Raw genomic sequence first — 63512 nt, 5'->3', positions numbered from 1 at the left:
CGTATTTTGTGAGACGAGTCTTTTATTTGGGTCATTCATGAAAAAATATTACTTTTCATGCTAAGAGTATTACTTTTATTGTGAATATCGGTAGGGTTGACCCATCTCACAGATAAATATTCGTGAGACTGTCTTATAAGATACTTGCTCCTGAATTTTTATCTTCTAGATTTTCAAGATATTTGTGTTCTAATCTTACTTGTTATATACACTTCACCTATTATTGGTTTCAATCTTATGAATCCAATAGTCATTAAACGAACCAAATATTATTTATTTGACATTAATAGATGTTCTCATGCATAGCCTGTGTAACGAGAATAAATATGTTACAGTATATTAATATGTAAACATAAATAAAGAGGAAAATAAATCAAAATGAAACTCTATATTTCAAATTTAGAGGAAAAAATATGTTTTAATTTATTTTTGCTTAGGTAGATTTTAATAAATGTAAAATAAATTTCATTTTTTCCACATTACACATGCACGAGCGTATCGACGTCAAATAAGTAATATTTGATAGATTTAGTGGATTCGAGCGAAAAAAAGATTAAAAAAAAATGAGTTAATTGATGAGAACTAAATTTTGATAAGTTATAAGACTAAAATTTAAAATATATCAACTTATGATAAATAAGTTAATAAAGTATAATTCATATATATTTTTTGTTACTCTTAATTTTATATTGCTATTTGGATTACTTTTTTTAACTAAAAAAAAGTTTCATTTTTATGGCAAACATATAATTATGAAAATTTATGGATGAAGTATTGAAAACTTTGAAATTGTTTCTTATTGCTCTTTTTATAGATGATTTACTTTTTATTATTAAAATTTATAGCATATGTAATGCCATTTTTGCATGTTGACTCTATCTGATTATGATCCAAATCGCTGAAATTTTGCACAATATATAAAAATCCGTTTTGGGTAAGAGGCAATGGGTTTAATTAATTATTATTAAACAATTAAACAAAAAATAAGGTTCGAGGACTCTGCCAATGGAAGTTTAGGTTGCGTGATTGACCATTAGTAAACCTAATTACCACCAAGAATTTAACTGAATCGTAATAAATACAAATAAATTAATGGAAATAAAATCTTTGTTTTGTTGACTATCACTTTCATTTACGTACTTGTACCAATAAATCTTCTAAAAACCAGACATATAGATTTTTTAATTTAATTATTAAATAAAATATATATGCATCGTTATTATTATATAATATGCATTGCTAGAATATTTTTATTACACCAAATTTTGGTGATTGATAAAATAATAGCATTGAGATGTTTTAGGTACAGCCTCTCTTTTATTATATCTTCATTTTTTTATAAGATCGTTAGATCAAATTCAAGTCTTTAAGAGAAGAGTATTAGAAGATCAAGATATTTTGGCAAGATTGTCCGAACTCTAGCCGCAAGATATCAACGTTGAAAATGATTCGACAGTACACGTGTTCAAACCGTTGAAGATTCAACCGCAATGTCACCGGTCAAGAAATTGTTATTTCATATGGGATATTAAAGTCAAGCCGTCAAAACATCTGCCCCATATAGAATAACTTAATAGTATCATATCAACTCCCAAATGACAGAAAATTGCCTATATTGAGTATGATGTGTTAGCTTTATGAAAAGTAAGAGCTCAAAGTTGCAAGCTCAAAGTTGCAACAACACAAGGAAATAAGTGTTTAATGATAAATACAACAAATGAAAGAGACATGTTCATTCTGTCAAGTGATAGTACATATGATCGTTAAAAAACATATCCAATCGTTGGAGCTTTTCAACTATAATATGCAGAACTTTGAAGATAAGAAGAACAAAATCAATCAACAGATTTATCTCAAGCCTGCATATTTCAAAATATTCGAGCACACCTAATCTTTTGACAATCTTTTCACTCAAGCACACACTTATAAGAATATATTAAATCATCCAAAGATCATTTTGTAATGATGTATCCAACTCAAACCGTTAAGTCTGACAGTTAGAGTTTTATATTTGTTGTATGGGAAACCAAAAGTTCTTAAATATCCAAAGTTGTAAAGTGATCACTAATAATCAGTTAGGCAGTGATAAATCCTAATCAAAGTGGATTGTTAAAATTTGTAAAATAAAATTATTTTAGTAGAAACTTACTTAAGTGGAAGAAGGGGTGACATAGAGATTTTATCTTCGAACATACATAAAAATATTTGTGTTATTTTATTGCGCTCCTTAAATTCCCTCTAATATTATTTCAAGTTCTTGTTAAATGGTCAAAGTATAGTTCATCACTAGTCTAGTCAGACCGTTCCGCGCTTAATCATTTTCAGTAGTCCAACAAGTTTAATCGTTCAAGAATATATCATAACAGTGTAAAAACTGTTAAGAATGGCTTAAAGTTTTAGAGTTTATTTACACAACTTCTAAACTCTAATTTGATCCCAATAAACGGTATCAGAGAGAGTTTTTTTTTTTTTGAACTGTGATAACTATATTTTAAAGGACATCTTTTAACAAGATTCCAATATTTTTCAAAAAATATTATGATAATTGGAAAATTCGAATGTAGGCACACTTAACAGTTTAAGATGATGACATGTGGTATGTCAACACTGACAGTGCAATGAAGATACTCAATCCCAATACAACAGTTGCAGTATCTGATGGTGATCCGCAGATTATCGATAAGCACTTGTCTGAATAGACTACCGAGGATAAAAAGAAAACAAACATCGACAATGTGACCAAAGATATTTTGTAGAAAATCTTGGACAAGAACATGTCCAGCAAAATAAGGACTTGTACAACAGCCAAATAAATATGAGAAATTCTAACCCAACTTTGTGAGGGTAACGTCAAACCAAAGAGAACAAGCTGACCATTACAATCCAAAAGTTCGATAATGCTAAGATGAAGCTCGTCGAGATTCTTAATGAATTTGATGAACAATTTAGCAGTATCATTATTGATTTATTTCTATTGGTAAAGAATACTCTAACCATGAGATTGCTTTGAAGGTCACAAGAGCAATTCTCAGAGAATGTGATGTCAAAATGGTGGCTGTGAGGGAGTCCAAGGATCTCAACAAACTAGACCTGCACGACTTGTTTGCTGACCTTAAAGCCTACGAGTTTGAACTGGGGATCTGGATAGAAGAAAAAGCCATCAATTCCTCAACTTACCAAAGCTTTAGTCGCCAGTACATCAATTCCAACCATCAGCAAAGAAGCTTCTAGCAGAAAATCTGCTGACCAGATAAGCAATGGAGTTATGTCTTTATTTGTTAAGAAATTTGGAAAATTTATGAAGAAAAATCAATCTAAATTTAATTTTTATCATAAAAGTGATCAAACTGATAATAATCGATCTTGTTTTAAATGTGGAAATCAAAGCCACTTCATTGAAGATTGCAACGGGCCAAAAAAATATAATAAAAAACCATTCAAGAAGAGACAGTCCAAATGTGAAAAAATATTTAATAAAAAAAGGACCAGAAAATGTTTGTTGCTGAGGAAAGTTAGAGCAAATAGGCTGATCCAGAATCAGAACAATCAAGTTCAGAGACATCTACCATCGAGAGTGATGATGAGAAATGTCAACTTTTTATTGAAGATTTTGAGCCGTAGACTTCAATGATGTGCTGAAAAGTGCCAATAACACGTTATTTAACTTTGATTTGGATTAATTTACATGTGAAGATCTTGTTACTGCACTGCATTACATGGGAGATGAGTTTGAGAAACTCTCAAAATTATTTGATGAAGCTGAAGAAGAAAGTAAACGACTAACAGATAATCAATCAAATCCAATTGCTTACAGCGAAAAGAGGTTGATGATCTGAAAGTAAAATTCAATCTGCAAGCAGCTGAAAATGATGATATGTGGATAGTGTTCCAAAAAAATTAAATAAAATAAACGATTGACACTTCTAGTCAATTCTTGGAACAAATCTTCTGTTTCTTTTGAGAAGATACATGAGTTGTAAAAACTAGTGGGTGATAGAACTTGGCTAGGGTTTAGCAACAATGACTGTAGTGCTTCTAGAGTAAAAACTCAATCATGTTTAAACAAGAAAAAATTGAAAACGATAAAAAAAATTTCAGGTCGAGCACTGTATATGAACATGACAAGCCCAAAGTTCAACCCTGCCAGAATATAAATTTTGAGAATAGAGGCAAAGTGGGTTAGTATATATTGAATCAGAGAGTTCTAATTCCAACAGGACATGGTTAAAATGTAGATAAAGTCAAACCAATTATAATGGCTCAAATTGGTCTCACAGAAACCCAAGTATAACCGAACAAAACTATGTGAAGGGAAAATCTAGCCTTTATAACAATTATAAACATGTTTAAAAGATATACAAATTGAATGGAAATAATGAACACATTAAACACCATCTGGTAAGGGAAAGAACAAATCAGACAAGCTTCGCCAATTTATTGACAAGATCATACTCTTTTGGACACACACAAGCAATCCAGTTAGGGTAATTCAAGTGTGGGTTCCGAATGAGTTAATTCGTTCATGACCCAACTAGTTTTGGATACCAAGAAACTATTGCTTTTTTGCAGGTGTCAAGGAAGAACATCTTCAAGGAATCAATTTGGTTTCTAGATAGTGAGTGCGCAAGTCATATGACTAGAAACATCAAGCTGTTGTCTGAGGTCATTGACTATAAAGGAAAAAAATCTTATTCGATGATAACTCCAAGGTAAAATCGTGAGTAATGGTAAAATTATCAATGATAAGATAATCATTAAATATATTTTATTAGTTTTAATTTGTGTAATAACATGATTAGCATAAGCCAACTTTGTGACAATGACTATTCAATTGAATTTCACAAACACATTTATACTATTAAATATCCAAACTGTGATATTACGCTAATTGGACTAATATGCTGTGATATTACGCTAATTGGACTAATATGACAAAACACTTATAATGTGAGTAGGAAAGATATAATCTTGTTGCTCCTACCTGTTTTGTTACATTGAATGGAAATAAGAATTGACTTTGGCATAAACAGCTCAACCATTTAAATTTTAAATATATTGTCAATCTAAATAAGCTAAAGCTTGTCTCAGAATTGCTTAACATTTATTTTACTAAAGATAAAGTCGGTTTTGCATGTCAGTTAGGTAAACATGTCATATCAACCAACAAAGCAAGTACATCAACGACTAGATGTCTTGAACTTTTACACACGGATCTATTTGGTCCTATACCTCAATGAGCACCTTTGGGCGATACTTTGATCTTCTCTGTCACTCTTAAAGCCTTCAAGAAAGCAACGTGATGAGTTCAGGGGGAAAGAAGTACATCCTGGTGATTATTGATTACTTTTCAAGGTTTACATGAGTAATCTTCCTAAGTTCAAAAGATAAGATCATTGCCCAGTTAGTCAATAAGAAGATTATAGACTGAGAAAACTACTGTGGTGGATAGGATTATGAGTGACAGAGGCACTGAGCTTACCAACAGATTCCTTTCAACATATCTAGAAAATAATGACATCAAGCATGAGCTTTCAGTCGTAAGATCATGTCAACAGAATGGTATAGCTGAGAGAAGAAGCAGAAGACTCAAATAAGCAACTCGAACCATGCTAGCAGAATCCAGTATCTCTCAAAAGTTCTGGGTAGAAATTTTCAACACTGCATTATATACTCAGAATATATCAGTGATTAATAAAAATAATGAAAATACTCCCTCAGAGATCTGGACAAGAAAACAACCATAAGTATCATATTTCTACATATTTGGTTGTAAGTGTTATTTAAAACAATGGTAAAACACATCTAACCACTTTTGATGATAAATCAGACACTAGTGTGTTCTTAGGATATTCTTCGATTTGTAAAGTTTATAGACTTTAAAATTATAGAACTCTAATCGTTGAAGAATCTGTGCATGTGATTTTTGATAAATCTTCAATCTATCATGCTAACAGTAGTAGCAACATAAATGCTTTAAGCAATAAATTAGATACTATTAATCTTGATTATATCAGTAGTCATGAGATAGATCTAAAAAAACAGCTGGAATCACTCCTAAAGCAAGTCTAGCAGGCAATGAAGAAACTAAACAAAATCAAATCACTGAAGAAGTCGAGCCAGTGATTGATCACCAACACGAAGTATATCAGAAGTGGATGAAGATGAAACCAATGAAGATTCAACAGTTCAACATCCGTAAACAAATCTATTTGGACCAAGTCTCCGATGGAATGAGAATCATCATTTGAGCTAACTAACCCTTTTGGAACTAGAATTCAAATGATTGATGAACTTTTACATGCTCTATTTGTTTAACAATTTGAACCTAAAGAAAAGTGATGAATCCTTAGGTCATTCAAATTGAATAGATGCTATGCAAGAAGAATTTAATCAGTTCAAGAGAATCAAGGTTTGACATCGAGTTCCCAGACTAGCCAATCTTCATGTCATTGGAAAATAAATGGGTATTAACGGAATAAAATGGATGAGAATCAGTAGTAAGAAATAAAGCAAAATTAGTTGCACAAAGATATAGACAGAAAGAGAGAATATAATTTGATTAATCATTTGCTCTTATAGCTAGACTTAAAGGCATTATAATATTTCTTGCCTATGCTACCTTTAAAAACTTTAAATTTTATCAAATAGATGTTAAGTCAGCATTTATTAACAGATTCTAAAATGGAGAAGTTTGTATTGAACAATTCTTTTAGTCACGTGCATCCAAGTTATGCTTATAAACTTGATAAGCATTATATGATTAAAAATAAGCTCCTTGTACATGGTACGACACATAATCTAAATTCTTGCCTGACCATGATTTTTTGATTGGAACGGTTGATAAAACACTTTTAAAATTTATTAAGGGTGATCCATGCTTTAATTGTTCAAATATATGTGGATGACATAATTTTTAGTTTTACTAATCCAAAACTCTGTGAAAATTTTTCAAAGACGATGTATAAAAAATTTAAAGTGAGCATGATGAGAGAACTCATATTCTTCCTCGGGTTGCAAGTCAAACAACCCGAAAGTGACATTTTCATTAGCGAGACCACATATACAAAAGATCTACTAAAAAAGTTTGGTATGAAGAATTATGCAGTTGTCTCTACCCCAGTAAGCTTATCAATCAAGCTAGACAAAGTTAAAGGGAGAATATCAGTAGACTTCACTATGTACAGATGCTTGATTCTCTCACTTTTATATCAGACCGTCAGCCGGCCAGACGTTATGTTTGTAGTCTATTTACGTGCTCGTTTTCAGGCTAATTCTAAGCAATCTCATTACACTATTGCAAAACACATACTTAGATATCTCAATGGAACTCCATATGTGGGTCTTTAGTATCCCAAATACTAAAGTTTGAACTTATTGACTGCATATGCATATTACGTAGGTTGCAAGATCGACCGAAAAAAACCAATTGATCATGTCAATTTTTGGGAGATAGATTGATCTCTCGGTTCACCAAGAAATAGACCTCAACTGCTACATCAACGACTGAAGTAAAATAACTAGCCGATGGGAGTTGTTGTACACAACTTCACTGGATTAAGAAACAATTAATAGATTATGGAATTCAAGCCGCTGAGTCCCTAATTTTCTTTGACAATACTAGTGTCATAACAATCACCTACAATCATGTTCTTCATTCTCGGACCAAACATATTGATATAAGACATTATTTTCTTCGAGATTATGTGATGAAGAAGGACATCTGGTGGGAGTACATATCAACTTATCAACAAGCCACTGACATTTTCACTAAGTCATTATCAGACGCTAAGTTTTCTTAATTTTGTAATATTCTTGGTTTAGTTGATTTAAATTAGTGCATATATTTAGAAAGAACAAAGCCGAGCCGCTAAAATAATTAATCAAACTAATATATATTTCTCACCGATCCGGTCAGAAGTTGTGAATGATTGATTTTATCATATGCTTTCACCAGTTTTTCCTAAGGCATATTATAATCATTTAAACAGCTTGAATCTCATTATTTCTAACTTTTTATATTTTGAATTAATTTTATTGTCGTAATTATTGTTTTGACAACTATTATCAATTTATTCTTATACAGACATATGAACCGTCTAAATTCAATTTTTGACCTATCATATTTTCAAACATTAACAAATGACATATTGACATGTGGACTGTCATATCTATCATAGTATATATATGTTTCATATTCACTAACTTCATGTCTTTCCGATTACCAATCTCTTTATTCTCTTGGAGTCTTTGTTTTCGTACTTTCTCACTGTAAAAGATATCAAATCAAGCCGTTTTTATCTTAATTAAGCTTCAAGATTACTTTGTACTCTACAAACACACTTGCTATTAACTTTGCATCTTTGTTAGACATGAAGAATAGGCCATTGTAAAAATATTCAGAATGCTTGAAGCATCGGGGCTCCACAAGTTTCTCGGATTTAGTTTAAAAAGTTTTTTAAAATTTATCATTCTCCCTCTAAACTCTATTCCGATCTCAACATACATGCATGTTGAAATTGCACGGTTTCAATAATGGGAGAAAAGCGTAGTAAATTATGGGAGATGTAAATTGTCAAAACTAGCTATCTTCTAATTAATTAGTTTATATTTTTTTATTTTTGTTCATCCAATTATAATTAATTAGTTTATATTTTTTTATTTTTGTTCATCCAATTATAATTAATTAAAATCGATTTCAATGCAATAATTTAATTCTCTGGAGCGTTGATAAGAGTCCGGACATTGTTGAAATACGCCATACATTACTGATATTTCCGGTATAATGTTAGCATTGCTACAAAAAAAAACAAGGGATTAAGAGTGAACCAATTTTGATATTTTCTTTAGATATATAGATTAAAATATTAATAAACACATGACTGCAACATGTACATAAATAATTAAAATCTCATATAAAACAACATGATTTTTAAATGAAATAGAAGATAATTTATACCTCAAATTGCAATCTAGCTAGATTAATCCGTCAAATTGTATTCATCGAGTACGTCATTCACGAAGGAATATCAACACAAAATATTTCAGAGTGACATAGCCAATACCTAATTCAAGTGTATTCAATGTCAAATCACAGATTTCAGCTAAGCAAGCAAGATGGGAAACCAATATCTACCTATAAAAGACTATTCAATATTTTTCTTCCTGTTGGAAGCAACCGCTGTTGTAAATGTCGATAAAATCATGGCAAATTTTGAGAAATTAAAGGTCCAAAATTAAACCGACGTATAATCACAATTTTTCTTTTCTTCCGAGAAAATATACACTGAATGTGAATTTTTCAAAATATAGATTAAGTAAATAAATGTGAGCAAACTTCAGAAAACATTTAGGATTACTGAATGTGATATATAAAAGTTTGCAAAGCAACTTATATTTCTACCAACTACCATATTTTTGTAGTGATTGTGACCACATCATGAGGCTGTTCTAACTTTATTTGATAACAAATTTATAAACAGATGAATTATTCATTTTTGAGTCCAAAATACGATGTATGAGATGGTTCTGAAAAGTACAATTTCTCTACGGTAAAGGGTGAGATCGATTTTTAATATTTTATTTACAATACGAAAACACAAAAACTTTGGTGAGACTGTCTTATGGGTAAATTTTGTGAGATGTATATTCTATTTGGGTCATCAATGAAAAAATATTACTTTTTATTGTAAATATAGGCAGGATTGACATGTCTCACGAATAAAGATCTTTGAGACTGTTTCACAAAAGACTTACTCTTATAAAATGACAAAAACTTGTGTGAGACGGTCTCATGGGTTGAATTTGTGGACGGATTTCTTATTTGGGTTATCCATGAAAAAGTATAATTTTTTATGCTAAGAGTATTATTTTTTATTGTGAATGTGGGCAGGGCTGACCCCTCTTATAGATTAATATCCGTGGGATGGTCTCACATAAGACCCACTTTTATAAAATATAGAAAAAATCGTCAACAAGTTGATCTAAAAAGGATTTTAGTTATCTCATAAATCTATATAATTAAAGAAACTTATAGAACAATTTTTGAAGTATTTTCCAAAATATATGGAATAATATTGAAGGATGGATTAAATTAAAATAAACCATTGACCTCTTAAAACCTCCGATCATTATAAACCCCTAGCCTGCTTCCATATCCCTCAGCAATAATTTCACAATCTCCGATCCCCTCACATTTCTTGAAACAGATTGATTTGAAATGGTGAGATCTTCAGACATTAGTAATGAACAAAAGGGGTTGAAGAAGGGGCCGTGGACGGCGGAAGAAGACGGGAAACTGGTGGATTATATGGAGAATCATGGGCGGGGAAGTTGGCAGTTGCTCCCCAAGAAAGCAGGCCTCAACAGGTGCGGGAAGAGCTGTAGATTGAGATGGACTAATTACCTCAGGCCTGATATTAAAAGAGGAAACTTCTCCTTGGAAGAAGAACGAATCATCATTCATCTACATTCACTTTTTGGCAACAAGTATGTCTATTTACTTGGTTTTTTAGCCAATAATTTTGGCTTATTGACGCTCAACTTCGAAATTTCTTTATTAAATTGAATATAAATTCATCCAACTTTCTCTTGGTCTACAAATCCTACAAAAAGTTTGAGCTGATGGGGTTTTTCCCTCTCTTCATGAACCATACATTTTAGATTCAGGTTCTTCCGTATGATGGAGCATATTTTTCGTTTTTCATTAGTTATTGACGTCGATCCCAACTATTTTCCTGCAAGCATTTGCTCACTGATTTATAAATAACTGAAATCGGATGCATAATCTTAGCTCTGATACAATTTGTAGGATCGAGTATTGCTTGTCGTTTAAAATTTATACCTTGGTGATACATACAATTATTGTTTCCCACTATTTTATTACATGCTAGTGAAGTCAGCATTTTAATCTACTCGGAAAGTTTAATATAGAATGATGCAAATGAGCCTACTTAGTTCACTAAAATTGTAAGTTTAAAGTCCTTTTTGCATTTATTTATCAATTGCAAGTGTGTTGATATTTTATTGTTCCTTTTGAAATAATGATAAAATATTTAATTAAATTGATTTTATAGGTGGTCTACCATTGCTACCCATCTGCCGGGGAGGACAGATAACGAAATCAAGAATCATTGGAATACACGAATCAGAAAAAAACTTGTGCAATCTGGTATTGATCCAGTCACACACCAACCAGTTACCGATCTCAATTTTCTTGCTTCAAATTCGTATCCCCTTCAAAATTTGGCCAAGATTCAACTCCTCAAAAACCTGATCCAAGTCCTAAATCCAACCTCAATATTTTCGAATAATATTGGAGCAGCTTTATTGGGTAACTCCCAAGTTCTTAACAATAACCTCCAACTTGATGAACTCTTTAAAGGGATACTTCCAAATACAATACCCCTTTTATCAACTGGTCAAGATTTTGATCAGACATTTTCCAAGGGGAATCAAGACACTTTTGGCATGATGCAAGAAATACCATGTAGCAAAAGCAATAACACGATGAATGTCGACGATTATTCACTTCCGGCATTAGTTACTGCGACCTCTCAAATTTCCAGCACCAGCGGATTCGACGGCATTGATTCACTGCTAGATGTAGCTAAAAATGATCAATTGCTAGGCCCAAACAGCAATGACTTGTTGGGAAAGTTTACAGATGATGAAGCCAATGGCTTTTTCTGGGAAGCTGTTCTTGGTGAAACATTTCCTCCAGCATTTCCCATGTAAATAGTCAATACAGCCGATCTGTCTTAAAATTGTGAGAAGACAATATCAAGCTGGCCTATCAAGTTGTACAAGCCAAAACCAGACAAACAATTATTGTACACCATTTGAGCTACTCAGAGTTAAATCGAGTATGTTCCAAGAAGAAGACAAATTCTACTTCAGTCTTCTCTCTAATCGTACAACATTTAATAATATTTGGTCGCCGAATTTAGCTAGTGTCCAAGAACATTTATTGTCTTAGACACTATATTTGAAAAAAGACTAAGAAACATGGCTTTCTCTGCATGCACTTTGGCTGATATTACCCATGAGGTCCATTCTAAAAAGGCTAATGTTAGAAATATAGTGCATTTAAGGAACCTATCATTCTAAATAGAAGACTTCCATTACTATTGAATCTCTGCATCATTTTGAAAATATTCAAGTCCTCAAGCACACTAAAAAAACTTATAAATCGTTGTTCAAAGTACACATTGATATTTTATGTTCGATCATTTTAGGATCAATTGTGTTGTTGTTTGTTCACTTTATCTTTGTAATGTCGAGCTTATAAAAGAGTGAATTCTTAACTGTGAGAAACTTGTTTGTGAACAATTCTGAGATTTGTGTTGAGATACTAGGAGTTTTTGTGAGAACCAGATTTTTCCACCTTGTAAATTAAATAACTTTAAGGAAAACTTTAGCATAAGATTTTAATTTGTATAAAACATAAGATTTAGACTTTGGGGAAATATTGGTTAGAAATATTTAAGCCAATAATATTATGTACATGCATACATATTTCGAAATTAGGGGGGAGAATATTTACAAGACTGAGTACCATACAAAAATACAAGGAATTTAGGCATGATATGGCAAGAGAATTTCGAAATTGGTACAATATTTATGCCTAAATATGAGATGCTTAGATCCTAGGAAGCATACCATGAAATTGGAAGCAAATCCCCTCACTTGGACTCAATATTTTCGAAAATATTAAGGGCAAAGGAATCAAGATTTAAATCTCATGGAATTGGAAGATAATCTCACAAATTAAGCAGCATAATTTTCGAAAAATGGCAAGGAATATTGGAGCAAATTTTTGAGATTTGGACACAAATTTTGGTAATGATTTAACCACCAAATTTAGCTCCCTCTTCTCCCCTATAAATACCACACCACACTATTCAAATCCCCACACCAAAATTCGAGACCCTTGCTTTTTGAAATTCAGCACCTTGTCCTAGCCGAAACCCTGCACAAATTCGCCCAAGAAATCGAGTCGAAGTGCCGTCAAGTGTAGAGCAAGAGGCGACCCAATTCTCGAAGCCAAATACCTACGTTTCTAGCACCAATCCATAAGGTAAGTGGGCTGTTTTAAATCTTAAATTAACGGTTATGCAACTTAAATTTTCAGTTTTTGGTTTAAAAATGCGGTCGAGTACCGTCGTTTTGCCTATACGTTTTTATGAAATGTTGGTACGAATATGTTTGGCACTGTGAGGATTCCCTGAAAATGGGTGGAATTCCAACATATGGCCCTTAACAGTGGGATAGAACTGTTTTATGGCCTCGCCCCCTTAGAGGATCAAAACTTAGGGACTGACGTCAGTAAACCGTTGAAAGGTGAAAAATCGCAGTGTTATTATGCTATGAAATTTACGTTATGATTATGAAAAGCATGCTGTACGTTTATGATATGTTTCGAAAATGTTATTAAATTGGTTATGTTGTGTTCAAAGTCCCCCATTTACTGAGTATTCCCAAAATACTCACCCCCCTTACTCTCCCCTCCCAGATAAGTCTGAAGAGCATGTCGAGGACGAAGAGTCGGAAAAATTTTGGGGTTGGTGATTTGCCGGATTAGTAATAGGTTTTATTTCGAATTTATGATTTAAAAAAAATTGTAAGACGCTTCCGCATTATTTACTATTTCGTTGGATTTCTATGTTGTAAAGACAATCGTTATTTTATCTGAGATTATGATTTATAAACTGGTTTTCGGTTTATACTGTGCTACGAAAGGCTTGTTGTTTCGATTGTGTGATTGTCAAACAACGCCGGTGTCAAACCTCGGTCTCGGGGCGTGACATTTAAGTGGTATCAGAGCCGCCAGGTTCATAATCCTAGTGGGAAAAATCGAATTTCGAAAAAAAAAAATCCGGAAATTTTTCGGAATTTCGGCCAAACAGGCCTTTAGCGCGCGCAGCCGCGTTTTCGCCGATTCCGACCGCCGCCGGCACCCGTTCTTCGATCGGCGACCATTTCTAGCATCGTTTTGAAGAGACGAACAGAAGCCCTTAACCAATTTCAGATTTCATGTTCGTATGCAAAGGGAATTTCGGATCTACGAATTTTCGCTCAAACCCTAACGCCGAATTGTATTTTATTCAATTACCCTACCAATCATACTCTGATTTTCAATTAATTTTATCTACACCATCTATGATTCATGGGTAATGTTTTGCATCCATCAATTTGGAATTCAGATCAGCAAATAAAAAACGCCCAATTTCAAGTGAGTTAACCGATTTTGAGCGAGTTTCCGGTCAAATTGGGTCGTTTTCCAACCGATTCTTTCTGTACCGTTACCGGTTCCGTGACCCTTACGCCGTCACCGTCATAAGCCCTTGCTTCGACCTTACTCCTGCGAGTCAACCCGGCGAGTCAACCCACCAGCTTATGTCCTTCGATTTTTTTTCGTAGAAAACTCCGAATTTGGTTCCGTCGACTGTTATGGAATCCTCTCGATATACCCTTCGAAACCATATGTCTAACTCAAAACTTTCCATTTCTGAAAATTTTCGAATTTTTATTTTCATTTATTGAACTCTATATGACCCTGATATTTTATTATGTCCTATTTCATTCAGTACATTTATTTCATTTAGATTGGTCATGTTAAAATATTTTATTCGTTCCATTGATTTCAATTTACTTCAACGCAATCTATTGCATAAATCCTACTCGTACAAATTCTTAGAAACATTCAAATTGTAGGAAATGGCCGGTAGACCTCCAAGGCAAAACCGCAACCCCCGTTATGCTAACAACAACAACAACACTAATGGAGAAGGCAACGGACCTCCACCTCAGTTCAATCTCAATCAAGCAGACTTGATGGCCATAGCCACGATCGTGGCCACGACACTGCAAGGGTTAATGAACCCCAACGCCAATCAACCACCACCACCTCCACCGCAGCACGGAGTCAAATTCCATTATGAATCACTACGCAAGAACAGGTGCCCAACTTTCAGTGGCGCTGCCGACCCTGGGGTTAGCCAGAGTTGGCTGAAAAGTGTGGAGACTCAGCTGCGACTGTTGGAAGTCCCGGATGCACTGAAAGTGGACGTGATAGTGCCCTTCCTGGAAGATCGAGCAGGTAAGTGGTGGGAAGCAATCTCGCCAGCCATGACAGCTGTAAGACCAATCACGTGGCAACGTTTTAAGGAAGCTTTCCTGAAACAGTACTATCCGGCGGAAGTCAGATTGCAGAAGTTGAGTGAATTTGAAAATCTTACTCAAGCCCCAGATATGTCAGTGGTCGAGTACACCTCCCAGTTCAACGCCTTAGGATATTATGCTCCGGCAATCATGGCGGACGAAGTTCTGAAATTACACCGCTTTAAGAAGGGATTGAACAGCAGGATCCAATCAGCCCTAGCAGTCTACCAATCGACGAATTTTTCCGATCTGATGGGCGCAGCTATCCGAGCTGAAACTGATATCCAGCGCCGTGAGAAAGAATTTAGGAACAAAAGGCCTATGAATGATCAGTCCTCTCATGGCAGTCAGTCGTTCAAGAAACCGAACCATTCCGGCGAACCATCTCAAGGGCCTTCGCCTGCCTCAGGCTACCAGGCCATTAAGCCTTGCCCAACTTGCCACTTACGACACCTGGGAGAATGTCGTAGAGCCAGCGGCGTCTGCTTTGGATGCGGGAAACCAGGACACCATATGGCAGATTGTCCAACCGCCAGCAACAAAACAGCTGGACCAGGAAAAGGAGACGGGTCAAGCTCAGGGGCGAATGCCAATAAACCACGGGAGAACAAACCAAATGCCAGGGTGTTTGCCATGACACAGGAGGAGGCAGATGATACAAGCGATGTTGTGTCAGGTACCATATTTATTCAGCAAGTGCCTGCTTATGTGTTATTTGACTGTGGTGCCACACATTCTTTTATATCTAAGAGATTTAGTAAGAAGTTAGGACGTAAGTCCAATAAGCTAACCGAACCTTTCCGAATAGCCACACCTACAAGTAGGGCCGTTAAAGCGCACGAAATCTACAGAGATTGTAGAATCAGTAACCAGACTTTTAGCGCCGACTTGATACAGTTGATCATGGTCGATTTCGACATCATCTTAGGATTGGATTGGTTAGCGAGAAACAATGCAATTGTAGATTGTAAGGGAAAGAAAGTTAAACTCCTAACCGCAGAGCAGAAAGAATATCCCTACCTATTTGGTGACCAAGCCAACTCCAGTTTCGAGGACGAAACTTCCCATAAGGAGGGAGGGATGTGAGAACCAGATTTTTCCACCTTGTAAATTAAATAACTTTAAGGAAAACTTTAGCATAAGATTTTAATTTGTATAAAACATAAGATTTAGACTTTGGGGAAATATTGGTTAGAAATATTTAAGCCAATAATATTATGTACATGCATACATATTTCGAAATTAGGGGGGAGAATATTTACAAGACTGAGTACCATACAAAAATACAAGGAATTTAGGCATGATATGGCAAGAGAATTTCGAAATTGGTACAATATTTATGCCTAAATATGAGATGCTTAGATCCTAGGAAGCATACCATGAAATTGGAAGCAAATCCCCTCACTTGGACTCAATATTTTCGAAAATATTAAGGGCAAAGGAATCAAGATTTAAATCCCATGGAATTGGAAGATAATCTCACAAATTAAGCAGCATAATTTTCGAAAAATGGCAAGGAATATTGGAGCAAATTTTTGAGATTTGGGCACAAATTTTGGTAATGATTTAACCACCAAATTTAGCTCCCTCTTCTCCCCTATAAATACCACACCACACTATTCAAATCCCCACACCAAAATTCGAGACCCTTGCTTTTTGAAATTCAGCACCTTGTCCTAGCCGAAACCCTGCACAAATTCGCCCAAGAAATCGAGTCGAAGTGCCGTCAAGTGTAGAGCAAGAGGCGACCCAATTCTCGAAGCCAAATACCTACGTTTCTAGCACCAATCCATAAGGTAAGTGGGCTGTTTTAAATCTTAAATTAACGGTTATGCAACTTAAATTTTCAGTTTTTGGTTTAAAAATGCGGTCGAGTACCGTCGTTTTGCCTATACGTTTTTATGAAATGTTGGTACGAATATGTTTGGCACTGTGAGAATTCCCTGAAAATGGGTGGAATTCCAACATATGGCCCTTAACAGTGGGATAGAACTGTTTTATGGCCTCGCCCCCTTAGAGGATCAAAACTTAGGGACTGACGTCAGTAAACCGTTGAAAGGTGAAAAATCGCAGTGTTATTATGCTATGAAATTTACGTTATGATTATGAAAAGCATGTTGTACGTTTATGATATGTTTCGAAAATGTTATTAAATTGGTTATGTTGTGTTCAAAGTCCCCCATTTACTGAGTATTCCCAAAATACTCACCCCCCTTACTCTCCCCTCCCAGATAAGTCTGAAGAGCATGTCGAGGACGAAGAGTCGGAAAAATTTTGGGGTTGGTGATTTGCCGGATTAGTAATAGGTTTTATTTCGAATTTATGATTTAAAAAAAATTGTAAGACGCTTCCGCATTATTTACTATTTCGTTGGATTTCTATGTTGTAAAGACAATCGTTATTTTATCTGAGATTATGATTTATAAACTGGTTTTCGGTTTATACTGTGCTACGAAAGGCTTGTTGTTTCGATTGTGTGATTGTCAAACAACGCCGGTGTCAAACCTCGGTCTCGGGGCGTGACAGTTTTAGTAGTTAGGATAATGACAATATGAAGCGGGTTTGTAAAAGCTATTGTCTTAACCAAAGTCTTCTAATAATATCATTCCTGACCAAGGAATAATGGAAGACGTAAAAGGATTGTCTTCGAATTTCCAAAAACAAATTGTTGCCTATTTATTTTCTACCATTGCTTTTAACCTAGCTGCATAGGATCTAGCTATTAGTGTATAACAGTTCACTGAGTCCAGCGTACAATTTCTGCATTTAAAAAATATTTTTACTAGTCATCTGTTGGTCCTAACTTGATTGAGAATTGGATTTTGGTTGCTGAATAAGTTGAAATCACTTGGAATGTTTTTAAAAAATCCGTAAAATTTTTAAAAAGTTTATTCGCACTCTTTTAAACTCATTTTTAATTTTAACAAGTATTATCCAAGTGGTTATTCTAAATCTTTGAATAATCACATACACCATATATGACTTCTTTTAAAATGATTCATCTGTTTTCTAATAGTACTATGATAACTGAGAAATTCAAATGCAGGATCAATTTTCGCACAGGAAGATGACATGTGATATGTCGTGACCCGATGAAAATTATGAAGTTCAATATTGTTTTTGTCATCTTCAAAGGAAATCCACATATGGTAAAGAAATCAAGAATATTGAAAAAGGCAACCGAAGAAAAAAGAAGGTCATCCTGGATAATGTTTCCAAAGACATCCTATATAAAACACTAGATAAGAATATGTTCAGTAAGATAAAAAGTGATCCATAGCAAAATTAATTTAGAAAAGTTGATCCAGCTGTGTGTGGAAAACGATCTTACTAAAGAAAATAAACTTTTGCCACGCAAAAAATTTGAGAATATCCAAATGAAACCTAGAGAATAAATGGATGAGTTTGAACATAATAGCTACAAGAGAATCCAAAGATCTCAACAAGCCCGAGCTCCATGATGTATTTGTTGCCCAAAACACCTATGAGTTCAGGCTAGGACATAATAGAATAAGAATTATCCACTTTTCAAATTGTAAGATTAGTTTATAAGAAAAAATTTGGATGTAGAGAACCAACATATTTTATGCATCCAAATTAAATGAATCTGCTGAACAGATAACTGATCCTTCTTCAAAGAATGCACACCAGTCAACTGATGTTCCTCAGTCCTCAACTGCTGGATCTGAACTCTACACGGATGCTGAATTATCATTGGCAAATATTGATGAAGTCATAAAATCAGTTGCCTCTAATATTCAACTAACTACTGTCAAAGCAGTTGATGAATTGCTCGCAACTGAAGAACTAGTTTTTGAAGCCCAAGATCAACCAACTGAAAAGCCATTTCAGTTGACTTCCACGACTGAACAGGCAGTTTTGAGAACTGAAGAAGCAGTTCAATCATCCGCTATGACTAAACATATTAGAAAAAATTTGGATGTAGAGAACCAACATATTCTATGCATCCAAATTAAATGAATCTGCTGAACAGGTAACTGATCGTTCTTCAAAGGATGCACACCAGTGAACTGATGTTCCTCAGTCCTCAACTGCTGGATCTGAACTCTACACGGACGCTGAATTATCATTGGCAAATATTGATGAAGTCATCAAATCAGTTGCCTCTAATATTCAACTAACTACTGTCGAAGCAGTTGAAGAATTGCTCGCACTGAAGAACCAGTTTTTCAAGCCCAAGATCAACCAACTGAAGAGCCATTTCAGTTGACTTCCACGACTGAACAGGCAGTTTTGAGAACTGAAGAAGCAGTTCAATCATCCGCTATGACTAAACATATTTCATTTGAAGAAGTGCCAACTGAACAGCCTTCTATTATTTCAGCTGTTCAGACAACTGAAGCATCAGCTGAGCAACCAGTTCAAGAATCAGCTGCTAATTCAATAGATCTTCCACCTGAAGCACCTTTGTACTCTGCTGCTGATCCAACTTCTTCTTTTCCACAGCTTCAACAGGCAGCTTTACTAGAAGATATTACTAAAATGGTCAATCTTTCAACTGAAACAACTGACGTGGCCAAGGTAATCTTCGATCAAGATAACATAGAGCAGGAACTAGAAACCTCTGGAGACATGTCTCCTGGCATCTCAATAGCAACTGAATCTTTGTTTGAAGAAATTCATGCGATTCAGACCAACCTCGTCGGTATAGTGACTTCCATTTCAGATATCAAATCAACCCAATTTTTGCATACTATGAGGTTTGATTCTATAAAAGACAATACCATGGGAAAATTGCAGCAAATTCAAAAGGACGTCACTTCTTTATTCCTTCAAATGGACGAACTTCGGAAAGACAGAGTGTCAGCTGAAGCTCATTTTTAGACTCAAGCTTTGGTTACAAGACGCCTTGACTTTCTGGAAATCACTATGTCCAAAAGAATGGATTTACTGCAAGAGATACTATTGAAGCGGTGTCTAATATCTCATTAGATGTGTGGATCTTATCGAAAAAGGCTGATGGGTTTGACAAAAAGGGGGCAGAACAATAAGAAATAAAGGATCAACCAGAGAAATCTTCGAAGACTATCGAGAAGAAATAGAATATTATTTTATTCAGATTATTTCATTCCTTCATTCTTTTATTCTTGTACGAATCTATACATTGATAGAGTTATTTTATCTACAATTAGTTCAGTTGATCAGTATCTAGTTCTTAAATTCCAAGTTTTGTCAAACACCTAAAAGGAGGAAATTGTTGGAAACTGAATTTCGGATGTTTGACAAACTGAGCGTCTAAATGATAACTGATCTTAAACATGTTGCCATTAACTGAAGAAAACACGCAGACTTTCGAAGACAACTGACTGATCAGTTGGGAACTGATCAGTTACTACAAACAATCGTGAGCTTCTCAACTACATTCTATCAGCTGGTCCCTCAACTTAACACGACATCAGTTAAAACATTCAACCGACAAAAGCTGACTGAAACAAGTAGTGGGATCGCCGCATTACAAAAAAGCTGCAGTGTACGACTGTCAGAAGAATGTTTAAAATTATATTTAATATTATCATTGGAGGGAAGCCTATAAATAGCAGAGAAAATCAACTGAAGAATAGCTCTTGAATTATTGAATCTCTCGTACTACTAAATCATTGAACATCTGAATTCTTGAGCACTCGAAATCTATTCAGTTACTCTGCTGAAATTTTTATAAACAGAAAAGCTCAAGCTTATTGTATACATTCATAACTCATAGGTTATAATTTGAGCTTTCAACACAAGTTGTATTACTCGATCTAGAAGAGACCAGTTGTGTTAGATTTATTCAGTTCTGAAAACTAATTTGTAACTAAGAGTTTCAGTTTGGCATTGTTAAGCCCAAAACTGAAGTGGTCTGTACAAGTATTTGTATTGATCAAAGTCTTTTAGTGTATATCATATCCTTGAGATAGAAGGGGTGACGTAGGAGTGTTTGAAATCTCCGAACATCCATAAAATCATGTGTCTTATAATTTCAGTTTTTATTCTATCTATCAGTCACTTTATTTCCGCGCAACTACTTGTTAACTGATTGATGTTGACTTACAAGATTCCCGAGTATCAGTTTATCACTAAACTAACTCATCAGTCAAAAATGTTTTGAAAATTGTGAGTGTTTATTCAACCCTCCCCCCTCTAAACATTCTTTCACTCTTAATGTGAGAACCGAAAATTTGTATATAATTAAATATTGTAGGGAAATTTTAGCACAAGATTTTATCATTAGAATAACATTTGTATATGGGAAATAGTTGTTGGAAAATCTTTTGTTAAATCAATAATATTACACCAAGGCATGCAAATTTCGAAGTTGGGAAGGAAAATTTTTGCAAGATTTGGGTATCATACAAATTAAAAGAATTGAGGTGGGATATTGCTAGGGAATCTCGAAAATTCCTCCTAGATTAAATTGCCTAGTATGGGGATGGATAGATACTAGTGTACATGGAATTAAATCATCCAAGGTTGACCAAAATCCTTCCGACCTAGCAACCTAAATCTTGAACCAATGGAGAGCATGAGATCAAGGAATAAGTCTCACTAATTAAGCATCAAGAATTTCGAAATAATGGCAAGGATATGAGAGCCAAAATTGAGAGATTTGAACCAAATTTAGGCATGATTGAGCTACCATATTGAGCTCCACACTTCTCCCCTATAAATACCACATCAAAGCCTAGCATTCCCTACACTAAAAACTCGAAATTCCCTTGCTGAAATTCACGAAATTCAGCAGCCTCCCCATAGCCAAACTCTGCCCGAAAATCGTCCAAGAAATTAAGCCGAAGTTCTGTCCGAAGGAAGAGCAAGGAGCGATCCAATTTTCGAGCCGAGCACCTACGTTTTTCGCAGCTAAAGATACTGTAAGTGGGCTGTTTTAAAGGTTTAAAATTTCGGATATATGCATATGTGATTTTTCGGTATTTTTGAAAATACAGTCGAGTACATGTTCTTTCCTACTCCTTTTCTTGTGTCGAATTGTCATATTGTTTTAAACACTATGAGGAGTCGACTGTATATGGGTGGAAATCTCAACCAAGACGTACCCTTACGCGGTGGGGGATGTAACCGCTATACGGCCTCGCCCCCTTAGAGGAGTAAAAATTAGGGACTGACGTCAGTAAACCATAGAAAGTTAGATAAATCACAGTGGTTTGTAAATGTTATGCATGTTTATGAAGTCTGTACACAAGTCATGTGTTTCGAAATTATGCATGTTGTTTTATTGTGCTCGATATTCCCCCACTTGCTGAGTATTCCCAAATACTCACCCCCCTTACAACCCTTCCCAGATAAGTCCGAAGGTCAGATTGAGGAAGAAGAATCCGAGCAGTTTTGGGGATGGTGAATGCTCAAGGAAATTGATTACGTTTAAGTTTATTATTATGCAGTTTACGTTTCCGCTTAACTCTGTCGTCTTTTTGAGATTTCGGTTTTGTAAAGACAATGTTTATTTCGTTGAAATTATGATATATAAACTAGTTCGGTTTATATTGTGCTACGAAAGGCTTGTTGTTTCGATTGTGTGATTGTTAAACAACGCCGGTGTCAATCCCGAGTCTCGGGGCGTGACACTTAACCGATCCTATCATAAGTTAATATTAGAAACTAAAAATTTTCGCCCGCCCCTCAATGCCAAGTGGAATCAGTTTTTTCGACTATTTCTGCTCAAGAAACTCATGACTCGTACATGGTAAGGTACCAACCTTTGTTTCAACAGAAGCACACATCAGTTGGAATTAGCATTGCAAATAATACTTACAAATTGGAGTGCCGAAAGCAGAGAGCGAATGTTTCCATTCTTCCCAACCACCCATTAAACTATTTTTTTAATAAATAAAATTTTACACATTTATACGGAAGCCTAAAAGAATTAACTTTGCTCACAGTGCCTCATCAATTCATTCCTATATGTTCGAGGTTCAGACGAGTGAGTAAGATTGTGAACTAGAATCTAAGATGGGCTAAAATATCGAGAGAGGCAATTAAGCTGCGCAGTTCGATTTGGATGGCGTGGAACTGTGGTAGAGGAAACTCATTGCTTACTTTTTGACAAAGAAATGGGAGGAGGAAACCCATTGCTTACTGATCAGAACTTGAAGCTCGAAGCTATATACGAACCTTCACTTCACTTTGCAAGAATAATAAACACACACACTACATCACAAAACAATAGGTATTTTAATATTCTACAAATTTTACAAGCAAAATAGAACACATAATATTGTTCACTGACCTGGCTTCGGCGTCGTAACGGTGGCTTTCAGAACCGCCGTGGTGGAGGAACGGTCGAAGATTTCACTTCTGAGAGAGAGGAGGTTATAAGCTTCATAAAGAGGATTTCAAAAATTTGAAATTAAGTGACCATGTTGTTGAGAGAGGAATTGAACAATTTTTAAATTAACCCAACCATGGTTGTGCAGCTTGGTACAGTAAAAAAAAAAAAACTGAAACATGGCAAAATACTATTGGATGGGGGCAATGCCCGTAATGATAGTATCGAGTGAACCGTAAATTTGTGTATGAGTGTTATCGTACGAATAGACAACAAATGAATATTCTCGGAATTGAAAAACTATAAATTCTGCCATGTACTTGTTCTGGTCTTCAGTTAAGCCCCAACATGTCTATGTTACATCGGGAGAAAAACTGATCCCTATTTTCTAATGTCGTAGATCATGTGGGTCTTCATTTTATGGGAGGTCCACGACACTTTTTGTGAAATATGGGAACACACTGAATGTAACATGAACTTTCCTTTTTAAAATTATGTTATATTACATACCAGAGCTCGGGAATTCATAACACTTGTGGCCCTGAATTGCATGGTTCTCAAGTGTCAAACATTTTAAAGGTATTTCTGGTATATTTTAGAAACTGTTGGATTTTTCAGAAGTTTGTATATTTAATTTAATAAATTTACATAATTATTATGATAATAAAAATAATAATATTGAATAGAGAAAATTACCGCAATTAGCATACCAACGAATATTAATATACCGATATTAACATATTGTTGTAAGAAGTACTACGTCTAAAATCCCACAAATAAAAATATAAAAAAATATTTCTAGAACATGAAGAAAAATCTGATTTCAGGACTGTCTGACTTTCATGTTGAATTATCATTTTCAAGCATCCGAGATATAGCTGAAATTTTAAATTTTCAAATAAATTTATTTTTTGAAAATCAAAATATTTTTGGGTGTCGTATGATTGAAATCCATGCATAGGATATTTGATGTTATCTACCTTTGCGTTTTAAAACGCTGGAAACCAAACTATTTCGGGACTAGGGGTGATAGACATTCTTGTAATTCTCTATGAACAATCTACTGAATCATACGTCGTTCTTCAATTCGCATATTAACTCAATGATTGAAGACTGGATTCTTCGTATATGTCACACTAGAGATATAAAAAAAAATATTGAGATCAGTGACCGGAGATGGAGGAAATCCAATGGTACTATGGAGGCGAAGCGATGGTGTGTGGCAGTGGAAGGTGGTACTTGGCTGTGAGCCTCCTTGGAATGGTGGTGGCCGAAAATTGCTTGTGAGGGAGAGAGATGGGGGGGGGGAATCTAGCTTAGATATTATTGTATTGCGTGTTATCAACTTTCGATTGTCCTTATTTATTATCTCTAAATTCTTGAAGCCCAATAGAACGCTTGGTGTTTGAATGAGTTAATCTGACTCCATTTGTCAAAACTCCTACATAAAATGTTTCTCTCTTGTCAAATTTCTCATTTAGTGTTTTTACTTCTGAGCAGAAACTCAGCATAGAATATCCTTCAAAATATCAGACAAAACTATGAAGTGTGTGCTTGATAGTATTTCAACAAAGCTTACATTTCTTCGTACATCTCAGCTAAATAATGAACGTGTGCAGTTCGTAGAGTTGAATAAGAGTCTTGAACATATTTGAACGACTATAAATCGGTCGTATTCATGCCATAACATAAATAGTACTCGATGTCATGTGTTATTTGTCTTTTTCCCAAAATAAAATATGACAATACATGTCTGGAATACTGATATTAACAGTTATAATAAATTTGTGTTTATGCTCAAAAAATTCTTTGAATCACATGATTTTGTAATAATTTAGTTTTCTAGATAGGTAAAGGTTCAGAGTTCAGAAAACATCAAGATTCAGCAGGGCCAAAAAAAATATTAAATGAGATTTATTATTTTTAATGACTTTTGTAGATTTTAAAAGTCTAGATATATTCAGTTAAGACTTTTACATACTCTATAGAAGTTTAGTGATATTCAAAATAGACTTTCATAGAGTTTTAAAAAGTCAAGTGGTATTCAACATTGACTTTTAACAACTCTATAAAATTCTATAGGTATTCAAATTTTCAATAACCTTTAATAATTTCATGGAAGTCATTAACATACAAACATTAAAACCTAAGGTACAACTATAAATTGTCAAAAATTATATTTGGTTCACTCAAAGATTTGGATGGATTTTTAAAATGTCTAACTCATACACAAACTATTTATTTCTCTCTCTTTCGCTTCACATCACCTCTCTTCTTATCTTCTTTCCTCTCATCTATCTCTATCACTCTCTCAAATTTTCGAACTGTATCTCTATATATATTTTCATCTTTTCGCTTCAAATTTTTTATTTTTTGGTTTGATTGTTCATTTAATAATTTTTTATTTTAATATCATAGGAAATTTTGAGTTCTAGAATTGATTTTGTGAGTTTTAATTTATGATTTATACAAATTAATGTACTATTAAATAATAATAAAATACGATCCAAAAAAATCTCGATTAATTCTTAATAATTGAATAGCCTCGCAATGACCATGATTTTTTAAATTTTTTTAGTATTTTCAATTGATATGTAAACTATGATATTTTTAAACAAAATTATATCCACACAATGCTAAATAATATTATTTTCACATGTAATTTTTAATTCAAAAACAAAGTTACAGATTAATCAATTGATGTATTTAAAAAAATTTACAAACATGCATACAAACCCACATATATACACATATAAGAATTAAATGATTTAACTTTTAAATAAGTAAATTTATTTATTAATATAAATATTGAAAAATTATTTCAAACTGAATATGTTATATATGTAAATTAATTATTGGCTTAAAGAAATTAAAAATAATAATATACTATAATTTAGTACAAATTTTATAAAATCCTATAAAAAAATTCACAAAATTCTATAAAAATATTGCAAAAAAGTCTACATCAATCTACATAAATCTGTGAGATTCTGTAAAAGTCACTAAAAATCTATCAAATCCATAAAAGTGTATCATTTGAAAAAGTTATTAAAAGTCATAAAAACTCTGGACTGAATATACTCCATTAAATCTATTTTCAACGGAGATTTCCTAAACTGAAATTGATAGAAGTCTTATGATTTTGCACAAAATATGTCTTCTGATTTGCTTATGCTGAATTGACTTGTTCGTCAAATTTGAAGTATTTTCAGTTACCAGCACATCACTAAAATTTATAATTTCTCAACACATCCAATGCAATGGATATGTACCGAGCCGATAAGATTGAAAAACAATGTAATGGAGAAGAAGTGAAGCTAGATACCCATTCAATTATTACAAGGATGTTTTTGCAATTTCATACTCAATCATTGCTAGTGAGTCCGCTTTTACCTTGGGAAAAAGGGTTTTGGATCCTTTTAAGAGTTGTTTGAGTCCCAAAATGGTAGAGACATCGCATGCACTAGTGACTTGTTAAGAGCGGAGGAGTTCAGTTTTTGGAAAGATTTAACGAATGTCGATCTTGAATTATATAAAGAAATTGAAAACATTAATAGTTTTTTATTTATTTAAATTTAAATAATATATAATCTAACATAAATTTTATTGCTTCTTTTTACAGTTGCAAATGCAGTTTAATATTGTGAAAACAATTTCTCTTTCGCTTCCACTTTGGTCTAATTTGAAGAGTGAAATTATATTTATGCTTATTTATTTCTACCCTAATATTTATAACAAATTGCGGGTCTTTTGACATGTTGGAGGTTCAACAAAAATGTCTTATTGAGACATGAATCATAGTATAGATTTTTTTCAGATGTTGGAATTATATGTTTCAAAATGTTGGATTTATGTTGAGTTTAGTTTAGATGCAGTGGATTTACTTTAATGTCTTCGGGTGCAGAAAAAATATTTTTTTCTTTAGGAATGCATTGCCTATGAATGAGACACTAAATATTTTTGTTTCAAGAATTATTTTCATATTGCTTGATCAGTGCGTGTAATTTTGTCGGCATATTGCAGAAAAAATGTTTGATTAATAATTAGGCTGGAAATAAGTAGTTTTGTTGGCATATTGTTTGATCGATAATTAGGTTGACTAACTTGCATTCTATTATTCTTTATTGCACAAGTTTGTTTCTTTTATAATTTTGGTATATACATTACACCGATACATTACAAAAATTTGGTATGCCAAAATTTTTGGCATGAAAGATATGAAATTTATACATATCAAATAATTTCACTATGTTATTTTCGTAGAAAATTTCGATATAATATACTAGACCACCCCTACTTTCTACAACCAAAGTTGCTTCATTTTTTTTCATTTGAGTTTGCTTCATATTTTCTTTCAGTTCATTCCTCAAATAGTTACAAAAAAGAATCGAGAAAATTTGTAGGTATTTTTAGGATTGTTCTGTGCTCACCTGAAATATTTCTCCTCTTATGATGTGTTCAAATATTATTTCTTGAATTATCAACATATATGTCAATTTTTATAAAATTGTTAGGACTCATATGATCTACTAATATTGATATAGGAGGAGAATCTTTCGCAGTATAGCATAAACTAACTCGTTTTTCTAGTTAATCTGAATATTATTTGATTCGTATTTAAATATTATGGCATCAAATCTAGTTTGATATGACCCAATATATTTCAAGTGAAATGTCGTCCAAATTCTTGTTAACAATTAACAATTTTGATATATTTCTTGATCTATATTATTTATAATTAAAATAAAACAATTTCAAGCTCCTTTTTACAAAAACTACTTGTATTGCTTGTCCAACATATATACACAAACCCAAGCATGTCTATATAATAACATATTAAGAGAGAATAGAGACCAATATAAAAATTTGGCCCATCATTCAAATAAAGAAAGCCCAATGAGATAACACAATAGGCCCAATTATTTCCCTCCAGTCGACCACTCCACAGCCCTCTTCGTACATAGAGCACGAGCAGTCAACACTCTTCCGCCGCCTCGAAGCTCACATGTACGCCGCCATCTCCGCCTCCGAGTGCTCTGTCAGGTGTCTAGTAATCATTTCTTCACCTTCTAGGTTCCAGTAATTTATTTCCAATCCTTCTTCTTCGTTCTGCATTATTAATTCTGCTATTTATTTCATTATTGAGTTTTGAATATGTTTCTGTGAGTAGCTCCTATTTAATTGTGAATTTTTCATTTGAATTTGTGATAGCCCCAAGCATTTGATTTTATGTTGTTTTAGCTTTTCGATTGAGGAAATGAGGATGAAATATCGACCTTGCGATGACCTGTTTAGGTTTCTTAAAATTAAATAATTTGCTGGGTCGCATATTGTGTCGAAATGTCTTTCATATATGCACTCTAGGTATTTAGCCAAATATGTTTTTTTTTTTTTTTGCTTTTTGAAAATTTAGGGATATATATTCATGAACCCTGTGCATTATCTATTGTTGATTCATTGAAGCTGAGATCATAATGTCCCCAAATCAATTATGTGTACTTTTTGCCTGGGATTTGTCGGCATTCGGACTCCTTTCTGAAACCCGATGTTTTGCATACTTGCTCGATGTTTTGTAGGCTTTTCGTGATTAGCAGGGAAGCTCTAGAGTTGTTTAGTTTACATGTTTTGACTTAACGGCAAAGAATTCTGAAAATGGCTGCATCTAATTCCTCTAGACTGTTTAAAGGTATGTGCTTCTATGATTTTTCAGAAGTTACTGTTCTTGTGATAGTACCTCGTGTTTTTGGTCATCATGTTTCATTACTGGTTTATGTGTTTTTCGTCATCATGTTTCATTACTGGTTTATGTAATACAAAGATCCAAAGATGACACAAAACTTGAAAGAAATAAGTGTGTTTCTTCAAATTCTTTTCTAACAATCCCCTCAAGATGAAGAATGGATCGAATTCCTATCTTGATCTCTCGAAATCTTCCAGGAAGGAGATATTTTGTGAGGATTTCGGTAATTTGCAAATGAGAAGCAACATAAATAGAGCCACTGGACCAGCAATGTGAATACGCAAATCGCTGAATAAAGACAATATCCATACTACTTCACTCGTGCCATTTGCCATGGATCTATACGCAGCTTCAGCTGAAAATTTAGGCACTGTATGTTGCTTCTTGGATTTTCAGGATATTAGTGAATATCCAAGGAGCACACAAAAGCCATAAACTGATTGACAAGTTTCCGAACAAGCCGCTAAATCTGAGTCCGTGAATAGACTCAACTTAAGATCAAAGGAGGAATTATAGAATAAGCCTTGATCCACTGTTCCTTTTACATATTTATGCGCCGATTTCACAGCTTGCAAGTGTTTGTCTCGTGGAGCATACACAAATTGGCAAAATTTGTTGACTGAGTAAGCGAAGTCAGGCCGAGTGACTGTCAGATAGAGAAGTTTGCCCAGTAACTTGCGATACACAGAAGAATGAGGAAGCAATTCACCATCATCCCGTGTGAGTTTAAGGTTGACATCCATAGGTGTTGTTCGTGTCTTGCAACTATTAAGACGAGTTTCAGTGAACAATTACTGAGTGTAGTGGCAGCTGGCATCTATAAATACCACGCCCTGACCTCGCAACTTCAATACCAAGAAAGTGCTTTAAATCACCCAAGTCCTTCAACTTGAACTTTTCATTGAGGAATATCCTCAAAGCCTTGGCTTCTTCAAGGCAACAGTTACAAGCTTAAGGTTGACTCAGATAAAGTTGCCCAATGTTCACCCTGGCTAGTGTTCTGCACAAAAATATGCAGCTGATCCAGAACGAGATCAATTGTCTTTTATAATTTATAGTTAATTAAAATGCATGTGTTTGTGTTCCCTTTTTAATCGAGGGACAGATTCTGCAGTGTTTTTGTTGCTGCATTCTCTAACCTTCTCCAATATTTCCACAAGATCCAGCCTTATCGATAAGCAGTGAATTCAAAACCATACCTTATTTCTTTGTAATTAAAAAGGCATGTTTATCTCAGTTCTCAGCACACCCCTACCCAAGCACCACACCTTCAACTTCCTCGCTCCATATATTGCTATATCTAATGCTTTTACTCCTTGATATGGGAAAACAACAGTTGGTCGATCGATACTAGGTGGCCTCGGAAACAATTCTCTTGGGGCAAGCAGACCATTATGTGATATGACATGCATGGATTTTTTATCTCAGGTTAGTATTGCATCTGATAGAACTGTACAACTCTGTGATGTTTATTCACAATGCTGTAGTTTGCCTTCTTTTCACAGAATTTGTGCTTGCTGCGATTCCAATTTTTTTATCTTCGCTCAACATGCTGTTTTGCTTTATCAGAAGATCAGTTATTGTTTGTAAATGACGTTTTACATTTATAAATTTTTAACAAAAGTGTCACCATATAGCTTTGACTTTTGCCTCATACAAGTGTCATGTTTTCAGGTTCGCAACCAAATAGAAATCAGACGTGTTTGTCAACTTATAGCGACTGCTAATACCATATGTTTTTGCCTTTTTTTACACCATAAACTTTTAGATACGGTTATTTTAATATGGTATCAAATTCTTAGAACCTCTGACATAACCTCATTTTTGTTAATTTTTAGATGCGAAAATAACATAAATTACTACTTGGTGATTGAATTTTTCTAATATACTTTCTTTGGATTGTTCATCAGCAACAAAGAACATTCATACAGATGAGGACCAATCTCAAAGTAGTCGACAATTCAGGTGCAAAAAGGGTGATGTGCATTCAGGCGCTGAAGGGAAAGAAAGGGGCAAGACTGGGAGACACAATTATTGCATCGGTTAAGGAAGCCAATATGGGTGGGAAAGTGAAGAAGGGCGAGGTTCACTATGCAGTTGTAGTACGTGCTGCAATGCAACGAGCTCGATGTGACGGGAGTGAAGTCAAATTCGATGACAACGCTGTGGTACTTATTAACAAGCAAGGTGAGCCAATAGGAACAAGAGTGTTTGGCCCAGTTCCTCATGAATTGAGGAAAAAGAAGCATATCAAGATTCTCAGTCTTGCTGAGCATATCGCGTAAGTACATGAAATTTTATCGCAAAGATAAAAGGCTATAATACAGATGGTGGTGCCATGTTCATGCACTCAATAAAACTCGAATTTTGGACTTAAATGACAAAGTTTAATGGCATTAAACGAGTAATTTTGTTAACATTCACGCTTACTCTTTGATAGAAAGCAACTTCTGACGAAGAGCCGAGTGCAGCACATAATAACACGGTCTCAATCCCCACGCACTAGCTACACAGCTAGAAACAATGTCACCCCAACATTTATCGGAATTCTCACTTTCTTGTTCTGGCCAGCACTTTGTGAGGTTCGATTACTAAACTTGCACTTAGTTCCCACCGGTAGTTTTGAACCACTAGCTACTGCCATTAGATTCCATCTTCCTAGCAGCCTTCTGGGTTTTTTTTTTCTAGCTGCCACCGCTGGCCATTTTCTCTTTGTCGACTTCTGCTCCTTGGCAGGTTCAGATTTTGATTTTATCAGAGCATTAGTTCTAGCACGAGGAGCAGCCATCTTCTGTGTGCCAGATTTGCTTGCGCATACACCTTGGTACGATAAGATCTCTTTGGATTTAACCTTAATACTACCACTTTCTGGAGTTATGGAATTAACAGCAAATTTCTTAGCTGGATAATTGTCTCTCTCGTATTGAAGAGTTCTTTCTCTTCAAGGGAGTGTCGCTTGATCTGGAGAGTGAGCTTTACGATCCCGAAACTTCAAGTTACGTAACGTAAGAATCGAGTTGGCAGCATCCTTTATGGTCGACATTCGATGTAGAAACTTCAAGTTAACCTTAATACCACCACTATTTATAGGTGTTTCTCATGCCATCGATGAGTTTATCAGGAGCCGAGAGTAAAAAAAAAGGCGCATGTGTGCCTCAATTTTCTAAAGTTAGGCAGGTGCATGTACCGTTTTTCAAAATTGTAGGCTATGACCATTGTCATTTTCTACACGTTTTTTCTTCTTTTGATATGAGTCATTTTTTCTTACATTCTCCCACTTGGCTCATATATCTCATTTAACATAGGAAAAAACAAAACACATGAATCATGGCCACATGTCCTCTCAAAATGAATATTATCTTTTATGTATTACAATGCATTATGTATCTCAGATATGTATAACTATGAATAAATCTTATGTTTATTTGGTACAACTTCATTGATATTACTCAAATAAATGAATGTGTGCACAACAAATATAAGAAAATATCGCATCATAGTTTCATTAAATTTGTACTCACAACAAAATTACACAAAGGAACCAAGTCTCATTCTTTCTGTATGATCCTTAAATTTCAATGGTGACATGTCTTTAGTTAAAGGATCTGCAATCATTAATTCAGTGCTAATGTGCTCGATAAGTAACTTCTTATCTTTAACACGTTTTCGTATGGCTAAATACTTAATGTCGATGTGCTTGCTTCGACTATCATTTTGTTATTTTTAGCCATAAAAACAGCAGCTGAATTGTAACAATATATTCTTAATGGTCTAGATATAGAATTCATAATTATAAGCCTTGAAATGAAACTCTTCAACCATACACCACGTGAGGTTGCCTCAAAACAAGCTTACAAACTCAGCTTCCATAGTGGAAGTAGCAGTCAATGTCTGCTTTGCACTTCTCCAAGATACATCTCCACCAGCTAGCATAAAAATATATCCTAAAGTGGATTTTTGTGAATCAATGCAGCCAGCGTAGTTTAAATCGGAGTAACCAATTACTTCCAAATTCTCAGTTATCTGAACATAAGCATATAATCTTTGGTCCCTTGAAGGTACCTCGTCACTTTCTTTGCATCTTTCCAATGGTCTAAATCTGGATTACTCTGATATCTTCCCAAAATCCCAACATCAAATGCAATGTCAGGTCTAGTTCAGACCTGAGCATACATCAAGCTTCTGACAGCATAAACATAAGGAATGTTTTTCATTTGTTCCCACTCTAGTTCATTCTTTGGGCATTGGCTTAAATTGAACTTATCTCCTTTCACAATGAGAGCTATACTTGGTGAACAATCTTTCATCCGATATCTCTCTAAAACTTTGTTGATGTAGGTTTCTTGAGACAGACCTAAAATACCTTTAATTCGGTCTCTATGTATCTTAATGCATAATAAGATGCATCACCCATATCCTTCATATCAAAGTTTTTAGAGAGAAATTGTTTCACCTCATATACCAAACTTTTATCATTGGTTGCAAGTAATATATCATCCACATATAGAATAAGGAAAGCAAATCTTGCTCTTACTGACCTTCTGGTATGTACATTGATCCATGATGTTCTCTACGAATCCAAAGGAAGAGATAACATCATGAAATTTCAAATACCATTGACGGGAAGCTTGTTTCAATCCATATATAGATTTATTAAGCTTACATACCAAATGCTCACTATTACTAGAGAAGAATCATTCAGGTTGTTTCATATAAGCCTCTTCCTCTAACTCTCCATTGAGAAAAGCTGTTTTCACATCCATTTGTTGTAAATCTAAGTCAAAATGTACAACTGATGCTAGAACGATACAGAGAGAATCTTTCTTGGATACAGGAGAAAAAGTCTCTTTATAGTCGATTCCTTCCTGCTGAGTGAATCCTTTAGCTACAAGTCTTGCTTTATATCTTTTAATGTTTCCTAATGAGTATTTTTTTTCGTTTTGAAGACCATTTACATCCAATGACTTTTACACCATTAGGCAACTGAACAAGATCCCAGACTCCATTAAATGTCATAGAATTCATCTCTTCTTTCATAGCATTAAACCATAATTTTGACTCATTACAACTCATGGTTTGTAAAAATGTTTCAAGATCATTTTTGGATCCGATTCTTGTAAATACACAACATAATCACTAGATATAGCTGATATTATTATTCTGGTAGATCTCCTTAGGTTTTTTAGTTGATCAACAATTTCTTGTTGTTCTTCATTAACAACTTGATCTACTGGATTTTCATCAGCGATTTGTGGAACTTCAGTAATCGGCTGTCTAACACCCTTTTGATCTTGAGGAGTGTGAATAACGACCAAGCTATCATTTGAATAGGAGGTTGTGAATTAATTTAATCTTTCTTAAAAACTATGTCATCTGAATGATCACTACCACTAATTAAGTCATTCTCAAGAAATTTTTCATTTCTTGATTCCTAGTGTTGTGAGATGGACAATAGAATCTGTACCATTTGGATTTTTCTGCATACCCGATGAAATATCCACTTATAGTTCTTGGGTCCAGTTTCTTTTCACGTGGAGTTGTAAACTTTTATTTCTGAATGACAACCCCAAACTGCTTATATATATTGCAAACTCGGTTTCAAACCTTTAAATAATTCAAATGGCATCTTTGGGAGATCCTTAGTTGGAACTCAGTTTAATATATACACAGTGTCTTAAGAGCTTCAGTCCACAAGAATTTAAGAAGTTTGGAGCTACTAAACATGCTCCTCACCATGTCCAATAATATTCGGTTTCTCCTTTCAGCTACACCATTTTGGTCCGGAGAACAAAACATATATATTAAGAAACAATCCCATGTTCCTGAAGAAACTTGGCAAACGGATTTTCCGTACTCCTCTGACTTACTTAAATTACCTAAACTGAATTGGTCGCCCAAACCTTCATTAAAAAGATAAAATTGCATCTTTCATTGTTGGTTTATTTCCTTTAACTAATACTCTATTGGTTTATTTGTTTCAATGCATCTTATTATTCGCGTATGATCCCTTGTTTTCCATTATATGCACATGGATGAAAACATAGGAAATCACATGTTATATATAAATAGCCAAATTATAAATATAAATGATAAATGATATGGTTTGTACTTATATTACTCACATTTTACTTCATATAATAAGTTATAAAATTAATGGAATATAAATTAAATTAAATCAAACAAAAGGGGATAACATAATTTAAACTACCTATTTCTGCACGTGTTGCATGCATATACAGTTTATTAAATAAATATTTTTATTTTTTAATTTGGCCATAGCAGTAAGGAAGGGATTGTGGCTAGGGGTGATTTGGTCGATTTTTCATAAAATTGATACAAATTTGCCATACGAGGTTCGATTAGTAATGTTTTTGAAAAATACGGTTATTCAAATAAAATTATATGCGTTTTGATGGTTTCGAGCAGTTGCGAAGTTTTTAGAGTTAAAAAATTACAAAAATAACAATCTATTGGACGAAGATACTAAATCAAATGTTTTTTTTTTGTGATCAAAATTAAAAATAATAATAATAATTAAAACATTGGTGGTACATGAGATTAATATTTATATATATGAAAGAAGAAATTGCTCATTATAATAGGTATATAAAATACAATGGTAACTCGAGCTTAAAAAAAAGGGGTCAAAATCGGACATAAATGATTGTAAAACAATTTCTCATTTTTATTATTTTGATACTCACGGAAAATTTAGGGTCTGATTCCAGCAAGTGTCACTAGTCCAGACGCAGGTTCTGAAATTACCCTGAGCCTGAAATCACAAATAAGATCGTTAGGAGGGGGCCAGGAGGGTGTCCTGGCGTAGCCCCTCCGACGCTCAAGTCAGTGACTGGGGATATATGAGGGGAGCAGCTAAGGGTGCTGCTGAAAACAATATATTGAATTAATTAACTGAACACTCAAACCTGGTATTTATAGGAGAATACCTGGGCCTTTGATGGCCCTGTCTTCCATTTGGGTTTGGGATGGGCCAAGGGGCAGTGGAACCCATCCATGGGGTATCACCAGTCTCCCCCTCTCGAGTCGAACTGAATCGCAGGTTCGAAGTTCGATTAGTTGTGCTGTCCCCGGATTAACGGGTGCGAGTTGTGCATTTTCTTCCAGCCGCTCATCAGTCTCCCAAAAATTTGGAAACAAATTGAATCATATCGCAATCTTGATCTGAATGGAAGGAAATCAAATCCTGCCTTGAAAACAAAGATTTGGTCTCCCCTGTAAATAGAGGTCCTCTTCTCCTTCAATTTCACTTCTCCTCTACATAATTTTCTCTCCAGCTTCATCATCACCCCGCTGTCATCGTCATACCCTAGCCACCGCTTCGCTCGAGCCGCTCGCGCGTCCTATGCCCTCGCCTGCCAGCCAACAACATCGAAACCTCGCCGCCCGCCCACGTCGAGCCCTTGTTGCGCGCGCCCGCGTGCCCATGCCGAGCGTCGCGCTCACCCTCGCATCTCCCAGCTCGCCTCGCCGAGCGCCCCTGCCAAGCTGCGCGCGCCCCCTGCACGCCGCCCTCGCCTACCAACGCTCGCCATCACCGCCCAGCCAGCTCGCCCATCATCGCCCAACCCGTCAATCTCGCCCTTGTGCCGCGCTCGCCTACCAGTGCTCGCCCAGCCGCGCGCGCTACTTGCCCCGAGCTCGCCCGTCACGCTTGCCCATCACCGCCCAACCAGATCGCCTGCCAGCGCTCGCCCAGCCCCGCGCGCCCCTTGCCCCGAGCTCGCCCACACGCTCGCCCATGTGCCGCGCTCGCCTGCGAGTGCTCGCCCAGCCGCACGCGCTCCATGCCCCGAGCTCGCCCGTCACGCTCGCCCATCGCCTTTTCTCTCGCCCGAGCGCGCTATCGATCCCCGTAAGCGGCAAACATTGTTCGTTAACGACAAACGAAATAAATTTTTCTAACACAGGATGCCCTCGTCGCCCTCATCTTCAAGGTCCTCTACTAAGCTTTTGAAGGAAAATAGTTTCCATTTCCCCCGCCCTTGACTTCTCTGCTAAAATAGTCCTTAGCAGGAAAAATAAAGCTTCAACCTCTTCACCTTCTAACTCATCTGCTAGGTGATGCCTTAGCAGAAAAATAAAAACTCAACACCCTCATCCTCTAACTCCTCTGCTAGGTGATGCCTTAGCAGGAAAATAAAAATTCAACATCCCTACCCTCTAACTCCTCTGCTAGGTGATGCCTTAGCAAGAAAATAAAAATTCAACACCTCACCCGCTAACTCCTCTGCTAGGTGATGCCGTAGCAGAAAAAAAAAATTCAACACCTCACCCGCTAACTCCTCTGCTAGGTGATGCCGTAGCAGGAAAAATAAAAATTCAACATCCCCACCGTCTAACTCCTCTGCTAGGTGATGCCTTAGCAAGAACATAAAAATTCAACACCTCACCCGCTAACTCCTCTGCTAGGTGATGCCGTAGTAGGAAAATAAAAATTCAACATCCCCACCGTCTAACTCCTCTGCTAGGTGATGCCTTAGCAGGAACATAAAAATTCAACACCTCACCCGCTAACTCCTCTGCTAGGTGACGCCGTAGCAGGAAAAATAAAAATTCAACATCCCCACCGTCTAACTCCTCTGCTAGGTGATGCCTTAGCAGGAACATAAAAATTCAACACCTCACCCGCTAACTCCTCTGCTAGGTGATGCCGTAGCAGGAAAATAAAAATTCAACATCCCCACCGTCTAACTCCTCTGCTAGGTGATGCCTTAGCAGGAGCATAAAAATTCAACACCTCACCCGCTAACTCCTCTGCTAGGTGATGTTGTAGCAGGAAAATAAAAATTCAACATCCCCACCGTCTAACTCCTCTGCTAGGTGATGCCTTAGCAGGAAAATAAAAACTCAACACCCCCACCCACTAACTCATCTGCTAGGTGATGCCTTAGCAGAAAAATAAAAACTCAACACCCCACCCTCTAACTCCTCTACTAGTTCTAGGTGATACCTTAGCAGGAAAAATAAAAATTCAACATCCCCACCCTCTAACTCCTCTGTTAGGCGATGCCTTAGCAGAAAAATAAAATTCTTCTCCTCCACTCTGCTCCTCTGCTAGGCGATGCCTTAGCAAGAAAAATAAAATTTAATTCTCATCGCCGACTCTGCTCCTCTGCTAGGCGATGCCTTAGCAGGAAAGATAAAATTTCATTCTTCTCCTCTACTCTGCTCCTCTGCTAGGCGATGCCTTAGCAGGAAAATTTAATTCATTTCATCATCACAATACAACAACATCCACGAACTTAATATAAGAACTTGCTTTATTAAATTTCAGCTGATAACTTAAGACAAATTCATAAACGAAATACAGCAAAATTCAAGTCAAGATTAATATTCTCTAAGGTGGCAAACGTTCCTGAGCCTCTTTAGACCCTTGCCCAGCGCATTCTCCAACTTTCATCTCTGCTTCTCTCGTACCTCCACAGGACAAAGTTACCCACTTCTTTCTTTCCTAATCATGTTAAACTCCACACGCGCTTTCTTCCCCTGTTCTTTCATTATCCCCTCATAACACCGATGCACAACCCTCTGGTCCCCGCATAAGGCTCCAACATCCTTCCCTACAGGGAACTTCAACTTCTGAAGATATATGGACGCTACAGCTCTGAAATCTTTTAGGGCTGGTCGCCCCAGAATTCCATTATACGCTGAAAGTGTGTCCACCACAGTAAATGTTGTCATCTTTGTTACCCGCCGAGGCTCATGTCCCAAAGATGATGGCATGTCCTGCAAATCCATATAGAGGAGTATAGATTGTCTCGAGCTCAAATCCCTCCACCTTCATCTGTCCAGAGTGCTCTTGAACAAGATATTAACAAAGCTTCCATTATCAATAAAGATTCGTGCCACATTGTAGTTGTCAACAGTGGCCGTTACCACCAAGGCATCGATATGTGGAGTAACAACGCCTCGGAGGTCTTCCATCCCAAAGCTGATGACGGGGTCTTGTGGTAAGTTTGCCCTCTAGATATCTTAAAGTTCTCCAACCTTCTGCCATGCGCTTTCCGAGCTCGTCCAGAGTCTCCATCAGTAGCACCGCCCAAAATCATATAAATCATTCCTATCGTAGGGTGGTTATCCTCATTCGCTCTCCTCCTCGGTTCGACGGGCTCCGGAATGACATCTTGACCTCGACCTTCGCCTCTCTGCTCCCCAACCCCCTGATTTATCCATGGAGGGCCTTGACCACGTCTAGGGGACGGGCGGGACCTCGCTCAACTCCCGAATGCGGATCCTTCTCGTCTGTCCCGCGAAGGCAATCTAGCACTGCACTCAACCCTTCGTGACTTCTCCCACCTCCCCGTGGGCTCCCTCACCTCCATCACCTCGTCACAACTCCTATTCAGAGGAACATGTGATGAGAATTGTCCTCTACTTCTGGTTCTGTCCTCCTCCCTTTCACCTGCACCCCTCTTCTTACCGTCTGTCTCGGCTCCCTCCACCCTACTCCCTCCGGGTCGGTTTTCCATCCTTCTATACCGTTGGGCATCTTCCAAGTTTACATACTTTTCCATCGAGCTAACAGGTCATCATAGCTCGACGGAGGTTTCTTGACCAGCGATTTGAAGAATTCTCCCCCCCTCAGCCCTTGGGTAAAGGCACTTATCATGATGTCAGGGGTAGCCACTGATATTTCCAACGCTGCGCTGTTGAAGCGCTGGACAAACTCCCGTAAAGTTTCAGCATCTTGTTGTTTCATTACAAACAAACTCAAATAGTTTTTCTGGTGCCTCTTGCTGCTGGCAAATCGGTGCAAGAAAGCTGCAGAAAAATCTTCGAAAGACTGGAGTTGGGATGCAGGGTATTAAATCATTGTTGGACTGACCTTACCAACGTACCCAGAAACACCCTGCACCTAACTCCATCCGAATATTGGTGCAACAAAGCCGCATTCTCGAATCTCCCCAAGTGTTCTTCGGGGTCCGTATATCCGTCATATTCTCCAACGTTCGATTGTCGGAAATTTGAGGGAAGCCCTTCTTCCAAGATGGATAGTGAAAAAGGGCTTCTTCTCTTGGGTACCGGTGCCCTGCTTCCTACCTGCTCCCTCAATCTTCGTATCTCCTTCCACATCTCCTCCACCTCCGGATTCTCCTCACTTGGACGGGGTCGCGTCTCCTCCACCCTACTCTGACTGCCCTCCACATTCTCCTCTCGCTCCTGGCGAGCGGCCTGCTCTTCTGCAAACATAGACTCTTGATTCCTCTTCATGATCTCATCCACTGTCCGGGTGATAAATTGGCCCAACTGTTCTAAGGTCAAGTTCCTCACATTCTCATTGGGACGGGTTTGCTCGACCCTCGTTTCGTGAATGTGCTGCTCAGTTCTTGTCTCGTGACGAGGTTGTTCATGTCTCGTCTCAAGATACGGTTGTTTCTGTCCCGCCTCAGCAAGAGATGGTTCGAGTCCCCTCCGAGGACGCGATGATGCTGAGGTGGCTCTTCCACTCCCTCTCCTCCCTACCATCTCTACGTCTCAACTCAAAGCTTCCCACAGACGGCGCCAAGTGATACTCACGGGAAATTTAGGTTCCGATTCCAGCAAGTGTCACTAGTCCAGACGTAGGTTCTGAAATTACCCTGAGCCTGAAATCACAAATAAGATCGTTAGGAGGGGGCCAGGAGGGTGTCCTGGCGTAGCCCCTCCGACGCTTAAGTCAGTGACTGAGGATATATGGGGAGAGCAGCTAAGGGTGCTGCTGAAAACAATATATTGAATTAATCAACTGAACACTCAAACCAGGTATTTATAGGAGAATACATGGGCCCTTGATGGGCCTGTCTTCCATTTGGGCTTGGGATGGGCCAAGGGACAGTGGACCCATCCATGGGGTATCAATCATTATTATTATTTTTATTTGACATTATATATATAATCAATAAAATAGTAATAATTTATTTATATATTTAATAAATTTTATGAAAACTCTCAATGAGATGTTCCAGTTTGTTGAGTATAAACGAGTTTGATATCTCATACTAACGTCTTATCAGACGAGTTCATTTTATAAAGCTTGCCAAATACAATTTACTTGACTAGCATGATTTATAAACTAACACATTCGTCTGAGATTTATCGAGCGTACTGAAAGATAACATCTGCGAATTTCCTTACCATAAAAAAATGAAATAAATACTCATGAATTATTACATAGATATAAATATAATTGTAAAATAATTAAATAAGAGGTGCGATCGAAATTGTTGCTGCACCCTATAAAAATACAATGCGATTTAGGATTTTTTTATCGCAATTTTTCAAAAAAAATTATACGGTGCCATTCGATTTGGTGGTTGGTTTTTAAAAATATTTGATTATCCATAAATGTAATCTAAACTTTGACAACGACGTCGTCGTATCTACCACTGCAAGTTGTAAGCCCACGCAATCTCTGCCTTTCCTTTCCTATATAATAGGGTTTGTTTTCGAACTCCTGTCAAGAATTCCCTGAATAGTAGAAGAGTAGAACAGCAGAAATCCCGTTAATTTAGCATGTAATTATCAATTTATTTTGTGGGTTTCCGCAAAATGGTGGCTTCTACTTCTCGGTCGTCTTCAATCGACGGAAAATCGGACGGTGAAGGCCCTCCGTTGCCTGCTCCGATGGGCTCGATGAATGCTCCTCCTCCGTTCCTAGCGAAGACATATGAAATGGTTGATGACCCCACCACGGACAAGATCGTGTCATGGAGCGATATGAATAACAGTTTCGTGGTTTGGGACTCCGCTGAGTTTGCTAGAGAGTTGCTGCCTAAGTATTTCAAGCACAATAATTTCTCCAGCTTTGTTCGCCAACTCAATACATATGTATGATTCCTTGAAACCTGAGTTACTACTAGTTTTTGGGTCTCCATTTTTATATGTTATGATTTATTGGGTTTAATTGGTTTCTGGGAGTTTTTAGCCATTCAAGTGTAATTTCTTATATTTGGATTTGTTTGAATAATGTTTGTTATTGTTTTTGTTCATCTATTTTCGTGTTGTTATTTAGGTGATTGATTCTTCAATTATATTTTTGTCCCCCGATGGTGTATTTCTTGGCCATATTATTGGGTTTAATTTGATTCTTGGGAGTCTCTCTTTGGCCCCAGTTGATTGTTCCATGCAGTAATTCTTGGCTATGTTGTTGTTATTTGTTATAATATTTTACTTTCTTTCCCCAATTTAGGTGTTTAATAGCTCAATAATACCCATGGTTCGCGGTTGCCGAATGGAACGGTAGCTGCTGCTGCAAAGTTTCAGGCTACCGTTTTCTTTGGACCGAAATTCGCGGTCATCGCGGAACGGAACATCAATTTCGGTGCTGTCACGCTGTTGCAAAACGTTTTCTGTAATTTTTTCAAAATTTTCCTAATATTTTTCAATTAATTTTTTTTGAAATTATATAATTACATCTATTTTTATTATAAAAGTAATCCGCGAGGACCGTTCCGTGAAATGTCAATGAAACTGGAACAAAAACCTATATGACGTTCTCCGCTACCGCGACGGCGAACCATGATAACACCTGTCTGTGGAAGACCCTATTGCGCTACTTTTTTCCTTTTTGTGCGACTTTATTCGTTTCTTAGAGTTTCTTGGTTGATTTATGGTTGAGTGTATGTTGTTATTTATGTCATTTGCCTTGTGCCCTGCAAAACTCATTGACTTTAATGTTTTATTTATTTAAGATGTTTGAGTTAACTTAGGGTGTGCAATCTACTGGGTAGCTGATTCGATGTTTTACTGTATGTTGGTGTCTGCTTATATTTTGGTTAAATGCAATTTAACTTTTACAAAGGATGAATCGATGATGTGGTTTATGGGAGGAATCGAGGAACATTGAGCTGCATTGTTATGTGAGAAACTAGTATTGCTATTTTCGATAAAAATGTTTCAGATAGTTAAATGTGGGTTCGACCAGATTTATTCGTCCTAGTTGTTTACTAGGTGAATTTAGTACTACTTGGACTTTAAGGTCATGGAAACTAGCGTCTCTATTTATGAGTGTGATATGCACGTAAGCCTGTCTTTCCCCTTTTTTTTTTGTATTTTATTATAAATGTGAATCCATAAAAGAATGACAATGGTAGCTTCCATTTACTCTGAATCCAGCAGTATTTTTTGAGACCGATATGGTTTTTAAACCGTTTTTATTGAGTTCTTCCACTCGTACCTGAAGCCATAATTCTTACGTCTTAAGAACGAGTGGTTGATCTTCCAGATCTATGCGTTTTTTTCTTTGGAGAGCCCTTTAGTTTCTCCCTGGATCTAAATCTGATAACGAGGGTAAGAGATTGGAAATGTGATAACGCTTGATCTGTGGACCATAACCATTATATAGATAATGTTTATCATTATCTTCTGATATTTCTGTTTTAAGCCATCATAAAAACAGAAATTCCTAAAATAGAAATTATACTTTTGTCTCTGCACATTAAAGACCTACAACCTATAAGATACATAAAAGCCGATTAACCGAAACTTTAATCGATCACTTTAATTTGGGCTTAACCTTAATAGACACTCACAACACATAATTATTCGTATAGAAACCCATACAATATAAAATTGATCCAACAATCTCCCACTTCGGCTATATTGTAACCTTATAATTATGTTTTTGTGAAAATAATTTTGTGAGTTCAAAACTGTCGTCATTTTCCAAATGTATTTATAACCAGTTTGGTCAATCTATCATATCAACATAGGATCAAAGTATTATTCGCTACACTTGTGGTAACTAGATTCATCAATGGTCACATATGCCAAAACAACTTAATGACAGATTATGATGTGGGTGTGTAGCTGAATATTCTCAATTGACACAACACAAAACTTTTGTGTGGTAGCCCCTTAGTTAGCGGATCCACAACCATGAAGTTTGTACTGATATGCTCAATAGACAATTATCCACTCTGAAATCTTTATTTAACAACCAAAATCTCGATGTCAATATGGTTTAACTTTGTTGAGCTCCTGTTATTGGAATATAAAATTGAGGATTTATTGTATCAATCTAATCGTAGAGGTCTTTCAATACCATCAACAATGTTATATAAATTTGATGCTACACCATCAACACCTTATTAATCTCCACGAAAGACGTCACTTTGGCGAAATTTTATTTCGATCAATCCTTTTTAAAATATATATATTAACTTTATTATTATATGAATATGAGAATGTTATATAAACAATATTTATCATTATATTCTGATATTTCTGTTTAACTCATCATAAAAACTGAAATTATATTTTTAACTCTACACATTAAAGACCCACAACCTATCAGATATATTAAAACTTATTAACCAAAACTTTAATCGGTCACTTTAATTTGACCTCAACATTAATAGAGAACCCGTAATAGATAATCATTCATATATAAGCTTATACAATATGAAATTGATCCAACAATTTCTTCTTTCTTGCTGGGAGATACAGTAATATAATCAATGTTACTCTAACTACGGGATTAATTTTGAGTATTTGGCTTTTGGAAAATGCCTAAAGAATCTAGAATTTGATTTGTTTCGTGGAAGTTCTCACCAAATATGGTATTCCCATTTCTTGGAAATTTTGTTTGTGTTAGAAATTGCATGATATAGTTAGAATTGAATTGGACAACCAGGGTTTTCGAAAGGTTGATCCAGACCGGTGGGAATTTGCGAATGAGGGTTTCTTAAGAGGACAAAAGCATCTTCTTAAAGGTATTAGCCGTCGGAAACCCGCACATGGACAGGCTCAGCAACAGCAACAACCAATTGTACAGAGTTCTCCTGTTGGAGCCTGTGTTGAGGTTGGTAAATTTGGGCTCGAAAAGGAAGTTGAGAGACTTAAAAGGGACAAGAACGTGTTGATGCAGGAGCTTGTCAGGTTGAGGCAGCAGCAACAAACCACAGATGGACAGTTACAAACAATGGTACAGCATCTTCAGGGTATGGAACAACGTCAACAACAGATGATGTCTTTCCTGGCAAAGGCTGTGAATAGCCCTGGATTTCTCGCACAGTTCATGCACCAGCAGAATGATAGTAGCCGTCTTGTGACCGAAGGCAACAAAAAGAGAAGACTAAAGCCAGATGGCGTTTCAGATGACAGTTCCTTTGGCAGCTCCTTTGATCGTCAGATCATTAAGTATCAGCCTCTGATAAATGAGGCAGCAAATGCAATGCTTAAGCAAATCATAAAAATGGATTCTTCACATAAGCTAGAAACCTTCGGTAATGATTCGGATAGTTTCTTGATTGGTGATGGTTCATTACCATCTGATGAACTAGTCTCCAGAAGCTCCCCTAACCGTGTGTCTGGGGTGACTCTTCGAGAGGTGCCCTCTACTTCAGAGCTGCCATTCATGTCATCAGGTTTTCCAGTTGAATCTTTTAGTTCTGGAGTAGTACCTGAGGTTCAATCAGCCTCCCTTAGCTTGCCTGCTGAAATTTTAAGTGATCAGCATTTGGAGACGAGTTCCATTATCCCTCCGCTGGCTGATACTGTAACGCCGGAGTTCTCTGAAATCGTACCAGAAATCAATGCTAATATCATGAGAATGGAAACAGAAAATTCTATTTTCTTGGATCCTAGTAACAAAATCACAATTCCCAGTGTTGGATTTTCTAGTGATCATCAAATGGAATGGGATGAAGACGAACTCCCTGAAGTTGGAGATCCTTTCTGGGAAACATTTCTTCGAAGTCCAACTGCATTTCTGGCTGAGACTGACTTGAATTTAACCGATGAAACTCTTACTGCCAAGACTGATCCAGATTTAACAGAAGAAACTCTTTCTGGTAAGACCGATCCGATTGTGGCATGTGAAACTCTTGAGATAAGCAAGAGACAGCCATTGGAAAATGGATGGGACAAATCTCAGAACATGGTGCAGCTCACCGAGCAGATGGAGCATCTTTCATCCGATTCCAGTAGAGTTTGAAAAGGTTGTCTGTTAGTGAATGTGAACCTATAGTTTTGTGTGATTAATGAGCCTCGACTTCGCCATTGAACAAAGAAGATCTTGCAGTCTTATTTACCATTGCACATAGATGAAAAGTTGCTTTGTTTAGATGTACCATTAAACTAAACTTGTTGGTTGAATAAAAGCAGTTTGGTGGCTCAATTTGATTATTATGGCCGTTGTGCTTCACTAAATTTATTTTAACTGGCTTATAAGCTATTGTGTCTTGTTAATTAATTTATAAGCTTATAACTTGCAAAATTTTGTTTTAAAATAAACTGTACGTATTGATGATTTTGGTATTATAAGATATTTTTAATATGATAATTATATATAATACCATGAGAATTATATAATTAGTCTAATGTAAACGTAAAATATTATCAGTATAAAACTAGTCGATGGTTAAAATATTTAATATATAAACTTTTGAAATAAATAAAAATAATAATTGCTGGTTTTATTAAAAGTGTAGGAGAAAATACAAATAAATTAGATGCATGTGGCATTAAACAGATAAAAAAAGTCTCATAATCAGCCTCTAACAATTAGGGGTGTCAATTCGGGTGGTTTGAGTCGGGTTGGGTTAGTACTATTTAAAAATTGCTCAACCCGAACCCGAGTCAACCCGAACCTGAACCCAAATCAATCTGATCAACCCATCAATCCGTATAACTTGATTTTGAATTTTTTAAAGAAAATTAAATAAAATTAAAAAAATAATATTTTAATTTAAACGCATAATAACAAAATCTTCCTCGTATATATAATTTAAATTTTAAAGTCTAGTCGTAGAAAAATAAAGTATATTTACTAAATCAAATAAATAATTATTTAAAAAATAAAAAAATATTCAAAATAAATATTAAATTATGAAAATTTATAATATAAATATACAATAAATATTTTTTCAGCCATAAAATATATAAAAAAAGTACCCGAACTCAAAAACTCCAAACCCAAACCTTATTTTTTTTGGATAAAACCGTATCGAGTTGGTGAGTCGTGTATGAATTTGACACCCCTACTAACAATCATAACATTACGTCCAAATAAAAATATTTAATCATTTTCACCCCCAAAATATGCTATTGCCTAATGGCAATACTTTTATGGAGACAGGATGCTTTTTTATTTATATATATAAATGATATAAAAAATAAAATTATAAAAATAGAATGTTTTGTGATCATAAAAAAACTAGCCGCACATGTGTTGCATGTGTTATTATTATTTAAAATTTGATCAAATAATACTAAACAATTAAAACGAAATTATTTTTAATTTAGAAAAGTTGTTCGATTTAAAATGGAAGTTTTGTTTATTTTTTATATATAAAATATGAAGCGACTTGAAGAGGTTCTTAGTATGATAAGAAGGGTAATTATAGAATTAAATATTTTGGTGTCCTCTAAAGTAGTTAGTTATTCTAAATGTCTCACACTTAATAATACAGTATATTTATATATATATATTCTGATTTGTATGCACAAGTAATTTACAATAATGATCATATTTATCAATCTTAAATTAATTTTATTTTCTCTTTTAATTATATGTTATCATAATGTTTTTCATATTGTTAGGTTATAAATCTTGTCTGTCTCAAACTTCGATCGCGAGTTATCGTAGTTCATTTTTTAAATAATTCTTTTATTTGTTAATTATATGTTGTGATAATTTTTGTAGAAATATTTTCGGGTTTCCAATTAAATATAATAAATAGTAGTTTTTTTCTCAGATTATAAAACAGAAATAAGATAATATTACAAATTATGACAGTTCGAGAATCGAGATTAAAAACCCTGGATTTTCGAGATAATATTTCTAAAAATTACTAAAATACTAATTGCAGTGTAATAATAGTAATAGTAATGAAACTAATGTATAATATTCTTATTTATACTAATTCAATTTATATAATAATGATAATAATAGTAATAACTGGACAACATTACATAATGATAATAATAACACTAAAATCAATATTTACATTAATAATGGTTTTAATTATAATATTTTTCTAGTACCAATAATAAGAAAAACTAGATTTATTGTAATTATAATTATAATAGTGAGCGTAGCATTATAAAATTAATCACTAGTCTTTTTTTTTTTTTATCAAAACTAATCGAGTTTAGAACACCACTACCAAAAACCGCTCATTCAGCGATGTTTTCTAAAAAATCGATTAGCGACGATTTCTCCAAAAACCGTCGCTGATCGCCTATATATACCCCTCAATTCCGTTCTTTTTTTTTTTGCGGTTTTCGCCTTTTTTCTTGGTAAAGAAAGTTTTTTGTTTTTTTTTTCTTCAAATATCTTGATTTCTAATTACTGTAACTAGTTTTATTTGTTTAATTTTGCAGATCTGATTTTTTCGGCTTCAGCTTTCTAAGTCACGCTTCAAACAGGTTTATATATATATGTGTGTGTGTGTGTGTGTGTGTGTGTGTTCATTAGTATATATATGCATATGTTTGCGAAATATATAGGTAGCTACAAACAGGTTGACTGTCGCGACCCTTTTTTTTTTTAGGGCAGAGAAACTGTATGCTAAGTTGTCGAAATGCGAGTTCTGGTTGAAACAGGTGGTATTTCTGGGGCATATTATATCGGGAGACGGTATATCAGTTGATCCCAGTAAGGTTGAGGCAGTGATTTCTTGGCCGAGACCGACATCTGTACCAGAGATACGCAGCTTTATGGGTTTGGCAGGATATTATCGCCGATTCATTAAAGATTTTTCGAGTATTGCCAAACCGATTACACAGTTGACTCAGAAGAATGCTCCATTTGTGTGGACAGAAGACTGTGAATCCAGTTTTCTTGAGTTGAAAAAGAGACTGACCAGTGCGCCTGTGTTGACGATTCCTTCAGGCACTGGTGATTTCGTCGTTTATTGTGATGCATCTCACCGCGGATTAGGTTGTGTTTTGATGCAGTGGGGGCATGTGATTGCTTATGCCTCGAGACAGCTGAAATCCCACGAATCTCGTTACCCAATTCATGATCTTGAATTGGCAGCCATAGTCTTTGCCTTGAAGATATGGCGACATTATTTATACGGTGAGAAATTTGAAATCTATTCTGATCATAAGAGCTTGAAATATCTGTTTTCGCAATCAGAGTTGAATATGAGATAGCGGAGATGGCTAGATTTATTGAAAGACTTTGATTGTGAGATTAAATATTATCCAGGGAAGTCCACTGCAGCAGCAGATGCACTGAGTCGAAAGGTATGTGCATTATCCTTATCGACGATAGGTGTTTCGAATTTGATAGAAGACTGCTGTTTGTCTGGATTAGCTTTTGAAACAAATCGTCAGCCTATGAGATTGTGTGCTATTCGGGCTGAACCAGAGCTACTTTTGAAAATTAAAGAAGCTCAGAAAAGTGATCACAATATACAGAAATCGATTGTTATGGTCAGAACTGGTCATCAATCGGAATATCAGGTGAAAAATGACATTTTGTATGTGAATAATCGTCTGGTTGTGCCAAATGTTTCGGATTTGAGACAGCGAATACTGACAGAAGCGCACAACAGTCGTTTTAGCATTCATCCTGGCGGCAGGAAAATGTATAATGATTTAAAGACACAGTATTGGTGGAAACAAATGAAATCTGATGTGACTGAATTTGTAGCCAAGTGTCTGAATTGCCAACAGGTGAAAGCTGAAAGAAAGAAACCAGGAGGATTATTACAGAGTTTGTCGATTCCTGAATGGAAATGGGATCACATTTCCATGGATTTTGTGACACAATTACCGAGATCCTCCCGAGGTTCTGATGCGATTTGGGTCGTGATTGATCGATTGACCAAATCAGCATGCTTTATTCCATACAAGATGACCTATAGATATGATCAGATGGCCGATATTTATGTTCGAGAAGTGGTGAGACTGCACGGAGTGCCAAAGTCGATTGTTTCAGACCGTGACCCTCGGTTTACATCGCACTTTTGGCAGAGTTTGCAGCAAGCTCTCGGTACGAAGTTACATCTTAGTACCGCATATCATCCACAGACCGACGGACAGTCAGAACGGACGATCCAGACATTGGAAGATATGCTAAGAGCGGTAGTGCTTGACTTTAGCACTGGTTGGCAAGATGCATTGCCACTTTGCGAATTTTCGTACAACAACAGCTATCAGACGAGTATTGAGATGGCCCCATTTGAAGCGTTGTATGGAAAGAAATGCAGATCCCCATTGTATTGGGATGATATATCTGAAGTTCCTGAGACTGGACCTGAAATGATCAGAGATATGACTGAAAAAGTAAAGTTGATTCAAAAGAAAATGAAGGCAGCCCAGGACAGACAAGCCAAATATGCCAACCTCCGACGTAGACCGTTGATATTTGAGGCAGGAGACCGGGTGTTCCTGAAGATTTCACCTTTCAGGGGTGTTGTCCGATTTGGAAAGAAAGGGAAGTTGTCTCCACGATACGTCGGTCCTTATGAGATTCTTGAAAAGATAGGAGATCGAGCCTATCGACTTGCATTGCCGCCTTCATTATCCGGAATACATGATGTCTTTCATGTATCGATGCTGCGGAAATATCTCCCTGATGATTCACATGTTATTCAACCAGACGAGACTGAGCTGGATGAGACATTGAGTTATGTCGAGAAGCCGATCCGGATTATCGATCGTAAAGAAAAACAGCTCAGAACGAAGATGATTCCGTTGGTAAAAGTACAATGGACTCGTCATGGCATTGAAGAAGCAACTTTGGAGACTGAGTCTGATATGAGACAGGAATTCCCAGCATTATTTCACTAATGTAAATTTGGAATACATTTCTGTATATACTCCTTGTTGATATGATAGATTGCCTGTGATTTCGGGGACGAAATCGTATCTTAGGGGGGGAGAAATGTAATGCCCGGAAATTTAATCCTAGTAATCTATAATTATTGATATATAATTTGATATGATTATGAAAGGATTAATCGGGACACGAAATGATATTTTCCATGGATTGTGTACGTTTTGGGCAGAAACGTTGGCGCCCGAGCGGTAGAAAATGACTGCCCGAGCGCCAATGTTTAACTAGGAAATGTTCGGGCAGAGGCTGTGGCGCCCTGGCGGTAGATTGTGACCGCCCGAGCGCCAATGTGCAACCCGGAAAGGAGTTGGAAAGAAACTGCCGCGCTCGAGCGGTAGTTTATTACCGCCCGAGCGCCGACCCAAATTCAAGAAAAGACGACGCGTATCATTAACCGAGCAACTAGGATATATATACATATATAGGGTCGTTTATTTCAGTAAAAAGAAGAAAAGAAGATCGAGAAAAGTTCCTTTATATGTGTTGAAAATCCTTACGCCTTTTCAGAGAAATCCGTCCGTCTGAATTGTAATCCGACTTCAGTACTGTAATCCTATTGACGTAGACTACACTTTGACGTAAGTTTTGCTACGTTTTGACATGCTTTGAAATTATGTTATTGTCAGAATTTAATAGGATTCATATATGATGTTCTTGACATGTTAGACATCGTAGAATCGAAGTCAGATTAAGAAACAGACTGATTATGGAATTGTTATGAATTTTCTGGAGTATATTGATTTATACTGGACAGATTTGAATTGTGACGGGATTACGGATTGTATTGGATATGAGTTATAGATTGTAACTGTTATCTGGTGAATTGGTATTGACGGGGATATTAAAAATTGTACCGTTATACCATTGATTTTGAATTAAATCCAGATTGATCAGATTATTATGGAATTGACTGGTATATTGATATGAGATTATTGATATTGTCAGTACCAGACAGATTGTGAGTTCAGGACTTTGACTGAGCCAGAAACCGACGAAAGAAAGGTATAAGTCAATGTGGTATTGGGAGATGGACTTGAGTCGGTTTAGACTTGGGTTTCCCTAAATCACATACTTTACTTTGTTGCATTGATACTTGCATTGATTGATTGATATACTTGTTTTCTTGAGTTATAGATTACAGGTATTAGAAGAGTAATCTTATGACAGAAGTGCCGTTAGTGGTGGGATCACCACGGGCACATTGCACGATGTCATAAGATGGTGTATTGGCGGTTGTGCCAAAGACTGTCACTGGATGTTTGGCTATCGATGTGGATAGGATGGTGGCTTTTTCTATTACTGTTAATCAGTATTGTATCGATGTGGATAGATTAGTAGCTCTTCTATTACTGTTAATCGATGTCATATTGATGTGGATAGAATTAGAGTTGCTTCTATTACTGTTAATCGGTACTATATTGATGTGGATAGAATAATAGCTTCCTCTATTACTGGTAATCGATACCGTATCGATGTGAATAGAACTGAAGTCTTTTCTATTACTGTTGATCGATACCATATCGGCGTGGATAGAACTGGAGTCTTTTCTATTACTGCTAGTCGATATACGCATGCCAACTTCTGGAATCGGGATCCCTAGACTAGGATTGAGTCTAGTCTGAATGATGTAGCTACGAGTATTGTCGACAGTTTGATATTGATTATGTTTCAGACTTTGTTACATATATCTGTTACCTGATTACATGCTTTATATTGTTTATATGATTGCATGTTTCGTTGATTTATACTGGGATTATATTCTCACCGGAATTATCCGGCTGTTGTCTTGTCTGTATGTGTACTTGACAACAGGTGGGACAGGATCAGGGTCCAGGAGATGAAGAGAGAGATCGTGATTAGAGTGGTGGCACCGGACTTGGATTAGAGATAGGGTTGAACAGTTGATAGTAGTTGTCAAACCCTAGGTTGAATAAATGTGTTGTAATACATGACTTGTATTTTATATACTGATATGTATATATGTTTTAATTTCACTACGTTCCGTATTTAAAAAAAATAAAAATTAGACCCTGTTTTTAATTGATTAATTAGTCCCAATTATGATTAAGAACTTGATTAGCGTCCGGGTCCCCACAACAGGTGGTATCAGAGCGATAGATCCTTTAGACTGAGATAGAAGCTAGTGAGCGGGGTAGATTGATTTTCTTTCCTGCTTTTGATTGCTAGCATGGTTCCTGTTTTAATATATGCTACCTGAATTATCTGATATTGATATGGTATTGTATATTATTGGAATGGATCAGCTGTAAGATGATCCGAGGGGGATTGAAACAGGATTATTGTTGGAATTGCTAACCCTTTTGGTTATCAGATATGCCTCCGAGAAGAATGCCAGAACAGGGGAGTACCTCAAATCCTCCCATGGATGTGACACCAACAGCAATGGAGAAATTGCTGAAAAGATTTCAGTCATTCCATCCACCGACTTTGAAAGGAACGGAGAATTCCGTAGAATGTGAGAGTTGGTTGGACGATATTGAATCGTTGTTCGATTCTTTGGAATATACTGAGGAAAAGAGGGTGAAACTGATCGGACACCAGTTGCATGACGTTGCTAAACACTGGTGGAACACGACAAAACGGGCTTTGGAATTACGAGGTACGGCTATTACCTGGAATGTGTTTAAGACTGAATTTTATCTACGGTTCTTTCCAGTTTCATATAGGAAGGACAAGGGAGCCGAGTTTGCAAACTTGAGACAGGGCCAGTTAAACATTGAGGATTATGTGGCTAAGTTCTCTACTCTGCTCCGATTTGCCCCTCATGTGGCTGGGAGTGATGAGGCCGTTGCAGACCAGTTCATAAATGGTCTAAATCCTGAAATCTTTACCCTGGTGAACACTGGAAGGCCAAACAATTTCACTGATGCTCTGAATCGAGCTAAGGGAGCCAAAGCCGGATTGATAAGACAGAAAGAGGCTTCGTTTGTGCCTTCAGTACCGAGTTCACAGATGCCTTCACCATTTCCCCGATTTGAGAGCGGCAGTGGCAGTGGGAAGAAAGACTTCCTGAAAGCTAAGGGGAAGAAATTCAAGAAAGCTGGAAGTAGCTCCTCTAGTTCGAGTGGCTCTAGACAGACTAGTCAGGGCCAGAGTTATACAGGACCATACTGTAGCACCTGTGGAGGGAGGCATTCCACCGAGCAGTGCAGAGGAGTGTTCGGCAATTGCCGCATCTGTAAACAGCATGGACACTTTGCCCGAGTGTGTCCACAGCTTGATGCTCAGGGAGTCCAGGCCGCTGAGTCATCTGGATCAGTGGCTCAGACAGGAAGACGATCTTCTGCCGTTCATTCCTTTCAGCCAGCACCGTCTACTCAGTCACAGCAGAGGCCAGGAGGGAGCCAGACAGCGAGTCAGCCTCCTCGACAGCAGGCCCGACTATTCGCTTTGACTGAGGAGCAAACACAGGATGCACCTGATGATGTCGTGGCAGGTAACTGTTTTATTTCTGGTTATCCTGCATATGTGCTGATTGACACTGGTGCATCGCATACTTTTATTTCTGAGAGGTTTGCATTGAGTCATGCGTTACCTATTGAGTCATTGTCTACGGTAGTGTCTGTCTCTTCTCCATTAGGGACAGGTGTGATGTTAGTGAAAACTGTTAAATCTAGTATACTGCAGTACGATGGGCATACGATTGAGTTAGACTGTATTGTGCTTGGGTTATCTGACTTTGATTGTATTATCGGTATCGATATGTTGACCAAGTACCGAGCTACAGTCGATTGCTTCCACAAGATAGTTCGATTCAGACCTGAGATGGCTGAGGAGTGGAAATTTTATGGTAAGGGTTCTCGTGCCAGAATTCCTTTGATATCTGCAATGAATATGACACGATTATTGCAGAAAGGAGCGGATGGATTCCTGGTATACTCAGTTGATTTACTGAAATCGAGCCCATCATTGGCGAACTTGCCAGTGGTGTGTGAATTTGCTGATGTCTTTCCAGATGAGATTCCTGGATTGCCTCCGATTCGAGAGATAGACTTCAGCATCGAATTAATGCCAGGAACAGTTCCGATTTCTAGGGCTCCATACCAGATGGCACCGATCGAATTAAAAGAGTTGAAAGAACAGTTGGAGGATTTACTGGCCAAGGGATATATCAGACCGAGTGTATCTCCTTGGGGTGCTCCCGTACTGTTCGTGAGGAAGAAGGATGGGTCGATGAGACTTTGTATCGACTACCGGCAACTGAATAAGGCAACGGTAAAGAATAAATATCCATTGCCTCGTATTGATGATTTATTTGATCAGTTGCAGGGTTCTTCGGTGTATTCCAAGATCGACTTGAGATCTGGATACCATCAATTGAGAGTCAGGGACTCTGATATCTCTAAGACAGCATTCAGAACCAGGTATGGACACTATGAGTTTATTGTCATGCCTTTTGGTTTGACGAATGCACCGGCGGTATTTATGGGATTGATGAACCGCGTCTTTCAGAAATATTTGGATGATTTCGTTATCATATTCATTGATGATATATTGATATATTCAAAGAATATGATTGAACATGCTAATCATCTGAGGACTGTGTTAAGAATTTTGAGGGCAGAGAAACTGTATGCTAAGTTGTCGAAATGCGATTTCTGGTTGAAACATGTGGTATTTCTGGGGCATATTATATCGGGAGACGGTATATCAGTTGATCCCAGTAAGGTTGAGGCAGTGATTTCTTGGCCGAGACCGACTTCTGTACCAGAGATACGCAGCTTTATGGGTTTGGCAGGATATTATCGCCGATTCATTAAAGATTTTTCGAGTATTGCCAAACCGATTACACAGTTGACTCAGAAGAATGCTCCATTTGTGTGGACAGAAGACTGTGAATCCAGTTTTCTTGAGTTGAAAAAGAGACTGACCAGTGCGCCTGTGTTGACGATTCCTTCAGGCACTGGTGATTTCGTCGTTTATTGTGATGCATCTCACCGCGGATTAGGTTGTGTTTTGATGCAGCGGGGGCATGTGATTGCTTATGCCTCGAGACAGCTGAAATCCCACGAATCTCGTTACCCAATTCATGATCTTGAATTGGCAGCCATAGTCTTTGCCTTGAAGATATGACGACATTATTTATATGGTGAGAAATTTGAAATCTATTCTGATCATAAGAGCTTGAAATATCTGTTTTCGCAATCAGAGTTGAATATGAGACAGCGGAGATGGCTAGATTTATTGAAAGACTTTGATTGTGAGATTAAATATTATCCAGGGAAGTCCACTGCAGCAGCAGATGCACTGAGTCGAAAGGTATGTGCATTATCCTTATCGACGATAGGTGTTTCGAATTTGATAGAAGACTGCTGTTTGTCTGGATTAGCTTTTGAAACAAATCGTCAGCCTATGAGATTGTGTGCTATTCGGGCTGAACCAGAGCTACTTTTGAAAATTAAAGAAGCTCAGAAAAGTGATCACAATATACAGAAATCGATTGTTATGGTCAGAACTGGTCATCAATCGGAATATCAGGTGAAAAATGACATTTTGTATGTGAATAATCATCTGGTTGTGCCAAATGTTTCGGATTTGAGACAGCGAATACTGACAGAAGCGCACAACAGTCGTTTTAGCATTCATCCTGGCGGCAGGAAAATGTATAATGATTTAAAGACACAGTATTGGTGGAAACAAATGAAATCTGATGTGACTGAATTTGTAGCCAAGTGTCTGAATTGCCAACAGGTGAAAGCTGAAAGAAAGAAACCAGGAGGATTATTACAGAGTTTGTCAATTCCTGAATGGAAATGGGATCACATTTCCATGGATTTTGTGACACAATTACCGAGATCCTCCCGAGGTTCTGATGCGATTTGGGTCGTGATTGATCGATTGACCAAATCAGCATGCTTTATTCCATACAAGATGACCTATAGATATGATCAGATGGCCGATATTTATGTTCGAGAAGTGGTGAGACTGCACGGAGTGCCAAAGTCGATTGTTTCAGACCGTGACCCTCGGTTTACATCGCACTTTTGGCAGAGTTTGCAGCAAGCTCTCGGTACAAAGTTACATCTTAGTACCGCATATCATCCACAGACCGACGGACAGTCAGAACGGACGATCCAGACATTGGAAGATATGCTAAGAGCGGTAGTGCTTGACTTTAGCACTGGTTGGCAAGATGCATTGCCACTTTGCGAATTTTCGTACAACAACAGCTATCAGACGAGTATTGAGATGGCCCCATTTGAAGCGTTGTATGGAAAGAAATGCAGATCCCCATTGTATTGGGATGATATATCTGAAGTTCCTGAGACTGGACCTGATATGATCAGAGATATGACTGAAAAAGTAAAGTTGATTCAAAAGAAAATGAAGGCAGCCCAGGACAGACAAGCCAAATATGCCAACCTCTGACGTAGACCGTTGATATTTGAGGCAGGAGACCGGGTGTTCCTGAAGATTTCACCTTTCAGGGGTGTTGTCCGATTTGGAAAGAAAGGGAAGTTGTCTCCACGATACGTCGGTCCTTATGAGATTCTTGAAAAGATAGGAGATCGAGCCTATCGACTTGCATTGCCGCCTTCATTATCCGGAATACATGATGTCTTTCATGTATCGATGCTGCGGAAATATCTCCCTGATGATTCACATGTTATTCAACCAGACGAGACTGAGCTGGATGAGACATTGAGTTATGTCGAGAAGCCGATCCGGATTATCGATCGTAAAGAAAAACAGCTCAGAACGAAGATGATTCCGTTGGTAAAAGTACAATGGACTCGTCATGGCATTGAAGAAGCAACTTGGGAGACTGAGTCTGATATGAGACAGGAATTCCCAGCATTATTTCACTAATGTAAATTTGGAATACATTTCTGTATATACTCCTTGTTGATATGATAGATTGCCTGTGATTTCGGGGACGAAATCGTATCTTAGGGGGGGAGAAATGTAATGCCCGGAAATTTAATCCTAGTAATCTATAATTATTGATATATAATTTGATATGATTATAAAAGGATTAATCGGGACACGAAATGATATTTTCCATGGATTGTGTACGTTTTGGGCAGAAACGTTGGCGCCCGAGCGGTAGAAAATGACCGCCCGAGCGCCAATGTTTAACTAGGAAATGTTCGGGCAGAGGCTGTGGCGCCCGGGCGGTAGATTGTGACCGCCCGAGCGCCAATGTGCAACCCGGAAAGGAGTTGGACAGAAACTGCCGCGCTCGAGCGGTAGTATATTACCGCCCGAGCGCCGACCCAAATTCAAGAAAAGACGACGCGTATCATTAACCGAGCAACTAGGATATATATACATATATAGGGTCGTTTATTTCAGTAAAAAGAAGAAAAGAAGATCGAGAAAAGTTCCTGTATATGTGTTGAAAATCCTTACGCCTTTTCTGAGAAATCCGCTCGTCTGAATTGTAATCCGACTTCAGTACTGTAATCCTATTGACGTAGACTGTTATGTGTCGTTTTTACGTGTTTTATTGCATTGGTTTAGTTGTGTTTGCATGGTGCATGTATGCATTTCGTTTACTTTCTGTTCATTTTAGAGTAAATATTTGCATTTTATCCTATCTCACTCGGGCGTGATTAATTTGCAGGAAAAAAGGCCGGAACAACCAAAAATCGGAGCCAAGTGCCAAGTCAAGACAAAAAGGACAGAAGGATTGGCGCTCGGGCGGTGAAATTCTACCGCCCGAGCGCGAGATGAAAGCCCCAAAGGAACTTCGACAGAAAGGTCGGCGCTCGAGCGGTAGTTTTCTACCGCCCGAGCGCGAATGCTGCATATGCCAAGGAAAGTTACAGAGAATGTGGCGCTCGAGCGGTACTTTTCTACCGCTCGAGCGCCACCTATTTTTGGAAAGTGTTATTCGCGATTTCTTGCCTGATTTGATGATGGGGAACGATATGGTAAGTCTTGGGGACGAATTGGGGGGATGATTCAGAGATTTCAGACATATTTTGAGAGCCAAAAAAGGGATTTTGGAGAACTTTTGCACTTGGATTGAAGATTCGACGGTTTCTGGGCATCGTTCTTCGCAGATTTCGTCACGCCTAGTATTTCTAGTTTATTTTCCTTTGTTTAAACATTGTTTTGCTTATTTTAATTATGAATTCTAGTAGCTAACCTTCATATTTGTTGGGATTAAAGGGGATCCTACCCCAAAATTTTAGTTGATTAATTCATATTTTGAGTTGTGCTTTATTCTTGATTACACTACGATTGTTATTGTGTCGTTTGAGCGTAGCTAACTTTTACGACGATTTTATATCACGAGTGAGTTCGAGAGAATAACTAGTGATAGGATCGAGTAGTATAATCTGCGGATCTACAATTTGCATAGACATATGAAATTGGATACGTGCCGATAGTCATAGTCCTTAGGGTCGAAAACTAGGGGATTTCATCAATCGAAATGCGGTTCATTCTTGATAAATGATTAAAGACATTTAATTACTTCATTGAGTGAATTAGTTTGGCATAGCTCGAGATAGTGTGTTCAATTAAATAGGAAATCCTGTCGGAAGCGTAGAACACAATCGAACGAATTAATTAATTAATAAGGGGTAGGTGAACCAGAATTCCCAACAAATTCTTTTATCATTTGAAATTTAATCCATTGATTTAGCATTCATATTTTATCATTTAATCTTTGAACTTGTTTATTTAATTTTCTTGCATTTTAGTAGTTATAAACAAACAACCAAACTTCGTCGCTAAAGTTTCAATAACTAAAATAATACTTGTTAAATACAGTCTCCAGTGGAACGATACTCGTATTCATATACACTATACTATTACTTGACATCGTGCACTTGCGATTACATTTTGAGCATACAAAATCATATTTTCTTGGGGAATTCATAGTTCAAGTTTTGCTCGATCAAGTTTTTGGCGCCGTTGCCGGGGACTGTTAATCTACAATTATATTCTTAGTTATGTTCTCTAGTGTATTTTATTTTTACTGAACTAACACTCCATATTTTGATTCAGATATCTCTTCCGGTGCATGCCAAAGTCACTTGACTTGTAGCTTGAGTGTGACCCTGAAATTGAAAGGACTTTCTGCAGGCGAAGACAACAGCAAAGACTTAAGGAACTGATGGAGAGGCACGAACAAGAGCAGGAGGCAGAGCGCCAAAACGAGAGACGAATTGAGATGCCACGCCGCATACCCATGTTAGAGTATGCCCAACCTTCTTTGGATGGTGCACGCCCCAGCATTGTGAGGCCGATTGTGCAGGCAAACCAATTCGAAATAAAACCAGCCATTATCCAGATGATTCAGAACACCGTCCAATTCGGAGGAACTGCTGTGGACGATCCAAACACACACATCGCGGATTTTCTTGAGATTTGCGATACCTTTAAATTTAATGGAGTTTCTGATGATGCTGTTAGACTGCGTTTATTTCCTTTCTCTTTGCGTGATAAAGCTAAAGCTTGGTTGAATTGTTTACCTGTAGGTTCGATCGCTACATGGGAGGACATGGCGAAGGCGTTTCTTATCAAATACTTTCCTCCATCAAAAACCATGAAGCTGCGAGCTGACATTACAACATTTGCTCAGTTCGATCAAGAGTCACTATATGAGGCGTGGGAGCGTTTCAAGGATCTATTACGAAGATGCCCACATCACGAGTTACCACTTGGGTTAGTCGTTCAAACTTTTTATTACGGTTTGCTTACTCCTAACCGTACTATGATAGATGCTGCAGCGTGTGGGAACCTATTGAGGAAGACTGCGGAAGAAGGATATGAGTTGTTGGAGGAGATGGCTGCTAGCAGTTATCATCCTCAATCTGACAGAAACAACCAGCGGAGAAGTGCAGGAGTGCACCAGGTAACTGATTTTTCTGCTATTACTGCACAACTTGATGCTTTAAACAGGAAAATAGATGGCTTGAACTTGGGTGGCACGGCTATGCGTTTGCAAGAGGTATTCTGTGAGAAATGTGGAGGTGAGCACTATGTGAAAGACTGTCAAGATGACAATCCATTCTATGTGCCCGAAGGAGCACCTGTGCATCAAGTGGGAGTCCAAAACCGTCCACGGAATGACCCTTACTCAAACACATATAATCCTGGGTGGAGGCAACATCCCAACTTCTCATGGGGCGGTCAAAACAGTCAGAATAGGCCGCAAGGAGGACAACAATATGGGAAACAACCGATGTACAGATCCGATCCTCCTAGAGAAGAAAAGTCCAACTTGGAACAAATGATGTCTAAGTTTATCTCATCCACTGAAACTCGACTCCAAAACCAAGATGCATCAATAAAGGGGCTCGAGAATCAAATTGGACAGTTGGCCAAGATGATAGCAAGTCGAGAGCCGGGCACCTTGCCAAGTAATACCGAGACTAATCCTAAAGAGCAAGTAAAGGCCATTGAGTTGAAGAGTGGAAAGATTTTGGAGCCTAGAGAGAAAGAGAAAAGCCAAGTACCGGATGAGCAGGCTGAGGCGTCAAAAGTTAAGTCATCTAACTCTACACCAGCACCCACGGCACATCCTAGGATTGTTATTCCCCCGCCTTTCCCTGCAGCATTGAAAAAGGCAAAACTAGATGCACAATTCGGTAAATTTCTTAAGGTGTTTAAAAAATTGCATATCAATATTCCCTTTGCCGATGCTTTAATGCAAATGCCTAGTTATGCCAAATTCTTGAAGGACATCTTAGCTAACAAGCGAAAATTGGAGGATCACATGACAGTGAACTTGACTGAGAGTTGCTCTGCTTTGGTGCAAAACAAAATCCCACCGAAACTAAAAGACCCAGGGAGTTTTTCTATCCCTTGCATGATTGGTGATGTTGTTTTTCGTAAAGCATTGTGTGATCTTGGTGCAAGTATTAATCTGATGCCCTTATCTGTTTTCAGGAAACTCGGATTAGGAGAGCCTAAGCCGACGAGGATGTCTTTACAACTGGCTGACAGGTCTGTCAAGTACCCCCGCGGAGTGATTGAGAATGTGCTAGTGAAAGTGGACAAGTTTATCTTTCCTGCGGACTTTGTGGTGCTTGATATGGATGAGGATGAGGAGATGCCTCTGATTTTGGGTAGACCGTTCCTTGCGACTGGCAAGGCACTGATTGATGTGCAAGAAGGGAAGTTGCGATTGAGAGTGGGCGACGAAGAGATTACTTTTGATGTGTTTAATGCACTTAAGCACACACTGCATTCTGATAGTTGTTTTAGAATTGATGCGTTTGACTCTCTTGCGTCTAACTATGTGCAGGATGCTCTTAGGGACCCTTTGGAGGCCACTATCGATACTGAATTGGGAGAAGAGGAATTGGATGAGGAAAGAGCCGAAATTGTGGCACACTTTAATGCCAACCAACCATGGAGAAGGTCAATGAGGATGCGACTAGAGGATCTGGGAGAACGAAGAGATTTGACCCCTCAAAGGTCAAGCATCGAGGATCCCCCAACACTTGAGCTGAAGCCGTTGCCTCCACACCTCAAGTACGTGTATTTAGGTGAGAATAACACTTTACCTGTCATTATTTCTGTTGCTTTGACAGATGTGATGGAGGACAAACTGTTGGAAGTATTGAAAGCACACAAGGGTGCATTTGCATGGAAGGTGGCGGATATCAAAGGGATCAATCCATCAGTCTGCATGCACAAGATCTTGATGGAAGAGAAGTACTCACCTCGTGTGCAACCTCAGAGAAGATTGAATCCTAAGATGCAAGAGGTAGTGAAAGCTGAAACGATTAAGCTTCTCGATGCAGGTATTATCTACCCTATATCTAATAGTGCATGGGTAAGTCCCGTTCAATGTGTGCCAAAGAAAGGTGGGATTACTGTTATCACAAATGAAAATAATGAATTAATACCCACTAGGACTGTTACGGGATGGCGTGTGTGCATTGATTATAGAAAATTGAATGATGCCACCCGTAAAGACCACTTTCCCCTTCCCTTTATCGATCAGATGCTTGAGAGGTTAGCGGGTCATGAGTTTTATTGCTTTTTGGATGGGTATTTGGGGTACAACCAAATTATGATTGCGCCGGAGGACCAAGAGAAAACCACTTTCACTTGTCCTTACGGCACTTTTGCTTTTCGCTGCATGCCGTTTGGTCTCTGTAATGCCCCTGCCACATTTCAACGTTGCATGACCGCTATATTCCATGATATGATAGAAACTTTTCTTGAAATTTTTATGGATGATTTCTCGATATTTGGTTCTTCTTTTGATGATTGTTTGCAGAATCTGACGGTAGTGTTGAGGAGATGTGAGGAGACAAACTTGGTGCTTAATTGGGAAAAATGCCACTTCATGGTACAAGAGGGAATTGTCCTAGGGCACAAGGTTTCGGGGGACGGAATCGAGGTGGACAAGGCGAAAGTTGAAGTGATTAAGAACTTACCACCTCCGGCGTCCATAAAGGGAGTTAGAAGTTTTCTAGGCTACGCCGGTTTTTACCGACGTTTTATCAAAGATTTTTCTAAAGTTGCCAAACCTCTATCTTCTTTACTCATGAAAGATGTATCCTTTAACTTTAATTCTGATTGCTTGCAGGCATACGAGAAGTTGA

The 63512-nt window shown here is 37.0% G+C and overlaps 3 protein-coding genes, 1 long non-coding RNA gene and 1 other non-coding gene across 5 annotated transcripts; 3 read left to right on the top strand and 2 right to left on the bottom strand.

Moving 5' to 3' along the window:
* Positions 1-10185: 10185 nt before the first annotated feature.
* LOC140812825 (transcription repressor MYB6-like) lies at positions 10186-11886 on the top strand. Its single transcript, XM_073171192.1, has 2 exons — positions 10186-10485; positions 11073-11886. The coding sequence occupies exons 1-2, from the start codon at positions 10217-10219 to the stop codon at positions 11731-11733; spliced, it is 930 nt and encodes a 309-aa protein (XP_073027293.1). The 5' UTR covers positions 10186-10216; the 3' UTR covers positions 11734-11886.
* A 16454-nt stretch (positions 11887-28340) lies between these two features.
* LOC140812901 (uncharacterized) lies at positions 28341-29295 on the bottom strand. The gene is made up of 3 exons (XR_012113778.1): positions 29240-29295; positions 28999-29203; positions 28341-28474 (listed from the first exon to the last, which is right to left on the bottom strand). It is a non-coding gene; the product is annotated as an uncharacterized lncRNA (long non-coding RNA).
* LOC140812899 (large ribosomal subunit protein uL14mz) lies at positions 28994-31601 on the top strand. The gene is made up of 3 exons (XM_073171279.1): positions 28994-29126; positions 30517-30608; positions 31091-31601. The coding sequence occupies exons 1-3, from the start codon at positions 29093-29095 to the stop codon at positions 31463-31465; spliced, it is 501 nt and encodes a 166-aa protein (XP_073027380.1). The 5' UTR covers positions 28994-29092; the 3' UTR covers positions 31466-31601.
* Positions 31602-41560: 9959 nt separating this feature from the next.
* LOC140811516 (heat shock factor protein HSF8-like) lies at positions 41561-46310 on the top strand. Its single transcript, XM_073169444.1, has 2 exons — positions 41561-42008; positions 44815-46310. The coding sequence occupies exons 1-2, from the start codon at positions 41730-41732 to the stop codon at positions 46114-46116; spliced, it is 1581 nt and encodes a 526-aa protein (XP_073025545.1). The 5' UTR covers positions 41561-41729; the 3' UTR covers positions 46117-46310.
* A 14190-nt stretch (positions 46311-60500) lies between these two features.
* Positions 60501-60606, bottom strand: LOC140813414 (small nucleolar RNA R71). The gene has a single exon (XR_012113948.1). It is a non-coding gene; the product is annotated as a small nucleolar RNA R71 (small nucleolar RNA).
* Positions 60607-63512: the final 2906 nt, after the last annotated feature.

This window comes from Primulina eburnea, chromosome 14 (genome assembly GCF_022965805.1).
Source record: "Primulina eburnea isolate SZY01 chromosome 14, ASM2296580v1, whole genome shotgun sequence".
NCBI lineage: Eukaryota > Viridiplantae > Streptophyta > Magnoliopsida > Lamiales > Gesneriaceae > Primulina > Primulina eburnea.
The sequence above is the reverse complement of the archived record's forward strand: the minus strand, read 5'-3'. Positions and strand labels throughout refer to the sequence as shown.

What these genes read in the sequence shown, in the direction of transcription:
- LOC140812899 (XM_073171279.1), top strand. Translation starts at nt 29,093, where the DNA reads ATGGCTGCATCTAATTCCTCTAGACTGTTTAAAG. An exon ending in TTCCTCTAGACTGTTTAAAG is followed by an intron (nt 29,127 to 30,516) that starts GTATGTGCTTCT and finishes GGAAAACAACAG; the next exon opens with TTGGTCGATCGATACTAGGT. An exon ending in GCATGGATTTTTTATCTCAG is followed by an intron (nt 30,609 to 31,090) that starts GTTAGTATTGCA and finishes ATTGTTCATCAG; the next exon opens with CAACAAAGAACATTCATACA.
- LOC140811516 (XM_073169444.1), top strand. Translation starts at nt 41,730, where the DNA reads ATGGTGGCTTCTACTTCTCGGTCGTCTTCAATCGACGGAAAATCGGAC. An exon ending in TTCGCCAACTCAATACATAT is followed by an intron (nt 42,009 to 44,814) that starts GTATGATTCCTT and finishes TTGGACAACCAG; the next exon opens with GGTTTTCGAAAGGTTGATCC.
- LOC140812825 (XM_073171192.1), top strand. Translation starts at nt 10,217, where the DNA reads ATGGTGAGATCTTCAGACATTAGTAATGAACAAAAGGGGTTGAAGAAG. An exon ending in CATTCACTTTTTGGCAACAA is followed by an intron (nt 10,486 to 11,072) that starts GTATGTCTATTT and finishes TTGATTTTATAG; the next exon opens with GTGGTCTACCATTGCTACCC.